We start from the raw sequence: 72089 nt of genomic DNA, 5'->3' as shown, positions 1-72089 counted from the left end.
CGACGATGAGGGGAGGAGCAGGGAGTGCGTCTGCCCCGACTACTTTGAGGATTACAGATGAACGAGAGGGTAGGGCCTTGCAGTGACAGACGAGGGAGATCCGGATTACAACATGGAATGTTTCAGGTATGTATCAATTCCTTCTTTTCGATTCTATCTATATTATGGTTGTTCTTGCCTCAGTCCGGGTAAGAGTATGTATGGGTTATCTCCCAGCTTGTATTCAGATTATATTATGGAAATGCCATATGCCAATTGCATACCGGGAATTGTTAGCAGCTAGCGTAGGGTCAAATTCCCTTTCTGGTTTGAAAGCAATCAGTGTTATTTCGGGTACGGTCGAGATCGGTTCAGGGGCATTACGTGGCGGTCCGAGGTCAGACTTCAGCAAGGTAGTTATCCGCCATTGTCAGTATTCGGTGGTTTCAGTCTTAGTGTTTGGGATTGCTTTTGGAAACATCAAGGGAAGTGGTCTATCACTGAAGAGGTTGCTCTGAGCATTGGTTATTTGGACCTAAAGGCCGTCAGATCGAGCACTAGGGATCATCAGTATTGGGAATTCATAAAAACATTCATCTAGTCTTCAGTAATCGTGCAGTATTCAGAGTAGGCTAGTAATGGATCACTAGCAAGGTTAGACGTTGGTAGTCTGGGTGCCTATCGTGTAAGGAAGAAAGGAATGACGATCTTGCAAGTCGCGCATATTTTAAGGATTTAGTCGAATCTAAGTGGGGGAGAATCGCCTAGGGATTCAGAAGCAGAAGCGGTTTTGAAACTGGGATAAGTTTCGCGTTCATGCTAGGAAGCAAGGCAGCCCCGAGCAGCTGTAGGAAGTGAGGGTAGTATGAGCTGGAAGTTCGGAAAACTTTCCAACATTGAGGTCTCGTTCTCGTGATGGTTGATAGCAGGTCTTAAGAAATCAGGACGGGGGTCTCAGTCAGGACATGAGTTCAGCTTGGGATATTAGATTGTACATGTATGCTCAACCTTGGAGTGAGTTCGGATTAGTAGGCAACGAAAGACCATGGTCAGCGGTTAAGTAGTAAGAAAGTGTTGTAAGACTGCGGGTTAGCTGTAGCATTCACTAGTAGCCAGTCAGTGTGGGAGTGTTGTAAGTGATGGGTTTTGAGCATTCTAACACTTCCTAAGTGTACATGCAACCCTAATAACCTTGGATCTATGTTTGTCTAATAATCATGCAAAGTTGAATTCCAAGGTTATATTCCTATCTAGCATACATGGGGAACATTTTTAACTTGAATGAAAGATAGAATAACTTACCTTGTTGTTGATTATGATCCTTGAAACCTTGTGAGCCTAGCACCCCAAGTGTGATGCCTCAAATGCTTCACACAACACCAAATGCAAAGGAGTAAACTTTGAGAGAATCTTACACTTGCAAAATCGGCTCTAGCCCTCTTGTTTCTTATGTGTAGCCTATTTTGGTGGAGAATGGGTTTCTTATAAAGTGTTGACACATCTAGGGTTACACCATGTAAACCCTAATGTGTCATGACTCTTCATTTCCATGACCCATGGGTTTGTAACTCCCATGGAGCATCCATGGAGCATCCTATGGGTGGAACCCAACTTGATAATCCATGGAGCCTCTTAGCCCACTATATAAGATATGGAAGATTTACATAATCTACCCATATATTTAATTAGTTATCTTTTGATCACTTAATTAATTCTAAATTAATTCTTGATCAAACTAATTAAATAATATTATTAATATATTAGAACTTGTAATATATTAATAAACCATAAGTGTTATTTCTCTCATTTTAGTTTATCCAATTGCATGGTGCCATGCAACCCAAATGGACAATGCCGGGTCGGGTCAAGTACATACCAGAAATAGTTATGGACTTAGACACCTTATCCAACAGTCTCCCACTTGGATAAGTCTAATAACTATAACTGCAATACTTCAGGAACCGATCGGCAATCGTAGCTCTTTCAAGGTCTCTCGGAACTGAGAAGATGATGATACGCCATTTAAGATAAGTGATCATATAATCCTCTGTTCTAGATATCAGCCGGACAAATACATGGAACAATGTCTTACTTATTGTCCAGCAGTTTGTTTCCCGATTTCCGATTTGTTTGACAAAGAACTTAATTGAACACATCAACTTAGTTCTGACCGGGCCCGGTACATAGGTCAAAACAAAATCATCGAGGGGCCCAGATATCAGTTTCTAATCCAAGAAGGAACAGATAAACTTCGACTCATATGTTTGTTCTACTACTCATTGAATTATACACAAGAGCACGTTTTATAACATCGAGTTACCAATGCGTTTTCGTACAATCAATGCATAACCAACTCATAAGTAACAAATCATATATCTAGGTTTGAAGACTTATATGATATTACCGTCTCACGATCACTCGAGATAAATTCCATGAATTGATTCCAGTGAGCATGGGTTGAGTCCAATGCTCAGAACTTATGAGCACTCATGAGTGTTGTAGCCATGTCCAACAACTTAGACCTCTGCAACCAATCATGACAGTCTTGATTCATACCTACTTCCGACATATGACCTACTGTGGAGGTTTGAATAATATGATATACCAAACATAATTATTCTGGAAGTCAAAACATGCAAAAGAAATATAGTAAACGATCGACAAAAGATAGCAACACTTTACTCATAAATAAAACACCTTTTATTCATCATCTAATGTCAATTACACTTTACAAATTTCAAGGTTATCTAACTACTAAATCTAATATCATCCTTCAGCCCTATGCTCCGAGCATTCTGGAGATGCTTAACCCGAGTCAGTCCCTTCGTGAGGGGATCTGCTGGATTCTCATCCGATGATACCCTCTTTGCCACGAGGAGTCCTTCTTCTATTCGATGTATGATGAAATGGTATTTTCTGTCGATGTGTCTGGATCTCCCGTGATCCCTTGGTTCCTTGGCTAAGGCAACTGCACTTTCACTAACACAGAAAATTTCCATTGGCTCTTTAATAGCTGGTACAACTCCAAGGTCTCCAATGAAGTTCTTCAGCCATATCGCCTCCTTTGCTGCCTCGCTAGCTGCTATATACTCTGATTCGCAAGTTGAATCAGCCACTGTCTCTTGCTTGGAACTCTTCCAAGAAATTGCTCCTCCGTTTAACGTAAAGACCCAGCCTGTCTGAGAGCGGAAATTATCCCTATCAGTCTGAAAGCTAGCATCACTATACCCTACAACTCTCAAGTCTTCACTCCCACCGAGGGTAAGGACCCAGTCCTTAGTCCTTCGTAGGTACTTGAGGATATTCTTTACCGCAGTCCAGTGTGCCTTGCCAGGGTTCCCCTTATACCTGCTAACCATGCTCAAAGCAAAGGCTACATCAGGTCGAGTACACGTCATAGCATACATGATCGATCCTACAGCCGAAGCATAAGGTATTCGACTCATTTCTGCTATCTCAGCCTCAGTACTAGGGCTTTGTGTCTTACTCAATCTGGCGTTACTCTGGATGGGTAACTCTCCTTTCTTGGAGTCCTGCATGCCGACTCTCTTCAGCACCTTATCCAAGTAGGTACTCTGACTAAGTCCAATTAGTCTTTTACTCCGGTCTCTCAAGATCCTTATCCCTAGAATATAGGCAGCTTCTCCTAGGTCCTTCATAGAGAAACACTTCCCAAGCCAGGACTTAACTTCCTGCAGAGTTGGGATGTCATTTCCTATGAGTAGTATGTCATCCACATACAATACCAAAAAGCTAACTATACTCCCACTAGCCTTGACATATACACAAGATTCATCTTCACTCCTAGAAAAGCCAAATTCTTTGACTTTCTCATCAAAGCAAAGATTCCATCTGCGAGGTGCTTGCTTTAACCCATAAATGGATTTCTCAAGCTTACACACTTTATTAGGGTACTCTGTATTGACAAAACCCTCTGGCTGACTCATGTAAACATCCTCAGCCAACTTTCCATTAAGGAAAGCGGTTTTGACATCCATTTGCCATATTTCATAGTCATGAAATGCAGCTATGGCTAACAGAACCCTAATAGACTTAATCTTGGCCACTGGAGAAAAGGTCTCATCATAATCAACTCCCGGAGTTTGTGAGAAACCCTTTGTGGAACACCTCAGAGGTACAGACTTGTCAATTGGCTCAACAGGAGTTTCCTCCTCAAGTTGAGTGCTAGGGTTTGAAGTTCCTTCACCACTTGACTCTTGAATTTCTTCAAGGTCAACTTGCCTCCCACTGTCTCCTTGGCTTATGAACTCTCTCTCTCGAAAGAAAGCCCTCCTAGCTACAAAGACCACATTCTCACTAGGTCTGTAGAAGAGGTAACCAAAGGATTTCTGTGGGTAGCCGATGAAAATACACCTCTCACTTCGAGGTTCGAGCTTATCATGAGTCTCGCGTCTCACGAAAGCCTCGCAACCCCAAATCTTAATGTGGTCTAGTTTGGGTACTTTACCAGTCCACATCTCATGAGGAGTTTTGGCAACTTTCTTTGTGGAACTAGATTAAGGATATGGGCGGCAGTCTCTAAGGCATACCCCCAAAATGAGATTGGTAGCGAAGCTCGACTCATCATGGAACGAACCATATCCAACAAGGCTCGATTACGCCTCTCAGCTACACCATTCAACTGCGGTGTCCTGGGAGGTGTCAATTGTGAGACAATCCCACATTCCCTAAGATAGTCGAGGAACTCTGAACTAGGATACTCACCACCTCGATCGGATCGAAGCATCTTAATGTTCCTGCCCAATTGATTCTCGACTTCCTGTTTAAACTCTTTAAACCTCTCAAAAGTCTCTGACTTATGCTTGATTAAGTAGACATATCCATATCTACTGTAATCTTCAGTAAAAGTCAAATAATAACGATTAGCATCCCTTGTGGCGTGTTTGAAGGGCCCACACACATCCGTGTGTATAAGATCCAACAAACCTTCACCCCTCTCACAAGAACCTGTGAAGGGTGACTTTGTTATTTTTCCAAGTAAGCATGATTCGCAACTATCATCTGACTTTAGGTCAAATGACTCCAATACTCCATCCTTTTGGAGTTGGCCTATGCGTTTTTTGCTTATATGTCCAAGACGACAATGCCATAATGATGCTTTATCCAAGTTATTATCATTAACAGAATCAATACAGAATACATTATTTCCTAAGTTATCAACCACATATACAGTTTCATACACACCATCACAAGGTAATGCTTTAAAATAAAGAACATTATTAAAGAAAGCATTAATCGAACCAACTTCATTATCAACTGAAAAGGTGAAACCTTGTTTATACAATGCATGAAAGGAAATAATATTTCTTGCCATTTCTGGTGAATAACAATATTTATTCAAATCTAAACTAAACCCACTACTTAGCGATAAAGTATAAACTCCAATCTTGGTGACAGGTAAAGCTTTCCTATTCCCCATGATTAAGTTTATTCTTCCATGCTCCACATTCTCACTTCTTCTTAGTCCCTGCAAATCAGAACAGATATGAATACCACAACCGGTATCAAGGACCCAAGAGTTAGAATGGGGTGAGTTATTAGATAAGATAGTGTAAATACCTGCATGGTTGGGTTTAACTTTCCCATCCTTCACATCTTGCTGGTACTTTGGGCAGTTCCGCTTCCAATGTGACTTTTCATGGAAATAGAAGCATTCAGCCTCTTTAGGGTCAGAAGAAGGAGTGACGAAACCTTTCTTGGTTCCACTTGAAGAAGAGCCATCAAGGGTCCTAGCCTTGGTACCCTTCGAAGAGCTATTCCTCTTCTTCCCTCTACCTTTCCCGATTGCCAAAACCGGGGCGGAGTTTGGAGTAGGAGTGTTAACAACCGACTTACCCTTAAGACCTGTTTCTGCGGTCTTGAGGAGTCCCTGAAGTTTGCTGAGTGTGACCTCTTCCTTATTCATGTGATATGTCATGCGGAATTGATCATAGCACGATGGTAAGGAGTGCAAAATGATATCTATTGCAAGCTCCTCAGGGAAGTTCACATTATGCTTCAGCAACCGATCCACATACCTTTGCATTTTCTGCATGTGGCTCGTGACGGATTCCCCGTCCTTCATCATGGTTGTTATGATAGAGCATATGATTTCATACCTCTCTTGTCGTGCACTTTGATTGTATCTTTCCATCAGATCTTGGTGCATTTCAAAAGGGTATAAGTCCTCATAGGAATTTTGGAGTTCCGCTGTCATGGTGGCCAACATGATGCATGCCACTTTTGTAGCATCCCTTTCATGTGCCCGAAAGTCAGCGATCTCCTGGGGAGTTGCAGTGGTCTCATCAATCTCCTTAAGCTCCTTGTCAAGGACATATTCTTTGTCCTCGTAGCGGGTAATCATCCTGATGTTTCTGATCCATTCATTGAAGTTGGATCCATCAAAAGTGACTTTCCCACACAAGTTCATAAGGGTAAAGGAGCCATTAGGATTAGAGCCAGAAGCAGCATTGTTTGAAGACATCTGAAAGAAGAGAACAAGATTAGTTTAGATATTAAGAGAGTCCTTAATAAAACACCCAAATATAATATTAAGGCTAGGATCCAATCACAATATATTATAACTTAGAAGAGGTATGCCGTAATCCAAGCTATAACATATTTGAAAGGTAGGTGAATGACGATTCACCAATTTCCACCATGAAAAACGAAATATAAATATTAGGTTTTTAATTGGTTCTTAGAAATTCCTAGATTCTTTTGAGATTCAATGAACTTTTCAAAGGCATGTTTCAATCTCGAGTGTGGCCTCCAAGTTTTGTGACTGGGATACCGAGGATCACAAAACGAGGTGTGAAGTAACCATGCAAATCACTTGGTACACTCAATGTTTATTACTCAATCGATGTGCCGGTTAACCACACGAGCTCCACCGACCTATAATAAACTTTAAGTCACCCTTTACCTACCTTGTTAAGTCCAAGTTAGTGTGCCGGTTAACCACACGAGCTCCACTAACGACTTAAACAAAGTGTAAAGTGTAATTTCATGGATTAGCACCTTATTCACATTTTCCTAAAGTAACTAAGATTGGGAATTTAATAAAAGCATTTAGTTACTTTATAATATTCATCATACTTTTAATGAGAATTTATAAGTCCTTGTCCTACCCGTTCGGCTAACGACCCTCCACCGATCAAGGAAGCGGTGGGTGAGAGTGGACACCCATTAAGTTGTCATTTTATAGGCAACAACCTTATACCCCCCTTATAGACCGGCTTCGTGAATGAGGCGTACTAGCGGTAAGACGACTTGACGTTATACATATATATATTAGTAACTTATAATATTATAAAGTATAAGGGTTGAATTTTAACTTTTAAAATTCTAAGGGTTGGAACTAAAGTTTTAATCAAGACTTTACATGTTCCAAAACTTGAGGGCAAGTTTTGTAAACTTCCAAAACTTTTCATTTCTTATAACTTATGAATTAATTGAGTAATAAAAATGAAGACTCTTCATTTTTATAACTCTTGTGTTCTTTTAATGGCTTTAATAAAAGTGAGACTTTTGGTTTTCCATAACTTGAGGACAAGTTATGGAATCCATTAAAACACATTATGATCATGAATTAAACTACCATGAAGGTTACAAACAATTCCTATGATCATCTAATCTTCATAAGTTCAAGAACATGAATATGAACACTTTCAAGAATCAAAAAATTACACTTAAAAAAACTTGTAATTTTAATAATTGCCATTGTAAATGGATTAGTATAAACATTACACCATCTAAAACAAGCTTTAAAACATCAAAACAGTTTAGGGTAATGTTTCTAGTCCATTTCCAGCAACAAATGTGCAAACTTTCATACGAGCAGAAAACAGAAAAACGATTTTTTTTCAAACTGTTTGCACACGAAAAAAAACAACAAACAAACCTAGGCTCTGACACCACTGATGGGTTTTGAGCATTCTAACACTTCCTAAGTGTACATGCAACCCTAATAACCTTGGATCTATGTTTGTCTAATAATCATGCAAAGTTGAATTCCAAGGTTATATTCCTATCTAGCATACATGGGGAACATTTTTAACTTGAATGAAAGATAGAATAACTTACATTGTTGTTGATTATGATCCTTGAAACCTTGTGAGCCTAGCACCCCAAGTGTGATGCCTCAAATGCTTCACACAACACCAAATGCAAAGGAGTAAACTTTGAGAGAATCTTACACTTGCAAAATCGGCTCTAGCCCTCTTGTTTCTTATGTGTAGCCTATTTTGGTGAAGAATGGGTTTCTTATATAGTGTTGACACATCTAGGGTTACACCATGTAAACCCTAATGTGTCATGACTCTTCATTTCCATGACCCATGGGTTTGTAACTCCCATGGAGCATCCTATGGGTGGAACCCAACTTCATAATCCATGGAGCCTCTTAGCCCACTATATAAGATATGAAAGATTTACATAATCTACCCATGTATTTAATTAGTTATCTTTTGATCACTTAATTAATTCTAAATTAATTATTGATCAAACTAATTAAATAATATTATTAATATATTAGAACTTGTAATATATTAATAAACCATAAGTGTTATTTCTCTCATTTTAGTTTATCCAATTGCATGGTGCCATGCAACCCAAATGGACCATGCCGGGTCGGGTCAAGTACATACCAGAAATAGTTATGGACTTAGACACCTTATCCAACAGTAAGACTGCGGGTTAGCCGTAGCATTCACTAGTAGCCAGTCAGTGTGGGAAAGTGTTGCAAGAATGCGGGTTAGCCATAGCATTCACTAGTAGTCAGTTAGTGTGGGAAGTGTTGTAAGACTGCGGGTTAGCCGTAGCATTCACCAGTGGCCAAATAACATGAGAAGTGTGACAAAGACTGCGGGGTGGCCCGTAGCATTAGTTAGCAGATAGTGTAGAGGTGTTGTAAGACTATGGGGTAGCCCGTAGCATTCACTAGTTGACAAGTAGAGTAGGAACGTTGTAAGACTGCAGGGTGGCCCGTAGCGTTCGTATATTGAAATAGTAAGACTACGGGGTGGCCCGTAGCGCTCGTGAGTTAGTCATTAGTATATTGGCATAGTAAGACTATGGGGTGGCCCGTAGCATGCAATAGTGGTAAGATGGTATGGGAACGTCAGACTGCGGGGTGGCCCGTAGCATTCGCCGGTTTCTAGTCAGCAGTGAGAAGGTATCAGCTGCGTGACTCGCTTGTGGGTTCTTCAGGTAGTATAGACCAGGACAGGACAGTTTGCACAGTATGATTGGATTCGGGAAGCGGCAAGTCGTTGGAGACCAAGGGTGATGTAAGGCTACAGCAGTTAGGGTAGCATTCACCCCTGTAGTAGATCATGTTGGCAAGGAATGGTCAGACGGTGCGATCGGGAGGATCGGCCGAAATAATGGAGCCATGAGTGGCTTGGTGGAAAGAGCAGATTTAGATAGTCGAAGTTTCCTTCGGGTGTCGCTGAGAGCGACTGAGCGATTGAGCTTGGGTTCAGTAACCGGTGGGAGTCCGGTAACCCAGTTATCGGCAGATTAGTTGGGACCAGGGTGGTCTCGGTTCATCCGGAAGGCGGATAAGGGACAACAGAATCTTAAGACAAGGACAATGGTGATAAGAGAAGTATGGTATGGGGCAGCTAGTTGACCGGGGAGTTCTATGCCTCTCACAGCAAGGTTAAATAATCTCAGAGGTAAGGGTTTGACCCTGTTGCGCAGCTCTCGTATGAGTCTAACCGTTGCAGGGATGAATCTTTTACTCGAAGGATTATCTGATCCATTCGCTAGGTTGGGTGCTCAACACTAAGTTATAGTAGTAAGAAGCATTCATTATGTATCGGCAGTAGTGACCAGCACTGGGAGTGGCTGGAGTAATGGATACCGTGAAGGGTATGTCCTTCACAGTGATAGAGGAGGTGGTTAGTTATGGAACGTTGCCTTGGGAAGGCCAGTAAACGTGCAAGGAAAATAGGTGAACCCCTAGGATGTCCAGCCTAAGTACTCGGGGAGTACCAGAAGGATTGTCGGCTGAGTAAGTTGTGTTCTCAGGATTGACGGGGATTAGAGTGCACTCGAGGTTATTATCTGCACGGACTAGTTTTAGTCGGGATGACCGGGCAGAACGCCATTGGAGGCGGTCCTCCGAGGATTGGACCAAGCAGGTGAAGTGTGCATCGAGCAAGAAGGTTGTGAGCAGATTGCATGATAGTTGGCCGTAGCGGACTTCGAGGACGAAGTCTAGTTTAAGTGGGGGAGAGTTGTAACGCCCTGTTCTAAAATATTCATTTATGGATTTCAGAAGCCAAGGCTAGGGGTGTTTTGGTCACTTATGGTCTTTGAGTTTTATTCGAGAAGGTTTCAGGCCGGGGTGTGTTGCTAAAAGCATAGGGCTTCTCGCCACCTTTCCGTGGAAATAAAGTTCATTGGAAACGGATCTAGAATGAAGGAGTTTTGACACTTTGAAGATATTGACAATAATGGTCCCTAAAGGAAATGTTTGGCAAGGAGGACCCATGCATGCAAAGAAGGCATGCACGTGTTTAGCTGGGTACGCCCAACGTAAGCTGGGTTACGCCCAGCGTATAAAGGGAAAGGATCGCGAGTGTGTTTAGCGTACGCCCAGAGTCCATAAAGCCCTAAATTTGGGGTGTGCCACTATATAAGGAACATTATACCCTCAAGGCCAGCCTCCTTATCACCCCTAGACAGTTTTCACGAAACCCTAAACCTCCCTTGTGAATTTTTGGAGCTTGGAGGCCTTGGAAGAAGGATTCTAGTGTTGTAAAGCCATTTTCTCAAACAAGTGAAGAGCAAGGAGAGTGGTGGACCAAAGGAGAAGATATAGATCTGGGATATTGGCTTCATTTAGGACATTTTCAAGGTAAAAATTTTTGAGCTTGATGATTAATCTCTTAGATCTCTCTTAGTACAAGTTTATGGACTCTTTTGGTTCCAAGCATGGATCTTTGAGACTCAAGCACGTTTCTAAGTCCAGGGTTGCCTCCCTTAGAGTCATATGAGTCCCTTAAGCAGTAAAGTTCCAACCTTTAGGACTTATTTGTGTTCATGCATGAGATCTAGCCCTTGGAATGAAAGTATGTTGTCCCCTTTTTAGTTTGGGCTTATTTGGTGGATTGCAAGTCACCAAGTTAGTGACTTTATGAATTAAGACATGGAAGAGGACTTGGATCTAAGTTTGTAGCCTTTGGATCGGAGTATTAAGCACTTAATGGAAAAGTGGCTTAACAGGGCTGTACGCTGGGCGTACAAGCCATCAGCCAGTACGCTTAGCGTACCTAGGAGTACGCCTCGCATACTCTGCCAGTTTGGGTTTTGAGTAATTGGGCCTTGGTGTGGGCTGTGCTTTGGACTTTGGGTCTTTGGGCCTTAGTGAGCCATCATGAGTCAGTTAATATGGGCCAAGTATATGTGTCTGGGCTTAGGGCAAGGCCTAATAAAGGGATTGGGCCCAGTATAGCAATTTGGGCCATTAGTGGGCCACTAGTGGGCTTGGAAAGCTTACATAGTTTTGGGCCTTAGATATGGACCAAGTTAGTCTAGGGGTAGAATGGTCATTTTACCCCCGGAAGGATTATTGTATTGGACAAAGTGATGTTTGGTATTGGTAGTCGGGAAGCCGAAGGGTCAGCAGTTCAGGAATTGCCAGTCAGCAGCCAGAGGAGTATCGGCAAGGTTCAGCAGTGCAAGGTGAGTCTCATCACTGTTTGTATGGGTCGACGACCACAATCCCGACCCATTTAGTTTATGTATGGTAGGAAGACCCAGGGGTTAGCCCTAGGCATTATGCATGAAAGACCAGGAGGAGGCTCCTGACACACAGTATGTTATTATGTATGGTAGGAAGACCCGGGGGTTAGCCCTAGGCAACATGTATGAAAGACCAGGAGGTGGCTCCTGGCACACTGTATGCTATGAAAGACCAGGAGGTGGCTCCTGGCACACTGTTGAGAATAAAGCGCTATAGATCGATAGATTCTAAACAGAAAAACAATATTAATCGAGTAAAGAACACAAGAATGGATCAAATGGTGTCAAATGATTAATATCTCACACCTCAGAAGAGCTCGATGAAGAATTTCAACTGTAGAGGTGTGGTAGGGTTACAATGCAAAAGCTATTAATGAGAACGATAACCTTAAAGCTATACAGGCATGCATAATATATAATCTAACCCTAATAAAAATACACGGTTGGACATGCCCAAACCAGGTAAACAAAATGGACTATTAAGCGAGCCCAAAGACGCAACACTTAAACCCAATAATCTCCCCCTTTGCGTCAATAGAGGCGAGAGGTCAAATGGGTTGGGCAACAACACCCTTCTTCACTGTCTTGAAGATCTTCGGTATGATGGCAAGAAGAGTATGACGGAAGTCTATATACCACCGAAGCATATCCGTGAAGTTCTTCTTTTCTGCTGCTCCGTTCTGTTTACACCTGTGGATGATATCCAAAATATGCTCCAAGGAAGCCGTGGAAAATAGGTGTTTATCATCAAGACAGAACACGAACTTCTGATTGTCTTGTCTCGTGAACATAACAGCACGATACACAGAATCAATCTTGCCCATCTTCATCTTGGTAGCATCGCATGAAGTTCCAATGGGTTTGACTGTAGGCTTTTTCCTCATGACAAGAGCAATCTCCTGATCCATCTTAGCAACCTCATGAATGTAGGAAGCTAGCATTCTATTGATATGATCAATAATAGGCTCGCACTGCTGTGGATTGGAAAGCAGAATGTTGTTTAGAAGAATCCAATCATGGGGATTCAGGTTCGGTAGATCAGCCAGTGTAAACATATGAACCGAATCATCTGACCCTCGGGTCACCCTGAAACCTACATTGACAAAAGGCCCAGCCGAAGTAGGCTTCAATACTTTGACGGATGTAATCTTCGGTGCACTCCACGTCAAGTATTGTGGTTGTGAATACTTAAGATAAACATCAATAAGATCCCGATCAACCTTCGGGTCTGGAGAAGGAATATTTACAGTTGCATCAAAACTGTGAAATACAAATGCCTTTCGGGTTATATGCATATCAAACTGGGATTCTTTGGTGTTTTCACAATCAAACGAAGTAACTGGTTCCAGCCAACGAGTGCTTGGAAACTCAATTGCTTCTTTTATCAACTTCTCCTTGGTCCATAAAGGAAATAGAGCTTTCTTGCATTCCAACGTATCATGTGCCTCTTTTTCCCTTTTCTCTCTCTCTCTTCTTCTTCGCTGGCCACGTTCAGAGTTTCATCTAGCTCTTTATCATGTTTCTTTCTTTTTAGAGCATCTTTCTCAGTTTCTTCTTCATCATCGCTATCACCTACAATGCCCTTCTTTTTGTCCAACAAACTAGAACCCGAAGCTTCATTACCCTTCGGTTTAGTGGTGACCTTCGGCTGTTTGGGAGGATTTTGAGAATCTTCTCCCCTTTGTTGCGGAGTAGCTATCGGCTCCGTAACACCCTCTATCTGACTTAACATTTCCAGGGCAGGAAGAAGTTTTTCCTTTAAGTGCTGCCGGACAGTGATTGTAAGAACCGAATCGTGAGCATCTAAAATGTTTGAAAGGAGATGTACATCACTCACACAACTTTTAATCACTGTGCGTTCGGTCTTGAGGGCGTCAATCCCCTTCTGTGCTTCAGTAAGTCCCAAAGTGAGATTGGCAATCTTAGATTGGGAGAGAGCAAGATCTTCCCTTACTTGGTTATCCAGGGCAAGGTCTGCTTGAAATTTGGGAAGACTTGTATCAACAGAAGAAAGAAGATTAGCACTATCAGCTTGAAGACCTTGACGAACAACTTCAAATTTTTCTCTCTCGGCCTTAAGAGATTTGGACAGAGAGGCAATGGCTTCATTTGATTTACCAGTATTGGCCTCTGCAGTGCTTTGATGAGATTCCATGAATGCCTTGGAATCAGAAATAAGGGTTTTAACCTCACCAATCGCGTTGTTGGAAGAGAGAGTAGCAACGTCAATAGCTTGAGTAGCTTTATCAATCGATTGATCATGTTGTTTGATCAAGGTCTCAACCAAGGCCTTTATAGCAAGATCAGAGTATGCTGACTTGGAGGAAGTAACAGAAGATCCTAGTAACTGATCAAGCTTGTCATTGAGATCCTTCAAGTGACGCTTGGTAAGAGGAATATCATCATCATCATCGCATTGAAGTCGATACAGACTATAATAAACTGAGTCAAAGTCCATTTCAGCTCCACCAATAGTATTGTCAGAGTCATTAGAGGGTGATGGAGATGGAGGTGGGTTTGTAATAATGGTTTCGGTTCCTGAGGTAAGTGCCCCCGTATCAGATACGTTGACCCGAACCTGAGTTTCGGTTGTGGTTGTAGTTGTTGAAGTTGCTTGAGTAATGATGGGTGGTGGTAGAGGTATAGTTGAAGAGGGTACATAAGAAACAGGTGGTGGAAGTGGTGCAATGGTAATAGGAACAGAAGTATGATTTGGAGAAGTAAGAGGGGTTGGAACTGATTCAGTTAGTGATACCTCTGGAGTTGGAGAACGTGGAGGTGTGTTTCCCCTTGGTGAGTCTTCATGGTGAACATGTTCACCTTCGGCTGTCTTTTCTTGATCTTCGTCAGAAGGAACATAATCTGAGTCATCAGGCGAGGAAGCCTTCGGTTTCTTTGCCATCTTCTTAACCTTTTTCGCCTTTGGAGCCGAAGCAGCTGCTCTGTCAGCTTTACACTTTTTGGGCGTTTCAGCTTGTGATGAAGGACCTTCGGTTTCTTTCTTCTTCGAATCTGGTTTCTTCCCCCCTCTTTGTTGGTTTTTCAACCGCATCTAGAGCGAGTTGCATCTCCGGAGTCAATTGTTTTGGTCCCGTAGAAGGAAGTTTTCTGTATTCAGCCAAGACATTGCTAATTGTAGCAAAATTTTGGTACATTGATTCAGGAATGGACCCAATGAAGAAGAACTTGGTTGAATCTGTGACTATAATCTTCTTTGTATGAAAGGTCGCAATTGAGGAGCGCAGTGCATCTGCCATAACCGGAACCTGAAAAGTCTCAATCGCCCTGTGAGTTATAAGGGTCCAGAACCGACCACAAGAAATCTTTGAGTCGCATGCCGATGAATTGAGGCTTTGAACCACTTGAGCCCAAATAAGTGTTCCATAATCGAGGTTTAGACCATGGTAGAGACCATAGAGAATGGTCATAAACCCTTTGTTTGACCCGTCTGAACCGGCAACCCTTTCCGATAAACCCTTAACTAGAAGGGTTAAAATTCCATTCCATTAAGGAGGTAGGCGGGATTTCTTGAACTTCGTAATCGTGGTGAGAACGTCAGTATACCCCATGTCGTAGAACATTGTGAACAACTGAGTTGTGGTGATCGAATCAGGGTTTACCAAAGAATCACCAGTAGGAAGCCCTATCAACGAACATAATCGAGCTTTGGAAACGGAGGTCTTGTGATTGAAAATGTCGAAAAAGATCCTGTCTTTGCATTTATCATAAACGGCAGAGGTATACACCTAGGAAAGTAGAGACATCGGCACAGATTCCACTTTGGTGAGAGCATTTACGAGTGGTGAATATTTTAAACATTCAACCACTTGTAGCATATAGGAATCATAGAGGAATGGATTTAATTCTATAATGAGATTCTGGTTAGGTTTGATGATTAGCAAAGTCGATGAGGCTGTTTGGTAGTGAACTGAAGAAGAGTCAGCCATTGTTGCAGGTTTGAGGAAGAAGATGAACAGTATAAACGCCGATGTGTTCTTGAGAGAGTTGTAGTAAACGGTAAAAAGGTGAGAGAGGAAATTTTGAACATTTTATACAATTACCATGAGAGAGAAGATCTTGTGTAATCATTCCCTGATCTTCGGAAACGTCGCCTGAAAAATTACCATGAGAGAGAAGATCTTGTGTAATCATTCCCTGATCTTCGGAAACGTCGCCTGAAAAAACGCGATTTGACAGTTGTGTTTCCCTATGAAGACGTCATCAGGCGTGATGATAAAAACCATTTCAAATTCACGCGCCCAAATCAGTGCTTATCCAGTTACCGCCTCTTCAACTTCAAAGACTCTTGAAATTCATTGACCAGTATTGACCCATCTTATTGATTCAAGTCTGAAAATAAAACCATTAGTAACCCGAACTAGACTTGTGAGAATCACATGGATTCTCGTGCAAGAGTGTGCCAATAAAAAGAAATAAAGCAAAATGATATGAGGGAAACTAAGTGATGTCAATATAGACACGAAACTGTTGATCCCGGGCACGAATCTCTTTCTTCAAAGTCAAGAGAGACTGAGAAGTGTCTGTGTAGTTTCCCGTGAAATACAATCAAATGTTTGTTAAGAAAAATTGAAAGGCATCTTTTCAAGTATATGCTTTAGTGGGTGGTTTAGCTTCAACCGAACTTCGATACTTAAAATAAGACCGAAAGAAGGATGAAGTACTTGTGAGACCGATGTGGTCTGTTGAACAAGTAGGTTGGAGAATTTATTTTGTGACTGGGTAATAATAAGAAATCTCAAAAACAAATCTGAAACAGGATCTTATGGGAAGAAACGTCTTGGTGATAGACAATATCATAAAGATCACGCAAAAAATTAAAAAGGAGATTTCTTGAGGTACAGGTTATAGCTTGAACATTTTAGCGTTCACCATCAATTCATTCAAGGTGGTGAATTTTGGGTCTCACTCAGCACGTGGTGAACGTGTCTAAGATCATCAACACAGATATTGTGTAACCATAAACCTCAGTGTTAATTGCTGAGAGTCTCAAGGGTTACGATTGTGGAGCGAAACGTGATGGAGAAAAATGAGGTGGTTAAAGAGCCGAAAGTACCTCTGCGAATTAAGAAGGACAAAGCAGAAAACTCTTAACTCACTGTGAGAAGAGTAAGGTCGCTCGTGACTGGAGTGAATTTAGCAGCCTAATTGGGAGGAAACAATAGGTGTCGATCGAATCATTAAGGCTTCACTCAGAGTCTAGGAGGCTTCGGTCTACATGCATCAGCATGCTTCTAGGGACACTTAACTAGTACATAGATAAGAATGTTATACCTGCCCCAACGTCATTGTGTTTCGCATCGGTGAACTTGAATCAATTTAGAGAATTGGGAGATAAAACTTAAAAACACATAGAAATATTTTTGTAGTTTTTGGATTTTTCTGAAAAATAATAAAAACAGAAAAGAAAATATTTTTGGATTTTTGGAATTTCTGAAAAATAATAAAAACAGAAAAGAAAATAAATACTAAATATAAACACGCGAAAGAATAAGAAAGCTTTACAAAAATATACAACCGAAACCATACCTTAGAAAAGATGAAGCGAAATGGGCCGAGCGATCGGTTCAATTTGGTTCCAAAAAAAATTCAGAGCCAAAATAGACCGAGCGTTCGGTTCATTTCGGTTCCCGAAAAATTATAGAGCCGAAATAGACCGAGCGTTCGGTTCATTTCGGTTCCCGAAAAATTCTAGAACCGAAATAGACCGAGTGTTCACTCTATTTCGCTTGTTCAATTTTAGTGAGAAGGAAGGGGTCTCGGTACTGACTCAGCTTCCATCATACCCAAGCCTTGGAGTATCTTGTTAAAGCTTGCTTCTGGTAAGGCCTTAGTGAAGATGTAAGCCAGTTGATCTGAGGACCGAACGAAGTGAACTTCAACATTACCATCTTCAACGTGGTCCTTGATGAAGTGGTATCTCAGTGCAATATGCTTAGTCTTGGAATGTTGCACTGGATTGTGACATATTCGAATCGCACTTTCAGAGTCACAGTAGAGAGGGATCTTCTTCATGCTTAAGCCATAATCTCTAAGTTGGCTTTGTATCCATATGACCTGTGATGTACAGGATGCTGCAACGATGTACTCAGCTTCAGCTGTGGAAAGAGACACGCAAGTTTGTTTCTTTGACTGCCAGCTGACAAGTTTGCCATCAAGGAACTGGCATCCGCCGGTTGTGCTCTTTCGGTCCAATCCACATCCACCAAGATCAGCGTTAGAGAAAGCTTGAACAAAGAAGCCGGATTTTGCAGGATACCAAAGACCGAGAGACGAGGTTCGCTTCAGATACCGGAAGATATTTTTCACTGCAACCATATGAGGTTCTCTAGGATTTGCTTGAAACCTGACATAATAGCAGACAGTAAACATTATGTCCGGTCTACTAGTTGTTAGATACATTAGAGATCCTATCATCTGACGATAGAGAGTCACATCAACAGCCTGTTTCTCAAGAGATGGAGTCAGCTTCGTGCCAAATGCCATTGGAACCTTTACTTTGGAATCTCCCGTGATGCCGAACTTTGCCAACAGAGTCTTCGTGTATGCTTCCGGGTTAATGAAGATGCCTTCGGGTCCCTGTCTTATATTCAGTCCAAGGAAAAAGTTAATCGGACCCATTGCGCTCATTTCAAACTTAGTCTCCATCAACTTCCTGAATTTAGCTGTTAAGCTAGGATTCGTGGAGCCGAAGATGATGTCATCGACGTAAATTTGAACTATCATTAAGTGTTCGCCTTCTTTCTTGCGAAAGAAGGTTGGGTCGACCGAACCTTGTTTGAATTTTGACATTTTGAGAAAGCGTGTTAGAGTTTCATACCAGGCTCTCGGGGCTTGCTTCAATCTATTGACTGCTTTATCCAGTATGTAGCAGTAATCAGGATACTTCTCGTTCTCAAATCCGGGTGGTTGCTCAACGTATACCGTTTCTTCTAGTTCTCCATTCAAGAAAGCACATTTTACGTCCATGTGGAAAACTTCGAAGTTTTTATGTGCAGCATATGCCAAAAAGATTCTCACTGAGTCCAACCTTGCTACTGGAGCGAAGGTCTCTTCATAGTCTATCCCTTCTTCCTGGCTATATCCTTTCACTACCAGCCTCGCTTTGTTGCAAATGACGTTACCCTCTTTATCTAACTTATTTCTAAAAACCCATTTTAAACCGACTATAGATGCATCCTTTGGTATGGGAATCAGCCTCCAAACACGATTTCGTTCAAACTCATAGAGTTCGTCTTGCATAGCTTGCACCCAATCAGAGTGATCAAGAGCAACATTTACCGTCTTCGATTCAACTTTAGAGACAAACGAATTAAACATGCAGAATTCTACTTGAGAGAATAAAGCAGTTTAATTCGCTTTTATTTGAGAGCGTGTGAGAACACCCTCAGATGATTCACCAATGATTTGAGTTTTAGGATGATCCTTTGTCCATTTTATTAGAGGAGGGTAATTTGGATCATAGGTAGGATCCAGCTCAACATTGACTTTTTCTTCTAGTTCTGACAGATCGCCTTCGTCATTTGCATTTTCATTCTCCCCCTCAAATGGCGAACCGAATCCCATGTCAGGTTCAGTACTCTCCCCCTCAAATGGATCTTCATGGGTTGGGGTTTTAGATGGATTCTCCCCCTGGAAAGGCATGTCGGTTGTTTTTGGTGTAGACGAACCCTCCCCCTGGAGTATAGTGCTTTTTGTTGGAGGTTCATTAGTAGTTGGATGATCACCAGATGCACTAGGTTCGCTTTGAGTCTGCTTCTCGGTTGGTTGTTGAGGTTCGCTTTCCATGTCTTTAGAAGCTTCATTGATGATTTTCTTCAAGGTATCGATTTTGTTATCTGCTGCTTTCGCTTCTGAGTGGATCGCCTTCTCTGGTTCATCAAAGAGCAGCATGTACTCTTCAAACAGATTGGAAATGGGAATTGAGACTTGACCTGATTCCGGAAAGATTTCTTCCGTTGAACGTTCGCTTACTTGAATCTTCTTCATGTAATTATCATCAAAAGTTACATAGTAGGTTTCTTCAATTTTCCTTGAGCGTTTATTCAAAACCCTATATGCTTTTGAAGTAAGCGAATAGCCAAGAAAGACCCCTTCATCTGCCTTTACATCAAACTTGTTTCGGTTTGCTTTGGAGTTGAAAATAAAGCATCTTGAACCGAACACATGGAAAAACTTTACATTGGGCTTGCGATTGTTCAAAATCTCGTATGGAGTGATGGAAATTTGCTTGTTGAGGAAGGACCGGTTCTGTGTGTAACAAGCAGCAGCTATAGCATCTTCCCAGAAGTATAATGGAAGGGAAGCGAAACTCAGCATGGTTCGGGCGGCTTCACACAATGAACGGTTTCTCCTTTCAATGATCCCATTCTGTTGTGGAGTATAGGGAGCAGAGAAATTGTGAGTTACTCCCTTTTCAGCCAGAAACTCTTCAAAGTCTTTATTTTTTAACTCTAGACCATTATCGCTTCTTATGTTTCTTACCACCTTTCGCAACTGCAATTCCACTTACTTGATAAAAACCTTCAGCTTGGGAGTCGCCTCTGATTTAGACCGGACCGGAGGGTCCAACGAGCTACGGGACTGGAGGGTCCCGCTGAGACACATTGACCAGAGGGTCTTATCGAGTTATAGCCTCGAGTGGCTTATGTGCTGTATGTGGTATTTTGGGGAACTCACTAAGCATTTATGCTTACCATGTTATGTGATATGTGTTTCAGGTACTAGCGAGGATCGCGGGAAGGCGCCGACATGATTTGTACACACTGGCAGAGGATTATGTTTTTGAGATTCTGGGATATGTTTTATTGTGATGACATTCGATACACATGAGATTTTGAGAATATTATATGAGTTTTATTGTGTTTGAAAAATGAAAAATTGTTTTAAAATTTATGTTGTTACACAAAATAAGATCCTAACTCCAAGCAAGGTGCACAAACGATCATGAAAGACCAAATCCATAGACCAAAATACTCTTGGGACAAGGCGGAATGATAAAGTTGCAAACTTTATCACATCCAACAACACGATCTTCATTCAGTGGACCAAAAACAGGCTTAGAATCTAGATCCTAGAAACTTATAAGCATAAAGATAGAAACTTGAATCATACCCAAGGTCCAGAAGGTGACTAGAAGAAGAGAAGCTAGACTGGTAGACTCATTTTGATGCTCCAAATGACACCATATTCTTCAAGAATGCACCAAAACACTAAAAGCGGATGAGAGGAGAGGGGAGAAGCTTAATCTATGAAGAAGGAGGCTAGGGTTGCTCCCAAGGAGCTCTAGATGTGATCGAGGCTGAGAAAATGCCCTAAAACACTGAACCATTCTCTTAAATACGTTGAAACCCATAAAATTCATGGGCGTGGGCTGCACAGCAACCACTCCGTGGTGACATAATCATCACTCTGTGGTGACGGGTTTTTTCCAATTCCATTTCAACTTCAAATAGTCATAACTTATTCGTTTCAACTCCGTTTTCAGCGATTTTTATATGCATGAAAATGTATTAACAAGCCCCATAGTTCTATTCAATTACATTTGACTTAATGAATACCATACTTAACTGAAGAGTCCAAATATCGTTTTCTCATCCTACCCTTTGGCTGTAAAACATAATTCAAGAGCTTAAATCACTTAACCAATAATATCAACGTCTAAGGTCTAAACTTTCTTCCCTTGAATCCAAGATTCTACTTCATCAAATTACAACCCACTATCCCGAAATTAGAAACATCCCGAAACTAGGTGTTATAGTTATGAGACGAAAAGAATAGAGAACAAAGGGTTTTATAGGAGGTAATTAGTGGTGATTTTGGTTGGGTTGGCTCGCGATCAGAGTATTGGAGTCGACCGGAGATGTCGCAGGAGTCGCCGATAGGGTGTGATGGTGGATAGGAAATGTACTGAAAAAGAAAGGGGGTGGGGAACGAGTTATAAAAGTGCTTAGGGTCCATTTCTTTTTTAAAAGGCAATAATAATTATTTTTATAATAAACAAATCAATAATTAATTAATAAATAACAAATAAATAGAAAATAAATCAAAAAAGAAATAAATAAGGGCAAAAGAGTCTTTTTATATTCCGAGGGATGAAATGTGTAAGTTTTAAAGTAAAGAGGGACGATCCGAGTTATTTTTGAAAATAAGGATTGAACGTGTATTTTAACACCTGCACGATGGACGATTACTGTAATTTACTCATTTTTTAAACTTCTTAAAAATACAAATATGTATATTTTATTATTAGGCAAAACCGCAAAATTTCATAATATCTACAATTGTTTGGTTTTCATTTTTTTTAACCAACCATATTTTGGTTTAGTCATTGAGAGTGATTTTTTTAAACAACTGTCTTTTTCCGGTAATGAATTATAAAAATAGAAACCATAGGAGAAGAAACTATGGTAAGATGTGTTTTCTTGAGGGGGAAATGGCCTAATAAGATAATATAATTTTTATTTTGTATATATTTAGTCATTAATATTTTTTTGTCCATATTTGACAATTTAATTTTTTTTATATACGTTCAGTTCTTATATTCGGTTATTCCAGATTAAATCGGCAAGAATAATTTAATAGGTTAATATAACTCTCAGTTTGTATATATTTAGTCATAAATGTTTTTTTGTTGTAAAATAAGTCTTTGTTGATTTTGTACACATTTAATCCTTATAACCGGTTTCTTCAGGTTTTATGCACGACATCGTACATGAGACAATCATTAATCATGTGTTCTCATACGTGGCTCAAACTATAGTGGTTAATTAATATATATTTTTTATAGTGAAATTTATATAGAATTCAAAGTTTATATAGTAATTTAAAACAATCAAAGTCTTAAGTATTGAGGGAATTCATACCTCCCACACAAAAACTTGATCCTTAGTATGGATCAGGTTAAAACCAATGTTTGATCAAACCAGATCAAATAAAACCAGGGTGAGCCTAAACCGGTAAAAATAGGATCAAACATGTCCAAGACTGCTAGGGAAACCATATAGGATTATTGTTGGACTGGATCGTGGATGGCATAATCTGAACCAAATCGGATTAAGATAGGATTGACAGCACCTCAACTGCCCACCCTCCCAACCTACATGTCATCTCATTGTCACATCAACTTTTTTCTATCCTTTCACTTTCATCCCTCCCATCCCAAAGGCCAAAACCCGTGGAAAATTCATCCCTCCCAACCCACACACACTATTTTGGTACAAGTTTCTATACATCTATTACAAATTGTGATAATAGGAAAGAGATAGGGACTACGACGGTCATCCCTTGATTTATGCGGTAACACAGGAGGTGAGATCGTGTGCTACTGGTATAGCCATAATCCGAGCTCCATCCAAAGCGATTCCATGCTCCCTAATAGCTAAATTAGAAAAATATTCTTTCGGTGGTTAAAAAAAAGTTCAAATTACATTAGCTTTTATAGAATTTTGCCTAATTATTATTACCAATAGTTTGAATTGTTACGCCATTGTATGACTATACAATCATTTGTAAGTTGTCGAACAAAAAAATGTACAAATAAGCAAATGATATAAATAATAGTTAAAATTAAAGTTTATGTCATATTTATCACTTAATTTTTTATTTTGTGCTCGAAACAAAAGTGTTTTTCATCGGTTAAAAGTAAAACATATCTTTGGCTTCACGCATATCAAAGTGCAATCAACTGTGGAATAAAATAATCCAACTCAATAACAAAAGAGATAAAATATCATTCCAACTTATATTATATATGTCACATGTGAATAATAATACCTGAAACAATGATAACTTGGAAAAAGAATGAGGAAAACGAATCAATTTATAACGAGCAATCGAGCATAGCTTTTGGTTGAGAAGAGCGATATGGCCTACACACAAATGGTGTATGGCCTGACCCGGAGGCAAAAGAGCCCGACCGAGGATTTGACCTGGTCAACGATGCCTACAGAAGACCCGGCCCAAACTATTTATCTAGATATCAGGTCCAGTGAGGCCTGCAGGCTTTTCCTGTGCAGCCCTTGGGCCAAAAAGCTCAGTTTTTCAAGCAAATTATCTTTTACGTTTTTTCGTTCATTTAAGTGTCAGTAAAGGCAGCACGAAGAAGAAGAATGCATTAAAATGATTCATATCAAATAATTTTAAGAAAAACTTACAAATATAGAAATAGAAATATGTATAAAATAAATTACAAATACTTGGGATTAAATCAAAAAAATATACAGTGCTACTTTTTTTTGGGAAATTCACCGAAAAAAGTTTGTAAATCATTATATATTATAGCAACTTTTGTAAGCGTAGCGTTTAGAGTAGTGACTTATTTGACAAAAACTAGGTTGTAATGCATTTTCAATAAAGTTAATCGTTTGGCCTGCTAAAGAAATCAAACAAGCACCACGTATTTGGGCGTGTCCTAGTAAATTACTGGTATTTTTATTTTACATGCACCATTATTACATGAAAAAAGTAATATTTAATGTATTTATATGCATTAAATTTTATCAAAACAAAATAAAATACTTGATCCTAACGTCATGAAATCGTCATATCATCATGTATTATTGTAAACAATACATTTTCGACATTGGGCATATTGTGTGCAATCTTATCTTTGATTTACATAAAAATTTCCCAAAAAATTGGATTTTCAATTTAGGCATTTTTTTGGTAAAAATAAGTTGGTTTATAAACTACTTTATAGCAATTTAACATTTGTAAGTAAAAACAGGAAAATCGTTTATCGTAGCTTCTAAATTAGCTTATAAGCTAGCTTGAGATAACTTATTGATAAACTAGTTTATAACAAATCTCATATCCGGTCTTATAACCATATATATAACCCAAAACTTGTACCAAAAGTTACGAATTCAGTTTTTCCCATCGGGTTCCGATATTTGTGCCATCTCTATTAAAAACTTCGAGGATATTTGGATATGAGTTTTTTGCAAAGTAAAATAACCAGAGTCAAATAATTTGATAATTTGAGACTTGCATTTATATATAGTTGGTTAATTTTATATTTATTTACATATAGTTGGATAATTTTATATTTATTTTCGAGACTGATTTTTTTCCAACAACTCCTTACATAGTTAATAAAATGTATTTTTTTTGGACCTACAAAAGATTTTCAAAACAAACATAGCAAGGTGCTTGACAAAAAAAAAAGAGAAATACATAATGTTGATGACACAAGTTATGTTTTGAAGCTAGCCTATCACAACTTCTTACTTCTGTTCGTAAACCAAAAAAAGATCAAGTGATAAAGAAGAAATAGTAGTCTTTTGTGGGTTGACCTTTCCGAAAGTAGTGTCATTGCGAAACTTTAACCAATACGCTATAAGGAACTAAGGATGACAGAATGCACACGCTTTCCTTCAACATACACTTTATACCAATTATTAAGGATTCAAATTATAATAACTCTTATTAGATACACATTCAAACACATCGATTTTTTGAATACGTAACTATAACAAAGAAAATTTAAGAAAATGGCACTTGTATGTCCAAAATTTTTTAAAAAATGTCTTACAACTTTATAAAATGAGAAAATGACTTATAAGCCCAACGAAGTTTCCAAACCGTTCAAAAAACCCTAATTATGTTTTGTCTATTCAAGAAAACCCAACGAACTTAACATTTTGTCTAGGAAAGCCCAATTAACTTACACTTTTGTTCACTTTTCATTAGGTTCAACCGGCTAATGAAAACCAACGAATGACATAGCTTATGATGTGAAATTAAATATCGGGAAAATGACTTGAAACTCCAAAACCTTGTAAAAAACCCCAATCATGTTTTGTCTGTTCAAAAAAACTCAACAAACTTAACATTTTGTTTAAAAAAACCCAACAAACTTACGCTTTTGTTCAATTCTCATTAGAGGAAAACAGATTCATTAGGTATACAATTAGCCGGCAAATGACATGACATTATATTTAATGACATGAAATAAACATATTAGAATTGCCCTTTATATATCGATTTAGGGCTTGGAGAAGAGAAAAACGAATGGCGTCTGTGTTCGATCTCTTGTAATGAGTACTTCTTCTTCCTCTCAATCGTTGATGTCCAACTCAAGTTCTACAAAACAGATATTTTTGATGATGCAAACCTTTGTGGATATGGATGCCCTTCTAAGATTTGGACATCTAGAACGGAGGATCATTCAGAGAAAAAGTTCAGGGCTTGTTCGAACAGATGGATAAGTGTAATTGAAATCTTTATCATGTCTATCTTCTATCTATTTGTTTGGTTCCTTCAAAAACAAAAACTTATTAAGATTTAAGATAATCAACCAAATAGATAGAAAATGGACATGATAAGGCTTTTAATTACACTTTCCCATCTGTTCGAACAATCCCTGAACCTTTTCTCTGGATGATCCTCCTTTCTAGATGTCCAAATCCGAGAGGGCCGTCCACACCCACAAGGGTTTGCATCATCAAATATCTTCTTTGTCGATCTTGAGTTGGACATCAACGATTGAGAGGAAGAAGAAATAGCCATTACAAGAGATCGAATACATACGTCGTTCGTTTTTCTCTTCTCCAAACCCTAAATCGATATATAAAGGACAATTCTAATTTGTTTATTCCATGTCATTAAATATAATGTCTTATCATTTGCCAACTAATTGTATACCTAATGAATCTGGTTGACTCTAATGAGAATGAACAAAAGCATAAGTTCGTTAGGTTTTTTTTAACAGACAAAACATGATTGAGGTTTTTTGAACGGTTTCGAAACTTCGTTGGTCTTACAAGTCATTTTCCCGATTTTTAATACACGTCATAAGATATATGTGATTCGTTGACTTTCATTACTCGGTTGACCATAATGAGAATTGAACAAAAGTGTAAGTTTGTTGAGCTTTTTTAGACAAAATGCTAAGTTCATTGGATTTTTCTGAATAGACAAAACATAATTGAGGTTTTTTGAACGGTTTGGAAACTTCGTTGGGTTTATAGGTCATTTTCTCTTATAAAATGACACATGTTTCTTGTTTTGTCTAACCATAATATATCTGGTGGTTGTCGAGGCCAACAAAAATAAATAACCCTAAATCTTTTACACTAAAATAGTGTATAGTGGTAAAGGGGTCGATCCACGGAGATTGGTTCAATTTATAACTCTATGGAAAATCTCTTTGCAAAAGTACTTGTAAAATGACAATAAAATAAAAATGGGGGCTTTGATCTTTTTGAAATACTTAAATTAAAACTAGAATTAAACTATAACTTAAATGAACAATTTGGCAAAAATAAGAATTTGATGTGAAATCAATAAGAGAAAGATGGTTGACTTAAGGTTTCCTCACTTTGACTTTTGATGAACATATCATTAGAATCCAATGGCGCAATACTTGTTTTAAACCCTTAATTTGGCTATAGTAATCCAAGGAGCTTGAGATTACCTAGACTTTTCTTAGTTGTTGAAATGGTTAGAGAAGCTCATAACAATTTCCTTAGTAAAAGTCACTAATTCCAATAAGCATGTAATTAGTGAAAGTCAACTAGCATTAAGAACCAAAAAGTCACCAAATCCAAGAGGAGTCAAAAGCTTACACTACCATGTTGGAGAAAATATTTTTATGATTGTGTGAAGTAAAACTAACACAAGAATCACTTGTTGCTTGCTAATTTGAAGATCCTTTACTTAATCAAGAAATTAGCCAACTAATCACCACAAACACATTTAACTCATGAATAAAAACATACAAACAATGATAAGATGTTAAAATACAAAACATTCTCATAAAGATTCAAACACAAGTTCATGGAATCTTCAACATTCAACAAAAGTTCAAAGGATTCAACAAAAGTCAAACAAGATTTGTTTAGCCAAGCATGGCTAAACTCAAGAAAACAAAGTTAGTTAAGATTCTACCAAACATTTGACAAGAATCAAGAGATGAAAAGATGAAGTTCTTCAAGGTTTTAGGTCTTCAAAGTGCTCCAAGACTCCAGAGAGAATGCCTCCAAATCGGATGTTAAAGATAAGGCTAAAGAGGCACACCAACCTTCCCAATATAGAGCTTCAAGCAAAATCCCGAATTTGCCCCTGCAGGAATCCACGCGGGCCGCTTGAAAATCTTACGCGGGCCGCGTGAGGTGTGACGGATTTTGGGCTTCTTCAAGTCTTGGGCCCCCACAGCTATTCCATTGGCCCAGTTCGAGTCTAATCAGCCTCTAGCCCATTTTTCTTCAAGATTTCTTCAATTTGAACCCAATTTGACTTTTCCAAATCCTCTAAAGCTCTCGTAATCGCCCGATCATCAATCTCCGCACACTTGAAAATTCTCCCGCGTCTTGCAAATTTAAAGTTTAATTCTTCCAAGCCTTCAAGTAATTGACAAGCCCACTCCATGAATCACCTCCATAGCCATCAAGCCCAAAATCCTCATTGCTCTTCAAGTCCAATCGCTTCCCAAGAATCCCGCTCCGCTAGTCTCCAAAAAATCTGCAATAATGCTCAAGAAACTAGAAAGTACCCGAAATGGTCATAAAATAACAAAAATGAAAATATGCATGGAAATTAACTAAAATGCGAATGAAATGTGCTAAAATAAACTATAAAAAGAAGTAAATAAAATGAAGCTATTAATATCCTCTGTTCTTGCGTTTTGTCTACATTAGTTTTTTTCTCTCTATTTTCTTCATCTTTCTCAACCCACAACACAAGAAATTCTATCTTTTTCAACCCACTCAATTAAAAAAAAATACAAAACAACTAAGGTACAAGTCTTAAAACAGATGATACAAGAGAAAATGATAGAGAAAAAATAGAGAGAGAGGATGAAGCGGATTAGTGAAACCAATTAAACAACCCACCACTCCCAACCCTCCCAACCCACTCAAGAGGGAGTGGTATCTTGAAGGTACCTTAGTTTTTTTTTTGTATTTTTTAATTGAGTGGGTTGAGTGAGTTGAAAAAGATAAGTTTTCCGTGTGTTGTGGGTTGGAAAAAATGAAGAAAAAAAAAGAGAAAAACAGATGTGGTAGTGGGTTGAGTGGTTTGGAAAGAATGACTCACTGATTATATATATATATATATATATATATATATATATATATATATATATATATATATATATATATATAAAAGCACATTGATAGTTTTAACAGTAACTTTTTTCTATTTATACTTTTGACACTTTACTTTTATTTGTTTACATGTTTGCCTTAACCTTTTCCAATTCATACTTTTGACACTTTTAACTTTTCCTAATTCATATTTTTGCCATTTTACTTTTATTTTCTTACACTTTTGCCTTAACCTTTTCCAATTCATACTTTTGCCACTTTTAACTTTTCCTAATTCATACTTTTGTCACTTTACTTTACACTTTTGCCTTAAACTTTTTTCAATTCATACTTTTGACACTTTACTTTTATTTGTTTACATTTTTGCCTTAACCTTTTCCAATTCATACTTTGACACTTTTAACTTTTCCAAATACTTTTGACACTTTACTTTTATTTGTTTACATTTTTGCCTGAACCTTTTCTAATTCATACTTTTGACATTTTTAACTTTTCCTAATTCATACTTTTGCCACTTTACTTTTATTTTCTTACACTTTTGCCTTAACCTTTTCCGATTCATACTTTTGTCACTTTTAACTTTTCCTAATTCATACTTTTGTCACTTTACTTTTATTTTCTTACACTTTTGCCTTAAAAATTTTCCAATTCATACTTTTGACACTTTACTTTTATTTGTTTACATTTTTGCCTTAACCTTTTCTAATTCATACTTTTGACACTTTTAACTTTTCCTAATTCATACTTTTGTCACTTTACTTTTATTTTCTTACACTTTTGCCTTGTCCAATTCATACTTTTGCCACTTTTAACTTTTCCTAATTCATACTTTTGTCACTTTACTTTTATTTCCTTACACTTTTGCCTTAAACTTTTTTCAATTCATACTTTTGACACTTTACTTTTATTTGTTTACATTTTTGCCTTAACCTTTTCCAATTCATACTTTTGACACTTTTACCTTTTCCTAATTCATATTTTTGCCACTTTACTTTTATTTTCTTACACTTTTGCCTTAACCTTTTCCAATTCATACTTTTGCCACTTTTAACTTTTCCTAATTCATACTTTTGTCACTTTACTTTTATTTCCTTACACTTTTGCCTTAAACTTTTTTCAATTCATACTTTTGACACTTTACTTTTATTTGTTTACATTTTTGCCTTAACCTTTTCCAATTCATACTTTTGACACTTTTAAGTTTTCCTCTTACTTTTGACACTTTACTTTTATTTGTTTACATTTTTGCTTTAACCTTTTCAAATTCATACTTTTGACACTTTTAACTTTTCCTAATTCATACTTGTGCCACTTTACTTTTATTTTCTTACACTTTTGCCTTAACCTTTTCCAATTCATATTTTTGTCACTTTAGTTTTATTTCTTTACAAACACGTCTGAAAACTTTCTGACCCATGCGAAGCATGGATCCTTTTCCTAGTTTATATAAAATCTTAACTAAAAATAGGATTGTTTGTGTACAATGTACCAAACGGCCAAACTAAGAAAATAGAAAGACAATTAATTGCTCATTGAGTTGATTAGTTTTTGGTGTTATTATATTGTATAAAAAACATGGGGCAATTACTAATCTAGCCAAATTAAGGAAGTGATTAACAATTTTTAGCCAAAAATTAGGATTTGTCCCAAACTAGCCCACAAAACCGTAGGTGGTTAAAATGACCTACTGTTTCGCCCATTTACCTACTGTTTTGATTTTAGTATATAAATATATATTTTTTCATTTTTCACTACGAAACCGTAGACGAAAAAATGGTCTACTGTTTCCTTTGAGAAGTCTACTGTTTCCCAAAGAGTAGATTAAAAATGATCTACTGTTTCGTCTAAAAACCTACGGTTTTGGGGTTTTTTTGGGTATTTGACTACTTACTAATTCATGTATTTTGACTACTATATCGTATCAACTATATATTAAAAGAAAAATCTCTTTTAGAGAAAAAGTTAGTGTTTTTTTGTCATCTTAAAAAAAAACAAAAAAAGGGAAAAAAAACCCAAAATTGTAGGTTTTGGACGAAACAGTAGATCATTTTTAATCTACTCTTTGGGAAACAGTAGACTTCTTAGAGGAAACAATAGACCATTTTTTCGTCTACGGTTTCGTAGTGAAAAATGAAAAAAAAAAATCTTTATATACTAAAATCAAAACAGTAGGTAAATTAGCGAAACAGTAGGTCATTTTAACCACCTACGGTTTCGTTGGCTAGTTTGGGACAAATCCTAATTTTTGGCTAAAAAGTGAGAAGTCATTAATGAATTTGGTTAGATTAGTAATTTCCCTTAAAAACATTTAGCAATTTTATAAAAACCAATACGATTCAAATAAACATTTCAAATGTTAAAAGAATAGTTTTAAGCCTATAAACATTTGAGTTTAGATTAGATTTTTAAGGGGTAAAAGTGAAAGGGATCCACCTTCTTCTCCTCAAAACTCTCTTTCAAAATAATTACCACCCTCTCTGTAACAACCAGTAAACGACCTCCTTCAACCACCATCCTCCGCCCAATGTCCACCGAACAAAAAGTATCATGGTCGGATTCTTTCTCCGAAGCCCAAACCGCCATCCAATCCCTCTCCACCATCCTCCCCTCCATTCCTCCCACCCTCTCCTCCTCCGATACCCCCTCCTTAGCCCTCCTCACCGACCAAGAACTCGCCACCCAAGTCTCTGACCACCTCCGGCAACCCGACTCCGGCGCCGGCGACAATCAACTCTGCCGCTGGCTATACGACACCTTCAACACCTCCAAAGTCGACCTCCAACTCGTCATCCTCCGCTTCCTTCCCATCATCGCCGGAATCTACCTCTCCAGGATCCCCCTCCGGAAACCACTCGCCGGATTCGAAGCGGTTTTGTTAGCCATTTACGCACACGAAACCACCGCCCGTAATGGCCAGGCAATCACCATAAACCTCCCGGATCTCTCCCACCCGAGCATTTACCATGAAAGCAAACCACAACCCCATAAGAGCGCATCAACCGATCTTAACCTAGTCGTGATCTCCCCTGGTTTGGATCCTCAGGGAACAATCCGGTCAACCAAACGAGCCCGGATCATCGGAGTTGGTCTCGAACTATATAACAGCAAAATCGTTGAGATGCCGGTCCAATCGAAACTCGATTTCTGTGAATTTTGTATCATTTGGGCAGGCCAAGATGGAGAATTCTATAAAAATTTCCCAAACGACTATCGAGAAGAAAAAGGGAAAGAAGACGAAACGAAGAACGAAAAGCAAGAAGGGAGGGTTTTGCTGCCATGGGAGATGCTTCAACCAATGTTGAGAATATTATCGCATTGTTTAATGGGTACTTACAAGAACAAGAACAACGAGTTGCATGAGGCTGCATGTCGTGCTTGCAGGAGTCTTTATGCTAGGGCATTACATGATATAAATCCGAAAGCGATTTTGGCTATTGGGAGTCTCCTTAAACTTGTCAATTTTCGGAAAACGGGTGTCGATCATACTGAGTTACCCGTTACTAATGTCATCAATCTTTAATTCCTACACTAATTAACTTGTTAATAATTCAAACATTTCTATAATCTCAAGTGGTTGAACAATAATATTATATGTACGAATGTCATTTTCTGTAACCTGTTCCCTTATCCTACATTAGACATATAGATTAATTATACTTCTTGTAAAGACCATATAATTCATTGACTGCATTCTTTATAATTATTAGGTTTATAGTCTTACACGATTGTTCTTAAACAATAAGAAGGTTGAGTTGATACTTACGGAAGGAAAAAGGATAGATGAAAGAAGGCAGTGGCGTTTCGGTAATTCCACGGCAACCAGCGGCGGCTATTTCTCCTGGTGCCGCCTACTTGTCTCCAGCGATGGGTGTTCCGACACCATCACCATTCTCGTTTTCTGTCGCTTCTTCTCGATGGAGTTCTTCTAGACCTTCGATTCATATTTCCATTCTCGTTCTCAGGGCAATGGTGCTGTTTTTTTCTTTTGCTTCTTCTCTGGCGCTCGCTGCCACCATGTCTGATAACAATCAGGATGGATTCCAAAAATACACAGAATTCATGTAAGTTTTAATTTATAATCTTCTTTGCAAATTGTAAATTAAAAGGGTAAGAAAAATGGACGTATAATCGATTGCAGATACAGCTTTGTGGTGACCACTGTGATTTTCTTCTATTCTGCATATCAACTGTTCAAAGGTATCAGTGACATTTCCTGTAGATGCGTTCTTATATCGGACAAGATCTCAGACTACTTAAGCTTCGTTCTGGATCAGGTAAATAAGTCTTAAAACACTTGAAAACTCTCTTCAATGGTGCCTGTTGCTTCTGCGCTATAAACTAAAGCATGTTACTATATGAAAACCAGTTAGCTGGGTACCTCCTTGTTTCATCTTCTTCAGTGACAGCAGTAGCTATCCAAAATACATCATCATCGCTCAAGAAAGCAGCAATAGTTTCTGTTTCCATGTCAGTTGCTGCACTTTTGACAACCGCAGTTTCTGCAATTCTCTCCGGATACAAGCTCAGCAAAAGAATTATGTGGTGATGCCAAAGTTTGAGCAACCATATAAGTACTCCTTTGATTCTAAATAATTGGAGATGGATTATATATGAATTCTTTTTCCTCTTAACTATTGATCCATTGTTTGTTTTCAATGGATTAATAATGTAAAACTGGATTCTGCATATCGAAGTGCATTAATCATAATATTTAATCCAACTACTAATCTTTTCAAAGTGCATTAATCAATATGGGATTTGTCTCTAATTTAATCCACCGCATCATTTCACCTGTCCTTTAAACAAAAGATTCTCAAAGTTCTAACAAAATAACACAATAATAAACAAACGAGGATGTTAAGGCTAGCTAGTAGCTACCAATATAAGTTTTTTTCCCCCTCTTTTTTGAGGTTTTTTCCCACTACTACAAAAAAGAGCATTACCGACGGCCAAAACCGTCGGTAATCCGTCGCTAATAGGCTTTACCGACGGAATTGCAACAGACCAAAAACCGTCGGTATATTCTTGTTGCTAATTTTTTGTAACAGATTTCCGACAGCTACCCCAAATTTTTAGCGACGGAATATCCTGTCAGTAATTAGTAACCGATCTCCAACGGAAATAGTTTTGCAACGGATTACCGACATAATGCATTCTAACAGACTACCGACGGAATAGCTAAGTAACAGATTACCGACGGATTATACAACATTTTTACTGACGGATTTCCGTCACTAAACCGTCGCTAATAGTGATTTTATTTTTAAAAAAAAAAAAAAAATTATATGAAAATTCTCACTTTTTACTATATTAAATAAACAAAAAAACATAATAAAACAAACAAATTTAGAAAAACCTAATCAAAAGTGCTAAACATATTTGGCGATTCATATACAATGATAACATGTTTGCAAACTTTTGCAAAATATGAAATCCTAATATACACACCACATTAATCATACACATATATGCATATTGCAAGTTATCCACAAACAAATTCACTGAATTAAATGACGGATAATCCACAACATACAAATGGCCATATGTTTAATTAACATGAAAATTTCCAAAAAAAAACACTAAATAAACCAAGAAACTAACTGTAGCTAACTTGTACCTGTATCCCAAATAAGTAGCCTATACAAAAAAGAATCGTCAATCATACCATGAATATAATGAAACAATTTTATGGATAATTACACAAAGAAAAAGAAGCAACAAAGTAAAATATTAGAAATAAGGATAATAAAGAATCAATCATATTGGAAAATAACATACCTGCAAGATAACATACCATTCTCCTCAACTAGATCCGCTTCTGGAAAAAGATCAAAGCCCTGTCCGGATACATTTGCAAATCAAAATAAACAAAACAAGAGTTATATGATTATTAAGGGTATAAACTTTGGGTCAAATTTGGTAGTATAAAAGTCAAACCTCACCTCCACTTATAAGCTTGTTCAACAGTACATTCAGATTGTGATGTTGGGTTGGAAAGAGCAAGAATAACAGGTTTCTACAAAACCACTAATTTAGAAGGCTTAATCGGAGGGTAGTTTGGGTATAAATAAAATGTTACCTTGTTAAAAGATGAAATAGCTTTAGTAACTTCTTTTAGTAAATGTATGTCCTGCCCCTGAAGATCCAATCAACACTGTTGGCCTGATTTCTTGACAACATCCAAAAGTTCATGTTTGAAACAAATTTTGTTAAAGTTAAAGAATAATAATACCAAGAAAATGGCCGAAATCAAGCTGCGGGCAAACCATCTTTTATGCACCTGTTGAGCTCGTGAGGCTGCATCCACACTCTCAAATCGTAGATACACATAGCCAGCACTTTCCCTATTAAGAGAATGACAATTTTGCCCCTGGTCATTTCTTCTTTACATGGCAAACTTGTTTAGATATCTTTAGATGGTTTGTTTTGTTCACATAATAAATTGATTTGTTATGAAATTATATACTTTTTTCATTAGGTAATAATATGAATATGAAATAATGAATAATGATGCATATTTTTGACAACTTATAGTTATATAAAATGAAAGAGATAGATAAATAAATAAATAAAAAGAATGTTATACTTGGCAACATAAATATGCTTCACCCTTCCATAGTTGGAGCACTCTTCTCCCACATCCTCTTTGATGTCCAAATCAAATTCTGGGTCACTCTGCAAAAAATAATTAAATAAATAAATTTCTTCCAAACCAAGAAATAATATAATAAACTTGTATATTTTGTGTGAATATTTATTTTTGAGAAAGAAAAGAAGATACCTCAGCAGCAGGGTCATACATATTTTTTAGCAGCAAACACTCGTTAGGGTTTCCAATTGGCTCTGAAACAAATTGTCGGGGCAAAATGGGAATTGTAGCTGCTGCCACATCCATGCCTTGAGTTGGACCAGATCCATTAACTATAGGTGCTCCAAGAGCCCCAGGAATACTGCAAAGAACCATCCAAAAATATCAAAAGACAAAAATACCCCTTCCCCACTTAGAAAACACAGATTGAAGACTCTAAACGTACCCTGTGGTAATACCACTGCGATCAAGTTTTGCCATTAGCATAGCTCTTGATTGAGCATTTAGTGCCTGTACAATAATAATAATAATAATAATAATAATAATAATAATAATAATGAATTAAAAGCATGATTGTTTTAAATAAATAAATTAAACAAAATTAGAATTATATGGACTCACCAAACCTCCACCATCATCATCATCAAAGTCTGCTGCTTTTGCTCCTGTGTCTTGTGCACTAACATGATCAGTAACTGAAGACACCTACAACCAATAAATTGTAAAAAAATAAATAAATAGTTGATAAAGAAAAGGATCGATGTAAGAAATAGTAACATACTTTAATTGATTTGTTCATTTAAAAACAAAGCTACAATTGAGTAAAATTTTCAAAGGACAATGCCTTTGAATTTGATAATATAAGAAAATTAATTGTAAGTAGAATATTGAAATAGAAAGAAATGAAAGTATAATGTTATAATAATAATAATAATAATAATAATAATAATAATAATATACTTACGTAGTCTCAGCAACAGTCCAAATCAATAATCATTTTCTCGAGATCTAGGACATTAACATCATTAACAAGTCATCTGTCTTTATCAATGACACAATTTCTTTTCTTTTATATCTATAGCTAACGAATTGATCCCTGTAAAAAGTTTTCAGAAAGTTTAGTCAATCTTGTTTAACTGAAATGAAAACAAAGCAAACAAAGTTTAGTCAATCTTGTTTAACTGAAATGATAATAAACGAGGTTAGACTGCATACAAAAACAGAGTATGATGATGATGAGTTTTGCGGTAAAACCAATGAAGAAATAGAAATAAGATTTTCCATATTTAAAGAAAACAGAGGAGATGAAAATGGGAACATGCAAGAAGAACCCATCAAGAAACAGAGTTGGAAACTTAATTCATGTCCAAAGTATGATCAATTGGGGTAGTTTTATTGAATATTTTGAGTATACTTTGGATGAAAAAAAAAACTTGTAGCTTCTATTTCCACAAGGATTGCATATAGCAATATTCATGAATCTAACAACAGGAAATATTCAAATTTCATAGAATTATGTGAAACAGAGGTGTTAAGCGTCCATATACAAATTTCGACATTGTTCAACAAGGTTTTTCATTATTACCCACTAGACATTCGGTATTGCCTAAAAATTCAAGTAGAGACCCTTAGTAACTAGCCTAAGAACAAAAAATAATAGCAAATGAAAAGACACGTACTTGTTGACAAAGGATTCCAGCAACGCCCTCCAATCTTCAATAGTTATCCTTTTTCTCTTAGAAGTAAAGGGAGCAGCAGAAGACCATCCATATTGTTGAACATTTGAGGCAGGCACCAAGTTGGATATCTCATTGACAACTGCCACGTGTCCACATTATTCAATGATCACAGTTTGTTTTAAGCAGAATGCAAAGAAAAACCAATGACTATTTAGCACCTCAGGTTAATGGCTCTTAAAGATGTAATATGAATATATCAAAATATGTCATCCTCCATGTGAATTAGAACAAATGCAGCTCTACAAGAAAAGGATGATATGGGAATTAAATCCCTAAAAAAGATATACAAGTTATTCAAAATACACATTGCAAAGGATAATTACAGAGTGCAATTTTAGTTCGGACTTTTAGAGCCTTATAGCAGAAAAAAATGCATTTTGTTTTCTGATACAGAGGAATAGAGTTTCTTTTAGCATCTCAAGATCTATCAATGGCTTTCGCTTTTGTCATAGTATTAAGATAAACAAGTGAATTCAGGAAAGGAAACAGGAAGCAAGAGACAGTAAACTGACCTTGATTGTCTTTTGAGCACCTAAACCTCTGCAAGATCAGAACCGATTAACAATTTGAATTCAAAGAGACAATGCTTGAAAGTATAATGGTTTACAGATAAAAAGAATACAAAGTAGTTCAATCAAGTTCAGCATGAATGGAATCTGTGGTATCAACAATGTGGTTTGAGAATTTAATTAACTTGGTGAAAGAGATCAAAGCATTAGACAATTATTTCTAAGAAGTAGAATTTTGGATGCAGAATATACAACTTTCAATGCAGGATGTACATTTGAAAAAAATGAACTACCTTATATTATGATACCACTGATTGGAATCTCCAAACGAATGAACAAAAAGTATAATACAATCAGTGCATGTTCATCCACAAGTAAAAACATAAAATTGTACATTAACAGATAAAATTTTCCCACATTGCCATTTACATTCTTAAACCAATTCGTATATTAACAAGAATTGTTATCATTTGATGTATTTACCCTACTATGAATTAAATGTACCATCAATCATGTCTGCTCTTCAAACCTAGAAAAAGAAAAAACATAGAAAAGAAGCTCTAGACCCAAATTTAAGGTAGTTAGTAGCAAGGACTTTGTCAACCTTAATGAACATCAAAGAGCCACTAGAAACACATTAGTTCAACAGGCAAAGAAACGCATTTGAATTTCCAAATTCATAGCATATACAGTACAAGTGATGGCTCAAGTAGCTTGAATAACAGTATCAAACTTTTATTTGACTATTTATCAACAAAATCTGATTGAATATATTCTAATGCTAATTGAGGATCTGATAATCCAATTAAGAAAAAAATATAAACCTAAAACTCAATCGATGTAATAGAAAAAATAAGTTAGGGTTTTTTTTACCACAGCTTAGAAAGAAAAAAAAAAGCTGAAATCGGATCCAATGGTAAGGTCCACCAGCTACAACAACAACTTCGACGATGGTGGTGGTGGCGGCAAGATAGTGAGGCGATGCTGGTCGTCGTTCACAGAGGTGGGTTGCAGGTCGGACCGGCAGTGGGAGGGAGAAGGTATGATGCGTCGATGACTTTGGAGTAGCTGGAGGGCTTTGCTGCCGGGGGTGACGGCGGAGGTGATGTCGGAGGTGACGTCGTTGGCGGAGGCAGTAGCCAGCTTGCAGATCGGAGATGCGGTGGGAGGAGCAAGAGTATCGTGTGAACTAGAAAGAGAAAGCGAAAGTGAGAGTAGGGCAAAATCTACGCGTTTTTTTCTCAGCAACATTCACGTATATTTACCAAATTGCCCCATCCATTTAAAAAAAAAGTAAAAAAGAAAATGGAATTTCACTAACGGATTTTGGACGGAATTTCAAATTTGTTGATTTCCGTCGGTAAACCGTCGGAATGTTATAACGGATTACTGACCAATTTTATTCTGTTGCGAAACCGTCGCAAAAACGTCGCTATATCATAGTAATTTGTCTGTCGTAAATCCGTCGGAAATCTGTTGCTTTTTTCCGACGGAATTTTCCGTCGCTAAAATTCTGTCGTTGTTGCTCTATTTTCTAGTAGTGTCCTATTTGTAAACCAAAAGATAGATTATAAGTTTAAAACTTATCAGACTTACTACTAAAGGTGGACGGTATCGGCTCGGGAATGGTTGAGGGATGAAAGGTACCTAAGGTAACAATAACCCTGTGGGCTGTGTCCCACTACCGAGACTTTTGAGCCCACTTCGGGTCATGCTTCCCATTTTTAATTTCTTCAACTTCTTGTAATATGTGTTGCTTTATTTGTACCTAAATGTAATCGTTTTCATGTGGATTAGGCCATCTGCAATGGTCACAACGAGAAGGATTGTGGTCTATGTGGTCATGATCATCGTTCGTGAACACCACCACGAACCTTCGTGGCCGGTCGTGATCATGGTGGTTCGTTGTGCATTCGGCAAATGACAACGGCCAATAAAGAGTCGTTTGAACCTTTTCCTCTTTGACTTGCTTTGACTAGCCTTTCAACGATATTTTTTTTTTGAAAAATTAGTTTATCTATTTATTTATTAAAAAACAACAATTTACCTATATAAATTGTAACACCCAAAAATTTCAAACAAATTTAAACTTTTAGAACATGTCAAGTTCATCAAAACATTACAACTTTGTTTTCAAAATATTATTTATCAGAGTATTCCCAGAAACATAAACATAATATGAGGAGCTGTACGATCGTGCCTTCGCCTTGCCGCGATCCCCTGATGTACCTGAAACAATAAACTGAAACTGTAAGCCCGAAAGCTTAGTGAGTTACCCCCAAAATACCGATACACATACATATCACATAACCATGTCAGCATCATTATATCATAACAACGAAACAGAACAGCACATGACGGGTCCACAGCCCTACAGACTGTAATACCCACGAGCCTACAGTACGAGTCTCCCTTAGCCCGTAACTGGAATGCTCTCGAGCCCACAGTACGAGTCTCCCTTAGCCCGTAACTGGAATGCTCCTAGGGTTTGTTGGCTACCGCACGAAGCAGTGCAACCTCAACCCATCCCATATAACAAACACATATCATAACCACTGAGCATGCAATAATCATATAACATCACAGGTAGTCCTACAGGTCTACCTAACTGGCATAACCACTATCATGCAACACTAACTCACACTCAACATCTAACACTGCTAGGATAACATATCCAATGGGTCGGCCTTGGTGCCTTAGACCCCTTAGTATAGCGAGGATAACTCACCTTGCAACTGTCGTCTGAAACTAGAAAGCTCAACTCCCGGATCACCAACACGAACTCCACCACTTATAGTTACCATAAAACCCTTTTTCATAAATCTCAAAATTACCAGAATACCCTCAGAAGTCAACTGGTCAACCCTTGGTCCAAGTCAAAGTCCACAGTCAAAGTCAACGGTCCATGTTGACTCGACTCGTCGAGTGCAGTTCATCGACTCGTCGAGTCCTTCCTGAACTCGAGAAGTCGTGAAATCCTTGATTGACTCGTCGAGTTCCCTTTTAACTCGCCGAGTTCATATGTGTCCAAGAATTGGGAGAAACCCTAGCCGACTCGTCGAGTCTTCGAACGACTCGCCGAGTTCAAGGCAATCTTCAACGGACTCGTCGAGTTGTTCATCCAACTCGTCGAGTTTATGGCCATCTTCAATGGGCTCGCCGAGTTGTTCATCCAACTCGCCAAGTCCTTGCAGACCTTTATCCATGCAGATGCTTTTTAAGCCATGGCAAGGTTCCAGATTACAGATCCAAGCTTCTAGGGCATGTTTATCACGTAAATGTTGGGTTTTGAGCATTCTAACACTCGTATGGTGTACATGCAACCCTATAAACCTTGGATCTATGTTTTCTCTGTTATACATGCAAATATTAATTATTCCAAGGTTTCATCCTAACTAGCATATTATGAAGCACCTATACTACAAAGTTCTAGTTAGATGGCATACCTTTTGATGTAGCTTGATGTCTTCAAGCTTTAAGAGCTTAGCCCCAATAGTGTGGAAGCCTCAAATGGAATCACAAATCACCAAAACACCTTGGAAGAACTTGAGAGAATATGTATGCACACTAAAATCGGTCCACTCTTATTTTCACACACTTGTGTCAATTTTGTGAGCCAAGGACCCCTTTATATATTATGGAGGATTAGGGTTACATCCATGTAAACCCTAATACCCATGACCTTTCATTTACATAGGATCCATGGGTTAAAAGCTCCATGGACCATCCATGAAAGCTTAGCCCAACCTAAATGAACTTGGCACATTCCATATATATAAGAGTCCATATTTAATTAGTTCTTTTTGATCCCTTAATTAATTCTAAATTAATTCTTGATCAATACTAATTAAATAATATGATTCCATATTAATATATTAGAACTTATAATATATTAATATAAATCATAAATATACTATTCTCAAAAGACTATCCATATAAATTGTGCCGGTGAAGTGCAACCCAAATGGACCATGCCGGGTCGGGTCAAGTACATACCAAATATAGTTATGGACTTAGACATTAATCCAACAGGCTCCCACTTGGATAAGTCTAAAACTATTATTGAGTATGACCTCAAAACCTAATTGGCAATCGTAGCTCTTAAAGTCGTTGTCGAACTCTGACCTTGTCAATGACTTGTCCATTAGATAAGGGATCATATATTCCTCCATTCTAGATATCATATGGACTGAGACATGGATTATAATCATTCTCTCTGTCCATTTGTTGTTTCCCGATTTTCGATTTATGATGACTGACTGATTGAACAAATCAAATCAGTCCTGGCTTGGCCAAGCACTCACATGTGTCATCGCTAAATCATCGAGGGGCCCACAGATATCGCTTTTATCCCGAAGGTAAAAGGAATGGATAAACTTCGACTCATATGGCTTGTTCTACTACTTGTTGAATCATACACAAAGGCACGTTTTATTGTTGGGAAACATATGCATCAAATACACTCTATAACTAGGCAGCGGAATAATCGAAACAACAAAACGATTTACCTAAGTGTACATGCACCCTATGGATCTATGGCTTCATACTATTACTTCTACCCTAGGAAAACCGAAAATACAAGAAGAATACTAACCTCTTTAGCAGCCAATGATCTTCGAGCTTGACTCCTTGTGCGTGCTACCTTGTTTGGATGATGAGGATCCAAACCAGAATCCCTCTCTTGGCTCACACCCAATGAACTCAAAGGAGTAGAAACAAATATAAACTAGGAGGGATGAACTCACGAAAAGTTCTTCCACAATGAGGGAGAAAAAAGGTGGCGAATACTCAAGCCAAAAATGAGCAAGGAGGAATGAATCCCTAAGGCCCTATTTATAGCCTTGGATACTTCCTAGGGTTTTATCCTTCCACCCATGTGGGATGGAATATGCTAGGAACGAAATTCCCTTTATCCAAAGGGAATTTTCGTCCAACCCCCTTCATTCTAGGGTTCTGGAATGTTCCCTGATCAATCAATTATTGGTTAATTCACATTCAACCCTTCTATTAATTAAACTGTTAATTAATTCCCAAATTGTTTTCCAATTAGTTTCTAATTAATTATTAAACCATAATAATTAATAAACTAATTACTCCTATTATATATTCTACTCAATCTTGAGTCTTGAGGGCAACCCAAGAGGACCCTGCTATTATTAGAAACATCACCAACTAGTTAATGATCTTGGACACACTCCCAACAGTCTCCCACTTGGACAAGTCATCAACTAGATATGCATGGTTCTATATTTCTCAAATAATCAACAGAGAGAATGCCATCCAATGCATCTGCCGAACTCTGATCTAATCAGTATCAGCCCTCAGATAAGTGATCAACTATTCCTTCATCCTAGTGATATATGTATGAATTCAAGACATGGATAATGGTCAACCCCATAATTCAAAATTATGTTTCCCGATATAGATTTGTGACGACTACATCTGACTACTAAATCGAACACATCAATTCTAGTCAGTACCCGGCCAGGTTTTAAGATGTCAGCACCAAATCATCGAGGGGCCCATAGATATCGCTTCTCCTATTAAAGCAGAAGGGACGAATAAACTTCGACTACATAGTCCTTGTCCATTTCATCATGTCACACATGAATGTACCCGTTATAGCCACCAGTTACGAATAGCGTTGAAGTACACCAATGCATAACAGAATCCTAGAGCAAAGCCCCACATGTATCTCGGTTTGAAGAACAGAAGATATTATCATCTTAGAATTACTTGTGACTAAATCCATGAAGTAATCTCTAAGTGCGGGTTGTTCCAATGCTTAAATCTCCATTAAGCACTCACGAGTGTTGACACAATCACTATGTTATGCCAATCAAAATGGTCAATCCACCAACACTCATGACAGTCTTGAATCACTACTTACTTCCAAGAGTATGACTGACTGTGGAGGTTTGAGTACTTAGTACTCGGGAAGTGGTTCTAAACATGCAAAAGTGAAACATAGTAATAAATAAACAGAAATGATAGCAATCCAGCATTTTATTAAGTCTCCACAAAACAAACATCACTTCTATTACAAATTCATACTGCTCAATGTTTCAAGGATTATCAAACTAAACAACTAAACAACTATTCCATATCTTCAGCAAATCTAATGCCTATAGATCTCGTATGACTATCATGCTTGATCCTTGATAGTGGTTTAGTGAACGGATCGGCTGGATTCTCCTCTGACGATACTCTGCTCACAAAAATATCTCCATCCTCGACTCGATGTCTTACATAGTGGAACTTTCTAAGTATATGTCTTGAGTTACCATGGTCTTTGGGTTCTTTAGTCAATGCGACTGCACCCTCATTGTCACAGAAGATCTCCAAGGGATCCTTGATGCTCGGAACGACACCAAGATCATCAATGAAATTCTTCAACCATGTAGCTTCTTTTGCAGCTTCACTAGCTGCTATATACTCTGACTCACACGTAGAGTCTGCCACTGTCGACTGCTTGGAACTCTTCCAAGTGACCGCTCCTCCATTAAGCAAGAATACCCATCCCGACTGCGAACATGAGTTGTCCCTATCAGTTTGGAAACTTGCATCTGTATAACCTGTAACTCTCAACTCATCCTTACCCCCATATACCAAGAACATATCCTTTGTTCTTCTTAGGTATTTCAGAATGTTCTTTACTGCCGTCCAATGACTTTCGCCTGGGTTGTCCTGAAAACGACTCACCATACTCAGAGCAAATGAGACGTCAGGACGAGTACACGTCATGGCATACATGATCGATCCTATAGCAGAAGCATACGGGACTCGACTCATTCTTTCCTGTTCATCACTAGACTCAGGACATTGAGTTTTACTCAATTTTGTGCCATGTTTCATAGGTAGATACCCTTTCTTGGAGTCCTGCATCTTGAATTTCTTCAAGATCTTATCCAAGTATGTACTTTGGCTTAGCCCTATTAGACGCTTTGATCTATCTCTATAGATCCTTATACCAAGTATGTATGCAGCCTCTCCTAGATCCTTCATAGCGAAACAACTCCCAAGCCACGTCTTAACACCTTGCAACGTCGGGATATCGTTTCCTATAAGGAGTATATCATCCACATACAACACTAGGAAGACTACATTACTCCCACTAGCTTTTATATATACGCAGGACTCCCCTTCACTTCTTGAAAATCCAAACTCCTTGATCTTCTCATGAAAGCAAAGGTTCCAGCTGCGAGATGCTTGTTTCAGTCCATATATTGACCTTTCAAGCTTACACACTCTATTTGGATATTTTGGATCTATGAAACCTTCAGGTTGTGCCATATACACTTCCTCTGTGAGTTTTCCATTAAGGAAAGCGGTCTTCACATCCATTTGCCATACTTCATAATCATGAAACGCTGCTATGGCAAGTAATATCCTAATAGACTTGATCTTGGCTACTGGTGAAAAGGTTTCCTCATAATCAATTCCTTGAGTCTGGGTGTAACCCTTTGCAACCAACCTAGCCTTGAACGTGTGCACATTCCCATCCATGCCTGTCTTCTTCTTGAAGATCCATTTGCACCCAACAATTTTAGTGCCAGGTGCAGGATCAACTAAATTCCAAACTTGGTTGTCATGCATAGACTGAATCTCGCTCTCCATGCTTTCCTTCCACTTAGCAGCTTCAGTGCCTGCCATCGCTTCCCTATAGTTGGATGGCTCATCCATATCAACCAGTGTACGATCACTGATCAATACGTCTCCTTCTGTACTTACATGGAAACCATAGAATTCAGGAGGAAGACGAATTCTATTGGATATGCGAAGGGGAGGTGGAGATATATCATTTTGCTCAACAGGTTGCTCAGCCCCGGTTCGAGTTTCCTCAACGGGTTGTTGCATCTCAAGTTGAGTGCTAGTGTCTACTAAAGGTTCTTCTTCATTCGATTATCGAAGCTCTTCAAGATCTATGCGGCTCCCACTGTCCTCTTTGGAAATGAGATTCCTCTCAAGGAAGAATCCCCTTCGAGCAACAAACACCTTGTTTTCCGAAGGCTTGTAGAACAAGTATCCAAACGATTTTTGCGGATAGCCAATGAAGTAACACTTCTCCGATCGGGGTTCAAGCTTGTCATTCGCCTCACGACGAACAAAAGCTTCGCATCCCCAAACCTTTACATGTGCTAGAGAAGGACGTGTCCCACTCCACATTTCAGAGGGTGTTTTAGCAACCTTCTTAGTAGGTACGAGGTTTAGGATATGGGCGGCTGTCTCCAAGGCATACCCCCAAAAAGATATCGGAAGTGTAGCTCGACTCATCATAGATCGAACCATGTCTAACAATGTTCGATTTCTCCTTTCAGCTACACCATTCAACTGTGGTGTTCTAGGAGGAGACAATTGTGAAACTATACCACAATTCTTAAGATGATCGTAGAATTCAAGACTTAGATATCTCCACCCCTATCGGATCGGAGCATCTTGATCTTTCTGCCCAATTGGTTTTCTACTTCGTTTTGAAACTCCTTGAACACCTCAAAGGTTTCCGACTTATGCTTGATTAGATAGATATATCCATATCTACTAAAATCATCGGTAAAAGTCACGAAGTATCTTTCTCCATGTCTTGTGGCGGATTTGAAGGGTCCACAAACATCTGTGTGGATGAGGTCTAACAAATCCTTGCCTCTTTCACAGTGGCCTGTGAATGGCGCCTTTGTAAAATTAAACAATTTTCTTTTATTTTAAAACTTTGCGGAAAAACGTATCCTTACAATCCACATGGAAAATTGTTGTTATCTATTCCTTAGCAATATATCATAACTTCTTAAGCAACTGCTCAAAATTCTGATGTGATCGAAATCCACCTTCGCGATCAGAATCAGCATATACTTCCTTTAAGATTTCTCTCTATTCTTTGATTCTTAAAACATCAACATGTGACCCAGTCACATCATGTAATGAGGATCTCAGAATAGAACTTAACAGAGTTAGATAATGGGCTCTACCTGATGTAGAGTCAAACTTATTGACTTTAACATCCTTAGGTAAATTTGGCAGCTTTGCAATCAACGCCCCTTCCTTTGGCAAAATAAACATATGGACCCTTTGGTAATGGGACTATCTCAGACTTAGTCTTTCTCTTTACCATTTGGTCAACCGGGTTGACTATGACCAATCCCTTTCCATTGGGAAGAGAATGCTTTTTCTGGATTTCCAGTGTCACCATTGTCACTGTCCATAAAGTTTTTGGGAAGTTGATCTTCTAATCAAATTTGCTTTACTATCGTTCCAAATCATTACTGATTCAGCAGCACCAAGCAAATAGATATGATCATTAAGGTTCATGTCATAGTCTGTTTCATAGTAGTCCCAAAGGAACTCACTATGTGACTTAGAAAGTGATTGAACATCCAACTTTCTCAAGACTTTGACACCCAACTCTCCCGGCTTGTCAATATGTGACTTCATCTCTAAGATGTGATCACACATAGACCTTGCTTGCCATTAGGGCTTGAGTGACCTTGAACTTGTAGGTTAGGGAGAATAATTGGAGGAGGTGGAGGAAGAGAAGTATGACTTCCATGAGCCAAACTCGGGAAGTCATATTCATTAGGAAAGCTTCGTTTGGGAAGATCATTGTTGTCTAAACCAGACATCAACAATGGGAGAAATTCACGTAAAGTTGATTTAAGTCCTTAATATAACACCCAATATGATATATTAAGGCTAGGACCCAACAAACTATTTTATAACTTGGAAGAGGGATGTCGTAATCCAAGCTGTAAAATATTTGAAGGTAGGTGAATGACGATTCACCAATTTCCACCAAGATAAACGAAATGTATTATTAGGTTTTAATTGGTTTTGAAACTCCTAGATTCTTTTGAGATTCATTGAACTTTTCAATGACATGTTTCAATCTCGAGTGTGCCCTTCAGGTTTTGTGACTGGGATGTCGAGGATCACAAAACAAGGTGTGAAGTAACCATGCAAATATACTTGGTACCCTTAATATTTACCCCTCAATCGATGTGCCGGTTAACCACACACGCTCCAACGATACTATGATAAACATTAAGTTACCCTTTGCCTACCTTGTTAAGTCCAGGTTAGTGTGCCGGTTAACCACACACGCTCCACTAACAGCTTAAACAAAGTGCAAAGTGTAATTTCATGGATTAACACCTTATTCACATTTTCCTAAGTAACTAAGATTGGGAATTTATAAGTGTTTAGTTACTTAGTATTTATCATTATACTTATAATGAAGGGAGAATTATAGTCCTTGTCCTACCTGTTCGGCTAACGACCCTCCACCGGTCAAGGAAGTGGTGAGTGAGAGTGGACACCCATTAAACTGCCATTTTATAGGCAGTAACCTTATACCCCCCTTATAGACCGGCTTCGTGAATGAGGCCTACTAATGGTAAGAAGACTTGCTCTTATACATATAATATATTAAACTTTTAATATTATAATAGTATAAGGGTGTATTTTAGACATTTAAAATATTTGGTGGTTTAATCTATTAATTAAACTATACTCTTAATTTAATTAAATTTAAACCATGTCATTATGGAATTATTAATTCTCTTTTAATTAAACACTTTAATTATCTATTAATAAAGTCCATAAGAGTTAATTGAATTATTCAATAAAACATCATAATTCCAATTATTAAATTCAAAATTAAAACCATTTAATTAATTGTTTAAGTTATGAACCCAAGAGTTTTAGAATTCAATTCTTTTTTCTTATCATAAAAAAACTTTTTCCAAATTCCAAAACTTGAGGGCAAGTTTTGTAACTCTTGAAAACTTTTGGATTCCATAACTTATGGAGTTAAATACGTGTTTTATGATGAAACTTTTCATGTTCCATAACTTAAGAACAAGTTATGGAATTTTTTAAAACATTAAGACCAAGTTTTGTAACTCCATTAAAAACTTTGAATCAATTTTTTTAAAAACCTTCTCATATCCATAATTTTTGGAGGTTTCAAAAAACTCTTTAGATCAAACTTTTAAAACTAATAAAATAATCATATCATTTTATCTTTTACTAAATTTGACCTAATTCAACTCATATAGCAAATGATTCAAATTTTACAAATAATTAGTTTTTCACAAAAACAAGTAATTGTCTTAAAATTTGACAAACGTCATATTTTTTTTTTCTTTTTTTTTTCCAACTTTGAAAATAAAACATTTGCATCAATATAACAGAAAACAACTCATGGCTCTGATACCACTGTTGGGTTTTGAGCATTCTAACACTCGTATGGTGTACATGCAACCCTATAAACCTTGGATCTATGTTTTCTCTGTTATACATGCAAATATTAATTATTCCAAGGTTTCATCCTAACTAGCATATTATGAAGCACCTATACTACAAAGTTCTAGTTAGATGGCATACCTTTTGATGTAGCTTGATGTCTTCAAGCTTTAAGAGCTTAGCCCCAATAGTGTGGAAGCCTCAAATGGAATCACAAATCACCAAAACACCTTGGAAGAACTTGAGAGAATATGTATGCACACTAAAATCGGTCCACTCTTATTTTCACACACTTGTGTCAATTTTGTGAGCCAAGGACCCCTTTATATATTATGGAGGATTAGGGTTACATCCATGTAAACCCTAATACCCATGACCTTTCATTTACATAGGATCCATGGGTTAAAAGCTCCATGGACCATCCATGAAAGCTTAGCCCAACCTAAATGAACTTGGCACATTCCATATATATAAGAGTCCATATTTAATTAGTTCTTTTTGATCCCTTAATTAATTCTAAATTAATTCTTGATCAATACTAATTAAATAATATGATTCCATATTAATATATTAGAACTTATAATATATTAATATAAATCATAAATATACTATTCTCAAAAGACTATCCATATAAATTGTGCCGGTGAAGTGCAACCCAAATGGACCATGCCGGGTCGGGTCAAGTACATACCAAATATAGTTATGGACTTAGACATTAATCCAACAGGCTCCCACTTGGATAAGTCTAAAACTATTATTGAGTATGACCTCAAAACCTAATTGGCAATCGTAGCTCTTAAAGTCGTTGTCGAACTCTGACCTTGTCAATGACTTGTCCATTAGATAAGGGATCATATATTCCTCCATTCTAGATATCATATGGACTGAGACATGGATTATAATCATTCTCTCTGTCCATTTGTTGTTTCCCGATTTTCGATTTATGATGACTGACTGATTGAACAAATCAAATCAGTCCTGGCTTGGCCAAGCACTCACATGTGTCATCGCTAAATCATCGAGGGGCCCACAGATATCGCTTTTATCCCGAAGGTAAAAGGAATGGATAAACTTCGACTCATATGGCTTGTTCTACTACTTGTTGAATCATACACAAAGGCACGTTTTATTGTTGGGAAACATATGCATCAAATACACTCTATAACTAGGCAGCGGAATAATCGAAACAACAAAACGATTTACCTAAGTGTACATGCACCCTATGGATCTATGGCTTCATACTATTACTTCTACCCTAGGAAAACCGAAAATACAAGAAGAATACTAACCTCTTTAGCAGCCAATGATCTTCGAGCTTGACTCCTTGTGCGTGCTACCTTGTTTGGATGATGAGGATCCAAACCAGAATCCCTCTCTTGGCTCACACCCAATGAACTCAAAGGAGTAGAAACAAATATAAACTAGGAGGGATGAACTCACGAAAAGTTCTTCCACAATGAGGGAGAAAAAAGGTGGCGAATACTCAAGCCAAAAATGAGCAAGGAGGAATGAATCCCTAAGGCCCTATTTATAGCCTTGGATACTTCCTAGGGTTTTATCCTTCCACCCATGTGGGATGGAATATGCTAGGAACGAAATTCCCTTTATCCAAAGGGAATTTTCGTCCAACCCCCTTCATTCTAGGGTTCTGGAATGTTCCCTGATCAATCAATTATTGGTTAATTCACATTCAACCCTTCTATTAATTAAACTGTTAATTAATTCCCAAATTGTTTTCCAATTAGTTTCTAATTAATTATTAAACCATAATAATTAATAAACTAATTACTCCTATTATATATTCTACTCAATCTTGAGTCTTGAGGGCAACCCAAGAGGACCCTGCTATTATTAGAAACATCACCAACTAGTTAATGATCTTGGACACACTCCCAACAGTCTCCCACTTGGACAAGTCATCAACTAGATATGCATGGTTCTATATTTCTCAAATAATCAACAGAGAGAATGCCATCCAATGCATCTGCCGAACTCTGATCTAATCAGTATCAGCCCTCAGATAAGTGATCAACTATTCCTTCATCCTAGTGATATATGTATGAATTCAAGACATGGATAATGGTCAACCCCATAATTCAAAATTATGTTTCCCGATATAGATTTGTGACGACTACATCTGACTACTAAATCGAACACATCAATTCTAGTCAGTACCCGGCCAGGTTTTAAGATGTCAGCACCAAATCATCGAGGGGCCCATAGATATCGCTTCTCCTATTAAAGCAGAAGGGACGAATAAACTTCGACTACATAGTCCTTGTCCATTTCATCATGTCACACATGAATGTACCCGTTATAGCCACCAGTTACGAATAGCGTTGAAGTACACCAATGCATAACAGAATCCTAGAGCAAAGCCCCACATGTATCTCGGTTTGAAGAACAGAAGATATTATCATCTTAGAATTACTTGTGACTAAATCCATGAAGTAATCTCTAAGTGCGGGTTGTTCCAATGCTTAAATCTCCATTAAGCACTCACGAGTGTTGACACAATCACTATGTTATGCCAATCAAAATGGTCAATCCACCAACACTCATGACAGTCTTGAATCACTACTTACTTCCAAGAGTATGACTGACTGTGGAGGTTTGAGTACTTAGTACTCGGGAAGTGGTTCTAAACATGCAAAAGTGAAACATAGTAATAAATAAACAGAAATGATAGCAATCCAGCATTTTATTAAGTCTCCACAAAACAAACATCACTTCTATTACAAATTCATACTGCTCAATGTTTCAAGGATTATCAAACTAAACAACTAAACAACTATTCCATATCTTCAGCAAATCTAATGCCTATAGATCTCGTATGACTATCATGCTTGATCCTTGATAGTGGTTTAGTGAACGGATCGGCTGGATTCTCCTCTGACGATACTCTGCTCACAAAAATATCTCCATCCTCGACTCGATGTCTTACATAGTGGAACTTTCTAAGTATATGTCTTGAGTTACCATGGTCTTTGGGTTCTTTAGTCAATGCGACTGCACCCTCATTGTCACAGAAGATCTCCAAGGGATCCTTGATGCTCGGAACGACACCAAGATCATCAATGAAATTCTTCAACCATGTAGCTTCTTTTGCAGCTTCACTAGCTGCTATATACTCTGACTCACACGTAGAGTCTGCCACTGTCGACTGCTTGGAACTCTTCCAAGTGACCGCTCCTCCATTAAGCAAGAATACCCATCCCGACTGCGAACATGAGTTGTCCCTATCAGTTTGGAAACTTGCATCTGTATAACCTGTAACTCTCAACTCATCCTTACCCCCATATACCAAGAACATATCCTTTGTTCTTCTTAGGTATTTCAGAATGTTCTTTACTGCCGTCCAATGACTTTCGCCTGGGTTGTCCTGAAAACGACTCACCATACTCAGAGCAAATGAGACGTCAGGACGAGTACACGTCATGGCATACATGATCGATCCTATAGCAGAAGCATACGGGACTCGACTCATTCTTTCCTGTTCATCACTAGACTCAGGACATTGAGTTTTACTCAATTTTGTGCCATGTTTCATAGGTAGATACCCTTTCTTGGAGTCCTGCATCTTGAATTTCTTCAAGATCTTATCCAAGTATGTACTTTGGCTTAGCCCTATTAGACGCTTTGATCTATCTCTATAGATCCTTATACCAAGTATGTATGCAGCCTCTCCTAGATCCTTCATAGCGAAACAACTCCCAAGCCACGTCTTAACACCTTGCAACGTCGGGATATCGTTTCCTATAAGGAGTATATCATCCACATACAACACTAGGAAGACTACATTACTCCCACTAGCTTTTATATATACGCAGGACTCCCCTTCACTTCTTGAAAATCCAAACTCCTTGATCTTCTCATGAAAGCAAAGGTTCCAGCTGCGAGATGCTTGTTTCAGTCCATATATTGACCTTTCAAGCTTACACACTCTATTTGGATATTTTGGATCTATGAAACCTTCAGGTTGTGCCATATACACTTCCTCTGTGAGTTTTCCATTAAGGAAAGCGGTCTTCACATCCATTTGCCATACTTCATAATCATGAAACGCTGCTATGGCAAGTAATATCCTAATAGACTTGATCTTGGCTACTGGTGAAAAGGTTTCCTCATAATCAATTCCTTGAGTCTGGGTGTAACCCTTTGCAACCAACCTAGCCTTGAACGTGTGCACATTCCCATCCATGCCTGTCTTCTTCTTGAAGATCCATTTGCACCCAACAATTTTAGTGCCAGGTGCAGGATCAACTAAATTCCAAACTTGGTTGTCATGCATAGACTGAATCTCGCTCTCCATGCTTTCCTTCCACTTAGCAGCTTCAGTGCCTGCCATCGCTTCCCTATAGTTGGATGGCTCATCCATATCAACCAGTGTACGATCACTGATCAATACGTCTCCTTCTGTACTTACATGGAAACCATAGAATTCAGGAGGAAGACGAATTCTATTGGATATGCGAAGGGGAGGTGGAGATATATCATTTTGCTCAACAGGTTGCTCAGCCCCGGTTCGAGTTTCCTCAACGGGTTGTTGCATCTCAAGTTGAGTGCTAGTGTCTACTAAAGGTTCTTCTTCATTCGATTATCGAAGCTCTTCAAGATCTATGCGGCTCCCACTGTCCTCTTTGGAAATGAGATTCCTCTCAAGGAAGAATCCCCTTCGAGCAACAAACACCTTGTTTTCCGAAGGCTTGTAGAACAAGTATCCAAACGATTTTTGCGGATAGCCAATGAAGTAACACTTCTCCGATCGGGGTTCAAGCTTGTCATTCGCCTCACGACGAACAAAAGCTTCGCATCCCCAAACCTTTACATGTGCTAGAGAAGGACGTGTCCCACTCCACATTTCAGAGGGTGTTTTAGCAACCTTCTTAGTAGGTACGAGGTTTAGGATATGGGCGGCTGTCTCCAAGGCATACCCCCAAAAAGATATCGGAAGTGTAGCTCGACTCATCATAGATCGAACCATGTCTAACAATGTTCGATTTCTCCTTTCAGCTACACCATTCAACTGTGGTGTTCTAGGAGGAGACAATTGTGAAACTATACCACAATTCTTAAGATGATCGTAGAATTCAAGACTTAGATATCTCCACCCCTATCGGATCGGAGCATCTTGATCTTTCTGCCCAATTGGTTTTCTACTTCGTTTTGAAACTCCTTGAACACCTCAAAGGTTTCCGACTTATGCTTGATTAGATAGATATATCCATATCTACTAAAATCATCGGTAAAAGTCACGAAGTATCTTTCTCCATGTCTTGTGGCGGATTTGAAGGGTCCACAAACATCTGTGTGGATGAGGTCTAACAAATCCTTGCCTCTTTCACAGTGGCCTGTGAATGGCGCCTTTGTAAAATTAAACAATTTTCTTTTATTTTAAAACTTTGCGGAAAAACGTATCCTTACAATCCACATGGAAAATTGTTGTTATCTATTCCTTAGCAATATATCATAACTTCTTAAGCAACTGCTCAAAATTCTGATGTGATCGAAATCCACCTTCGCGATCAGAATCAGCATATACTTCCTTTAAGATTTCTCTCTATTCTTTGATTCTTAAAACATCAACATGTGACCCAGTCACATCATGTAATGAGGATCTCAGAATAGAACTTAACAGAGTTAGATAATGGGCTCTACCTGATGTAGAGTCAAACTTATTGACTTTAACATCCTTAGGTAAATTTGGCAGCTTTGCAATCAACGCCCCTTCCTTTGGCAAAATAAACATATGGACCCTTTGGTAATGGGACTATCTCAGACTTAGTCTTTCTCTTTACCATTTGGTCAACCGGGTTGACTATGACCAATCCCTTTCCATTGGGAAGAGAATGCTTTTTCTGGATTTCCAGTGTCACCATTGTCACTGTCCATAAAGTTTTTGGGAAGTTGATCTTCTAATCAAATTTGCTTTACTATCGTTCCAAATCATTACTGATTCAGCAGCACCAAGCAAATAGATATGATCATTAAGGTTCATGTCATAGTCTGTTTCATAGTAGTCCCAAAGGAACTCACTATGTGACTTAGAAAGTGATTGAACATCCAACTTTCTCAAGACTTTGACACCCAACTCTCCCGGCTTGTCAATATGTGACTTCATCTCTAAGATGTGATCACACATAGACCTTGCTTGCCATTAGGGCTTGAGTGACCTTGAACTTGTAGGTTAGGGAGAATAATTGGAGGAGGTGGAGGAAGAGAAGTATGACTTCCATGAGCCAAACTCGGGAAGTCATATTCATTAGGAAAGCTTCGTTTGGGAAGATCATTGTTGTCTAAACCAGACATCAACAATGGGAGAAATTCACGTAAAGTTGATTTAAGTCCTTAATATAACACCCAATATGATATATTAAGGCTAGGACCCAACAAACTATTTTATAACTTGGAAGAGGGATGTCGTAATCCAAGCTGTAAAATATTTGAAGGTAGGTGAATGACGATTCACCAATTTCCACCAAGATAAACGAAATGTATTATTAGGTTTTAATTGGTTTTGAAACTCCTAGATTCTTTTGAGATTCATTGAACTTTTCAATGACATGTTTCAATCTCGAGTGTGCCCTTCAGGTTTTGTGACTGGGATGTCGAGGATCACAAAACAAGGTGTGAAGTAACCATGCAAATATACTTGGTACCCTTAATATTTACCCCTCAATCGATGTGCCGGTTAACCACACACGCTCCAACGATACTATGATAAACATTAAGTTACCCTTTGCCTACCTTGTTAAGTCCAGGTTAGTGTGCCGGTTAACCACACACGCTCCACTAACAGCTTAAACAAAGTGCAAAGTGTAATTTCATGGATTAACACCTTATTCACATTTTCCTAAGTAACTAAGATTGGGAATTTATAAGTGTTTAGTTACTTAGTATTTATCATTATACTTATAATGAAGGGAGAATTATAGTCCTTGTCCTACCTGTTCGGCTAACGACCCTCCACCGGTCAAGGAAGTGGTGAGTGAGAGTGGACACCCATTAAACTGCCATTTTATAGGCAGTAACCTTATACCCCCCTTATAGACCGGCTTCGTGAATGAGGCCTACTAATGGTAAGAAGACTTGCTCTTATACATATAATATATTAAACTTTTAATATTATAATAGTATAAGGGTGTATTTTAGACATTTAAAATATTTGGTGGTTTAATCTATTAATTAAACTATACTCTTAATTTAATTAAATTTAAACCATGTCATTATGGAATTATTAATTCTCTTTTAATTAAACACTTTAATTATCTATTAATAAAGTCCATAAGAGTTAATTGAATTATTCAATAAAACATCATAATTCCAATTATTAAATTCAAAATTAAAACCATTTAATTAATTGTTTAAGTTATGAACCCAAGAGTTTTAGAATTCAATTCTTTTTTCTTATCATAAAAAAACTTTTTCCAAATTCCAAAACTTGAGGGCAAGTTTTGTAACTCTTGAAAACTTTTGGATTCCATAACTTATGGAGTTAAATACGTGTTTTATGATGAAACTTTTCATGTTCCATAACTTAAGAACAAGTTATGGAATTTTTTAAAACATTAAGACCAAGTTTTGTAACTCCATTAAAAACTTTGAATCAATTTTTTTAAAAACCTTCTCATATCCATAATTTTTGGAGGTTTCAAAAAACTCTTTAGATCAAACTTTTAAAACTAATAAAATAATCATATCATTTTATCTTTTACTAAATTTGACCTAATTCAACTCATATAGCAAATGATTCAAATTTTACAAATAATTAGTTTTTCACAAAAACAAGTAATTGTCTTAAAATTTGACAAACGTCATATTTTTTTTTTCTTTTTTTTTTCCAACTTTGAAAATAAAACATTTGCATCAATATAACAGAAAACAACTCATGGCTCTGATACCACTGTTGGGTTTTGAGCATTCTAACACTCGTATGGTGTACATGCAACCCTATAAACCTTGGATCTATGTTTTCTCTGTTATACATGCAAATATTAATTATTCCAAGGTTTCATCCTAACTAGCATATTATGAAGCACCTATACTACAAAGTTCTAGTTAGATGGCATACCTTTTGATGTAGCTTGATGTCTTCAAGCTTTAAGAGCTTAGCCCCAATAGTGTGGAAGCCTCAAATGGAATCACAAATCACCAAAACACCTTGGAAGAACTTGAGAGAATATGTATGCACACTAAAATCGGTCCACTCTTATTTTCACACACTTGTGTCAATTTTGTGAGCCAAGGACCCCTTTATATATTATGGAGGATTAGGGTTACATCCATGTAAACCCTGATACCCATGACCTTTCATTTACATAGGATCCATGGGTTAAAAGCTCCATGGACCATCCATGAAAGCTTAGCCCAACCTAAATGAACTTGGCCCATTCCATATATATAAGAGTCCATATTTAATTAGTTCTTTTTGATCCCTTAATTAATTCTAAATTAATTCTTGATCAATACTAATTAAATAATATGATTCCATATTAATATATTAGAACTTATAATATATTAATATAAATCATAAATATACTATTCTCAAAAGACTATCCATATAAATTGTGTCGGTGAAGTGCAACCCAAATGGACCATGCCGGGTCGGGTCAAGTACATACCAAATATAGTTATGGACTTAGACATTAATCCAACAGTAAAGTCGCAAACTTTACGTGCATGCAAATCTTTAAGACCCTTAAATGGCAAAACTAAGCTTGCAATAAAGTCTCACACTTGAGGGAAGGCTCCTACTAGTCAAGGCTGATGACTTTATGGATCTAGAGGTCAAAGAGAGTCCAGATATGAAGTTACAACTTCAGATCTTAGCTTAAACATGGGGAGCCTTTCATAAAACCCAACCAAAAGAGGTTAAAAGAGAGATGAGCTGAAGGAACAGCTTAATACCTTCCAGAGAGTGACAACTGATGAATCTCTTAGCTCCCCACGAGTTCCTAGCCTTGATTTCCTTGCTTCCCCAAGTGTTTCCTTCTCCAAAGTTCCTCCTCCAAGCTTGAATACACCAAAAGAACACACACACACACACGATTTAGGGTTTGAGAGGGACAAGGGGTAGTAAAGGGGAGGCTGGGGGAGGCCAATGATCCTTTAAATAGGGTGCAAAACCCCGAGATTTAGGGTTTCATCTGCCAGCTCCTACTCGTCGAGTCCCTTTTTGGACTCGGCAAGTAGGTCATTAAAATACGTGGACCAACCCGTTGCTACTCGACGAGTACGACAATCAACTCGTCGAGTAGCCCTTGAAATCAAGAATTCACACATTAAATCAATACCTGAGAATTGGGGCGTTACATAAATACCACAATACTAAGGTTCTAAAAAGTTTGTCATGACGCGTCATGACTCCAAGGCTTGTACTTGCCGCCAAACTTTAATAAAATACCGCCTTAAGTGATATATGTATATAAAAATAAATAATAGTAGAATATATATATATATATATATATATATATATACACACACACACAAAAAAAAATTATCACCTTAAATCACGTTTTACAAACGACGTGACTCGTCGCGACTCGAAAATTTTGAGGTTTGACATTGCTGCCAAGTCACGTCTAACATTATTTTAGAACCTTGCATAATACATAACCTCGTTTTTTACACCATTCTTCTCTTTTTTTATTAACATTTACACACACAACTTTCTTTACAACAAAAAACCATGGATCCCAATCAAAATACCCCCCCCCCCCAAATTATTGACACTGCAAATCTGATAACGCTTTTGCGTTATATACAACTCCCTGTCATTACCCGAACATGGATCTCCTCAAGGTGGTTTTATGAATTTGCTCCAACCCGGTTCCCATATCCAACAAACATAACTTTTCCAACCACAATACCAAGCTTTCCCGCCCTATCAACTGTTGGATTAGGTGTCTAAGCCCATAACTATAATTGGTATGTACTTGAATTGATAGCAGCACATTCCTTTTGGGTTGCCCTCAACCTAGCAACTGGACAAGGAAATTATGAAAGGAGAGATATTAATTTATAAGATTAATAAATTAATATAAATGATTTATTAATATGTTAAAAGATTAATATATTAATTAGAAATCATTATGTTTAATTAATAGTTAGCCAGAAATTAATCATAATTAATTTTGGGGTTAAAAGTATTAATTATAAAGTGCAGGGACTAGTTTGAAATTATCTAATAGTTGAGTGGAAGGCTCCAGAACCTCCTTGGAAGGAGGTGGACGAAATCTATAGGGGAAACCCTAAGGATTTCGTCCAAGGGGTTTTGGATAAGGCCTTTGGGTTAGCTTAGGCCCTAAGCAAAGGAGTATTAGGGTTTTCCCTAAACCCTAGATCCCTCAGCTATATAAGGAGCCTCCCAGCTCCTAAAATCGGCCACTCCTACCTTGGAAGAAACCCTAGGCCGATTTTTACATACCCTACCCTCTCTCCTTCAAGTTTCCTTCTTGCTAGTTCTTGGGTGTGATTCCATTAGAGGCATTACATTTGTGGTGCTAGGCTTCCAAGAAGATCAAGTTCAAGAGGATTATCAATTGTTTGCTATAACAAGTGAAAGGTATGTAATACTAAAACCCTAGTTTGTTAATTTCGAAATTAGCCTCTCTCCTCTAGGGTTCTTGTTTGCAATTCAAAGTTATATGTTCAATAGTTAAAACATAGATCCAAAGTAGGTTGCATGTGAACTTAGGAATTGTTTTTCTAGTTTATTTGTTTTACCTAAAACCCATCAGTGGTATCAGAGCCATTGTTTGTTTTAAATTGAGTTGCTATAATAGTTGAATTGCAAATTAGGGTTTATAGCCATTAAACCCTAAAGGCCAAAATTTTCGTTTTTTAGGGTTTTTGGTTCAAAGGGTTTTTTGAAAAACCCTAGCCTCCATGAACCCTAATCGAAATTAGGGTTAGGGTTTTGGAAAACCCTAGCCTCCTCCCTTGAATTTTGAAATTTGCTTGTTATTTTAGGGTTTTATCTTATTTTGGATAATTATTACTTGATTGGATAATTATTGCCTAATTGGATAATTGAGAAAAATAAGGAAATTATCCTTTACCATAATTTTCGAAATCTAGAGGGATAAGGATTAGGATTAAATTAATTGTTTAATTTGATTAGATAATCCTTACTAGATTTAATAAATTAATTAATAGATAATTATTAAATCTAGTTATTTGGTTTATTTTAAATTTAAATTAATAGTTTAATTTTTCGAAATTTATATAAACCTTAAAGTTTTAAAAAGTTTAAAACACACCTTATATATGTATTATAATTAAAAGTTTAATATTATATATGTATAAGAATATGGTCAGTCAAATCGCTAGTATGCCTCATTCACGAAGCTAGTCTATAAGGGGGGTATAAGGAAACTGCCTATAAAATGGTAGTTGAATGGGTGTCCACTCTCACCCACCGCTTCCTTGATTAGTGGAGGGTCGTTAGCAGAACGGGTTTGATAGGACAACTACATCTCATTAAAAGTATAATGTTATTAAAGAAAGTACTAGAACATTATTTTACAAAATCCCAACTCTAGTTACTTTAGGAAAAATGTAAAAAGTATGCTAATCCATGAAATTGCACATTATGCTTTATTGGTCGTTAGTGGAGCGTGTGTGGTTAACCAGCACACTAAAAGGCACTAATAAAGAGTAGTAATGGGTATCTCATAATTGTCATTTTGATGGAGCGTGTGTGGTTTACCAGCACATCAATAGTTAATGATAAAGACAATGAGGTTACCAAGCACATTTGCATGGTTATTCACATCTTGTTTGTGATCCTCGGCATCCCAGTCACAAATAGAAGAGCATAATCTGAGATTAAAACATGCCATTGAATAGTTTCAATGTATCTCAAAAGAATTAGGAATTTCACTTCGTTTATTTCGTCTAATGGTGGAATTGGTGAATCGTCATTCACCTACCTTTATGAAATTTACACTTGGATCTCGGCATCCCATTTCTAAGTTGTGAATCTTCATAGTTGGATCCTAACCTTAATATTATATCTTTGGGTTATTATATTGAGGTATCTTGAGATCTAACTAAAACTTTCTTTCTTTTCAGATGTCTACTCCTGGAAACACTTCTGCTTCATCATCCTCCAACCACAACTTCTCTTTGCTCAACATTTGCTCCAAAGTCGTTATGGATGGCTCTAACTATAACGATTGGATGTGTAACATCAAGATGGCGCTTCGATTTGAGGAAAAAGAATATGTCCTTGAAAAGGAGCTTAAAGAGCTTGATGAGTCTAAAGCTACTCCTGGAGAATATGCTGCCTACAAGAAACATTATGATAATGCTACCAAAGTGGCATGCATCATGGTCGCAACCATGTCCCCAGAACTGCAGAGGTACTATGAGGACTACTGGCCCTTTGAGATGAACAAGGACCCTATGGAGAAGTACCATAAGCGAGCTCGTCAAGAAAAGTTTGAAGTAGTCAAGTCACTCATGGCTTGCAAGATGAAAGAAGGGGAGTCGGTAATGTCTCATGTGCAAAGAATGCAACGCTACATAGAGCGTTTGGTCAAGCTCAACATTCACTTTGATGAGGAATTGGCCATTGACATGGTCTTGAACTCATTACCTGATTGTTATGGTCAGTTTATTCTAACTTACCATTTGAACAACACTGAGCAGACACTGGCCCAATTGCACAACTTGTTGCAGACAACTGAAGCAGGGATGAAGGGTAAAAGTATAGCCTCCACTCCTGCAAGTGCCCCTGTCTTGGCTATTGGACAGGGAAATGGGAAAAAGAGGAAAGGTCCTCCTAAGCAAAACTGGAAGAACAAGGCTCAAGCTGGGTCATCTAGTAATGGCCCAAAGGCTAAGCCCAATGCTACCATTCCCCATGTTTCTGATCCAAAAGATGCAGATTGCTTTTATTGCAATGACAAAGGGCACTGGAAGAGAAGCTGCCCAAAATATCTGCAGGATATCAAAGATGGCAAAGTGAAGCCATCTTCAGCAGGTATTTACACTATTTCTTCTAATAACTCATTATCTTCTCGTTCATGGGTCCTTGATACAGGATGTGGTTTTCACATCTGTTCTGATTTACAGGGGCTAAAAGAAAGTGAGGAGATAGAGCGAGGAAGGATAAACTTGATCATGGGAAACAAGAAGTCTTCACCAGTGACCAAGATCGGAGTTTATCAACTTTTGCTTAGTAATGATGTTAGATTAGATTTATTAAATTGTTGCTATTCGTCTGAGATGACGAGAAACATTATTGCATTTCATGCATTGTTCAGACAAGGTTTTAAATATTCTTTTAATGATTTGAATGGTTCAATTTCTGTTTATAAGAATGGTGTTTTTGTATTTGAAGCTTTGCCTTGTGATGGTGTGTATGAAACAGTGACTTGTGTTGATAGCTTAGGAAATAGTGTATTTAATATTGACTTGTCTAATAGTGTAGACAAGGCATGCTTGTGGCATTGTCGTCTTGGACACATTAACAAGAAACGCATAGCCCAACTCCAAAAGGATGGAGTGTTGGAATCATTTGACCTAAAATCATATGATATGTGTGAATCTTGTCGTTTGGGAAAGATGACAAAATCACCATTCACAGGGTCTTGTGAAAGAGGTGAAGGTCTGTTGGATCTCATACACACAGATGTGTGTGGGCCCTTCAGATCAACTACAAGGGATGCTAATCGATTCTATGTGACTTTCACTGATGATTATAGCAGATATGGCTATATCTACTTAATCAAACATAAGTCAGAAACCTTTGAAAAGTTCAAAGAGTTTAAGCATGAGGTCGAAAATCAATTGGGCAGGAAGATAAAGGTACTTAGATCCGATAGAGGCGGGGAGTATCTTAGTATCGAGTTCAACGACTATCTGAAAGAATGTGGGATAGTCTCACAATTAACTCCTCCTAGGACACCACAGTTAAATGGTGTAGCTGAGAGGTGTAATCGAACCTTGTTAGACATGGTTCGTTCTATGATGAGTCGTGCTTCGCTTCATATTCACTTCTGGGGGTATGCCTTAGAGACAGCCGCCCACATCCTCAGTCTTGTCCCTACAAAGAAGGTTGCCAAAACACCTCACGAAATGTGGACGGGGAAAGTTCCCTCGTTAGCACATATTAAAGTCTGGGGTTGTGAAGCTTTCGTAAGATGGGAGACTCACGACAAGCTAGCAGCTAGAAGTGAGAAATGTGTTTTCATTGGTTACCCAAAATAGTCTTTTGGATATTTGTTCTACAGACCTAGTGAAAACGTGGTCTTTATAGCAAGAAGAGGAGTCTTTCTAGAAAGAGAGCTCATATTCAAAGAGGACAGTGGGAGCACCATTGACCTTGAAGAAATTCAAGAGTTAGCCAACGAAGGAACCTTAGATGACACTAGCACTCAACCAGAGGAAACAGTTCCTGTTGAACCAGTTGATAACTCATTACCTCTTCGAAGATCCACTAGGGTGAGTGTGCCATCTGAGTTGTATGGTTTTCATATTACTTCAGACGTTGATACATTCATCAGTGATAGGACACTGGTAAATTTAGATAAACCAGTCACTTATAAGGAAGCAATGGCAGGCCCAGAGGCTTCCAAGTGGAAAGAGGCAATGGACAGCGAGATTAAGTCCATGTATGACAACCAAGTTTGGAATTTGGTTGATAATGCACCAGGTCGTAAGACAGTTGGGTGCAAATGGATCTTCAAGAAGAAGACAGACATGGATGGAAATGTGCACACATTCAAGGCTCGACTGGTTACAAAAGGTTTCACTCAAACCCCAGGGGTTGACTATGATGAGACTTTTTCGCCAGTAGCTAAGATTAAATCTATTAGGATATTGCTCGCCATAGCTGCCTTTCATGACTATGAAATCTGGCAGATGGATGTCAAGTATGCTTTCCTTAACGGGAAGTTGGCTAAGGATGTTTACATGAATCAGCCAGAGGGTTTCGTTGATGCAAAGTTTCCCAATAGAGTGTGCAAGCTTGAGAAATCCATTTATGGATTGAAACAAGCATCTCGCAGCTGGAATCTTTGCTTCCATGAGAAAGTCAAAGAGTTTGGTTTCTCTAGAAGTGAAGATGAGTTTTGTGTGTATATCAAGGCTAGTGGGAGTATAGTAACTTTTCTGGTGTTATATCTCGATGACATATTACTCATTGGTAATGACGTTCCAACCTTGAAAGATGTTAAGTCTTGGCTTGGAAAGTGTTTTGCCATGAAAGACCTTGGAGAAGCTGCCTATATTCTTGGGATTAGAATATTGAGAGATAGAAAGAAGAGACTAATTGGACTTAGTCATAGCACATACTTGGATAAGGTACTAAAGAGGTTTAGTATGGAAAATTCCTAGAAGGGAGAGCTACCTATCCAAAGCAATACCAAATTGAGTAAGACTCAATGCCCGAGTACAGATGAGGAAATAGTAGACATGAGTCGTGTACCTTATGCTTCCGCTGTCGGATCGATCATGTACGCTATGACATGTACTCGCCCTGATGTGTATTTGCTTTGAGCATGGTCAGTCGCTATCAGGGAAACCCGGGTAGAGCTCATTGGATAGCGGTTAAGAATATACTCAAGTATTTGCGAAGGACAAAGGACTGGGTCCTTATGCTTGGTGGCAATGATACTTTGAGAGTAGATGGTTACAGTGATGCCAGTTTTCAAACGGATAGAGATAACTTCCATTCTCAATCTGGTTGGGTATTTTTACTAAATGGAGGAGCGGTTACTTGGAAAAGTTCCAAGCAAGATACGGTGGCTGATTCTACTTGTGAATCAGAGTACATAGCAGCGAGTGAAGCGTCGAAAGAAGCATCTTGGTTGAGGAACTTCATCGAAGATCTCGGAGTTGTTCCAACCATCCAGGAGCTTATGGAACTGTTCTGCGATAATGAAGGAGCGGTTGCCTTAACAAAGGAACCAAGAGATCATGGTAAAACCAGACATATCGACAGAAAGTACCATTTTATCAGACATAGAGTAGAAGAAGGCCATCTTGTAGTAAAGAGGGTGTCATCTGAAGATAACCCAGCAGACCCCCTCACAAAGGGTCTGAGTAGGGCTAAGCATATTCAGCATGCTCGGAGCATAGGACTGAAAGATGATATTAGTTTTAGTAGTTAGATTAGTTCTGAAACTTGTAACAAAGTAAATGTAATTGACTTTTGGTGATTAAATAATAAAGTATTATTTATGAGTTTGTTTGCTGCCTTTTGTCAATTGTTTATTGTGTTTCATTTTTGCATGTTTTACTTCCCGAATAATAAGATTATTCAAACTCCACAGTCGCTCGTACTTTTGGAAGTAAGTAGTGAATTAAGACTGTCGTGAACTAGATTGTAGATTGTCTAAGGATAGACATGGCAATAGAATTGCTGCAACGTTCATGAGTACTCAGAAATTGAGATTTGAGTATTGGATAAACCTTCGCTCAGAGTATCACTTCATGGAATTCATCACGAGTAATACTGAGACGATAATATCTTATAATCTTGAAACGAAGATATATGAGTTGTAATTTACAAAGTCGGTTATACATTGGTGATACGAAAACGCATCAGTAACTTGGTGTTATAAAACGTATTGTCATGTATAATTTGATGAGTAAAAGATACAAGCATATGAGTCAACATTTATTCGTTCCTTTTGCCCTAACCGGAAAAGCGATATCTATGGGCCCCTCGATGATTTGGTGTTGACTTATGTGATGGGCCCAGCCAGGACTAAATTGATGTGTTCAATTAGAAGTCCTACATCATCACAAATCAGAAATCAGGAAACATAGATTCTGGACAAAGAGATTGATTACATTCCATGTCTTATGTCTGGGGATATCTTGCAGAACGAAGGATTATATGATCACTTATCTAAGGACACGTAACTGACTGGGTCAGAGTTCAGCAACAGCTTTTGGAAGCTACAATTTGCTGGTCAAATTTAGAAGTCATACTAGCAATTATAGTTACAGACTTATCCAAGTGGGAGACTGTTGGATTAGGTGTCTAAGCCCATAACTATAATTGGTATGTACTTGAATTGATAGCAGCACAGTCCTTTTGGGTTGCCCTCAACCTAACAACTGGACAAGGAAATTATGAAAGGAGAGATATTAATTTATAAGATTAATAAATTAATATAAATGATTTATTAATATGTTAAAAGATTAATATATTAATTAGAAATCATTATGTTTAATTAATAGTTAGCCAGAAATTAATCATAATTAATTTTGGGGTTAAAAGTATTAATTATAAAGTGCAGGGACTAGTTTGCAATTATCTAATAGTTAAGTGGAAGGCTCCAGAACCTCCTTGGAAGGAGGTGGACGAAATCTATAGGGGAAACCCTAAGGATTTCGTCCAAGGGGTTTTGGATAAGGCCTTTGGGTTAGCTTAGGCCCTAAGCAAAGGAGTATTAGGGTTTTCCCTAAACCCTAGATCCCTCAGCTATATAAGGAGCCTCCTAGCTCCTAAAATCGGCCACTCCTACCTTGGAAGAAACCCTAGGCCGATTTTTGCATACCCTACCCTCTCTCCTTCAAATTTCCTTCTTGCTAGTTCTTGGGTGTGATTCCATTAGAGGCATTACATTTGTGGTGCTAGGCTTCCAAGAAGATCAAGTTCAAGAGGATTAACAATTGTTTGCTATAACAAGTGAAAGGTATGTAATACTAAAACCCTAGTTTGTTAATTTCGAAATTAGCCTCTCTCCTCTAGGGTTCTTGTTTGCAATTCAAAGTTATATGTTCAATAGTTAAAACATAGATCCAAAGTAGGTTGCATGTGAACTTAGGAATTGTTTTTCTAGTTTATTTGTTTTACCTAAAACCCATCATCAACAACAATTTCAACAACCTTTCCAACCAAAACCATCATAACCACAAAGATCTTTCTCGCCCTATCAACAACAATTTCACAACCTACACCACCACCCCAACCAAAAAAAAAGGAAAAAAACTCGTTCGAACCAATGCAACCGATAGGGTGCCATGGACAAAGGATGAAGAAGAAAAGTTAGCAGAAGTGTGGATATCGGCTTCCTAATATCCAATTGAAGGAGATAGTCAAACCTTTAAGTATTTTTGGGAGAAAGTGTGAAACGTGTTCTATGAGTTAATGGGAAGTGAAACTCGAAATCCCGACCAAATTAGTTCGAAGTGGCACGATTTGAGGCTAAAATGTACCAAATTTGGAGGAATTTACAACAACCTCAACAACCTACACAAAAGTGGGTCAATCGATTTTGATGTGTTTAAGACAACCTTGGATCAATATGAAAAATCAACGGCAACCCACAAAGCTTTTCCATATCTTAAACCATGGCGAAATGTGAAAGGTGTTCCAGAATAGAAAGAGCAAACCGAAGGAACTTCAAACGTCTTCCGCTTCATAGCATTGAAGAAACCCCAATGCAAAATACACACATCGACATCAACGATGATCCGATAGATCTTAAAGGAGAGCAACCTCTTCGTTGGCCCGTTGGAAGAAGTAAAGCAAAAAAGCAGGTTCGTCGGCTTTGAGATCTAGCGTTATCGAAAATTTTGGAGACAATTTTGATTGATATGTTTGTAACACCTATTTTCCAGAATGATCCAGTTTAGGGCGTTAAGGAGTCAAGAGCTTTGTTTTTTTAGGGAAAACTGAGTATCACGACGTGACCATAGGTTGGTCACGACGTGACAAGCCAAAGTAAGGAACGCGTAACACATATGTGGTCACGACGTGAAGAAGGCTACATCCCAAACCCATGATTTTTTAGGGTCCTTCATATTTAAACCCTATTAACTCGATTTTAGGGTTCATTATCAACCTCCATCACCCTCAAACCTTAGAAAACCCTAACCCTAATCCCTCTTGGTGGTTCTTGGCCCATTTTGGTGCTTTGTTAGCTTGAAGAATAAGAAGAAGAAGGTGTTCTAGAGTGTTGATCCAGTAGGGAAACCTCCTAATCATCCTCATGGACACATTCTGGACCTTTGTAAGTGTCCAAGATTCAAACTTTATGCTTCTAGGTTGCTAGATATAAGTCCTTGTCTCTTTATCTTCAAGTTGGAGCAAGTTGAAGTGATGCGATTCCATAAAGTTGGCAACTTTATGGATCCTTGAAAACTTTTGAGTGTTATTTGGTTCAGATCTGGGATTTGGTTGTGAACTGGGAACCTTGCATGAGTTTTGAGTCATTTTCTTAGCCTTTGACCTAGATTGGATAAAGGACATGCATGGAGCATGCATATCCATAAAGTTATCATTTTTATTAACCTTTGGAGTCCCTTAAGGCTTTCTGGAAAGTGGGAATGGAAGATTTAAAGGATTAAGGACTCAAACCATTAGGTTATTGCTTCAGACTGCGGTTAAGACGTGACATAGAGGATGTTACGACGTGATTAAGAAGGAATCCACGACTATATTTTCTTGTTATGCTCACAAAGTGACCAAGGAGGGTTCACATTGTAATGCTTGCTGAGTGGGTTGTCTGTGACCGAGTTGGAGCGAGACGAGTTGAAATCGGGTTGAATATGTTCTCACGACGTGACCAAGAGCTAGTCACGGCGTGAGACTCAATAGTTGATATTATTGGTTGTTGACATTGACTTGACCGTTGACTTTTTAGGTATGGTTGTGTCTCACCCCCGGCCGCTTGCGGAAAACCCGAGGTGCGCGACGTAAATCAGTGATCGCAGTTATTGAACATACATTAAACAGTACAATATAATCTTCTATTATTACCGAAATAGAAATTACATTGAAAATATCTATCGCTAAATCGTGACACACGCCTAACAACCGACGTTTACAAAGGTGTAATAAAAATAACGGAGAGTCTTCTGAGCGAACACTTCCGTCCTGCTAAATAACCTGAGAATACATGCATTAAGATACGTCAACAAAATTGTTGGTGAGTTCTACATGTTTTGACACAAAGTATTTTTATAATCAAAGACGTTTTATAAAATTTATCTGGTTGACCAACTTTTATAAATACGTATCTTTCTATCAAAAGTATAAGATAATTGAGTTAGAAAATTGTATTTGGTTTTATTTAGAAACACCATGCATTCAAATCCAAAAGTACAAAATTTGTTAAAATACATATAAGTAAGTCAAACTTATATAAAAAATTATACGGTTCTAATGACCAAAATGTTTTTTATATAAGGACTTTTGAATGCCAATTTATATAAAATAAAGTCATATCGCGTCTTGTGAAAACAAAAAATAGCCAAACATGAAGAAGGAAAGACGAGGAAGAGAGGGGTAGCTCCGACATCTCTTCATTGTTTCTTCTTTTCTGGTATGACCAAACACAAAGGAAAAGGGGGTTGTTCGACTGTTATTGTTTGCAAATTATGTTTGGCAGTTGAGATATATGAAGGAGAAGGTTGTTTGGGTATGGCTTCTCAGTGTGATACAGTCACAAAAAGAAGAAGGGCAAGAGGTGTTTATCGCCTCTTTGATCCTACTGGAGAAAACATAACAATCACCACTGTAACATCCCGAAATTTGGCAGGTATTACCGTACCCTCTTCTATCATTACCTTGTCAATTATAGTCCTTGGGGTTGGAAGCGAAGAGCCAAAATGAGTTTAACGGCCAAGTTTGTAAATTTGGGCCAAAAGGGAGTACGCTGCGTGTACATAAGAGTACGCTAAGCGTATTAAGGTCCGCCTTAGTACGCTGGGCGTACTAATGTCTGGGTGAAACCCTAATATTTAGGGTTTGGGGCCTATATAAACAACATTATGAGCACCGGAACCCCCCTTACCTCAACCTCCACAGCTTACATTCGTCCTCCCCAAACCCTAGCCTCTCCTTTGTGTGTTTAATCTTACTTGGTGTGTTCTTGAGTGCTTTAAGAGGAAGTTATTGCATCAATGAGTTGGAGGAGAAGATCTAGCTTGTGGATCTGAAGTTAGCTTGTGCTCAAGAAGCTCCAGAAGGTATAAAGTTCCAAACTTTATGCATATATGCATAGATCTCATCATTTTTCTTTATTAGAAGCATTTCTTGTCCCAAAAACCACAAGGTGGTGTATGTTGAGATTTGGACAAAAAGGATTGTCCTTCTAGACTCTTGAAGGGACCTTGAGTGATAAAAATGAGGTCCCATTAGCTGTATGTTTCCCATGCATGGAGAAATAAGGTCTTAATGGATTAAGACCAAGCATTAAGAACTTTATGGACGTCCAAAGCGATAAAGTTCATGACTTTATGGATCCTAGGCATGTTAGGTCTCTGGATCTGAAGTTTGGGCTTAAGTGCTTAAGCCATTAAGCACTTAATATGGTTTTGGCAAACTGTTGAGTACGTTATTAAGCACTTAATCCAGTACGCCCAGCGTACTGGGTCAACCACCCCGATGGTGGTCAACATCTGGACGAGTACGCCCCGCATACGTCCTCTGTTGGGCCTTTGTCAAATGGGCTTCGGGTTTTGGGCTGTTTATGGACTAAATGGATTTGGGCCTTTGCTGGACTTTGTAAAAAAGATGTTTTGGGCCAGTTAGTGGTAGTGGATCATGGGGTTAGGGCCAATTAGGAGGTTGGGCCCAATTTAGTAAATTAGGCCAATAATGGGCTTTATATGAACCTTCAAGTTAAGGACTTGGTAATTGGGCCTGGGCCTAACTAAGAGAATTGACTGAATGAGTGGTGTGGACACTTAGTCAAGGAGGTGATTTGGGGAACTAACTTAGTATTTATTATGTGATAGTTCGGGATTCCCAGTGAGTCAGCAGTCAGAGGTTTGCGGTACTTTGGCACTACTTGCGAAGTGAGTTATCCTCACTATACTCAAGGGTCTAAGGCACCAAGGTCGGCCCTTTGGATTGTTATCTGGTTATGTTATGCTAGTATGATCCGTTAGATCGATATCCTAGAGGGTAGGATAATATTATATGGTATGTGGTATGATCTGTTAGATCGGTACCCTGGTAGATAGGATGGTATTATGTGCTATGTGGTATGATCTGTTAGATCAGTTGCTGTCTATAGACTGTTATGTGATTATCTGTTATATGTGCACATGTTTGTTTGGCGGTTGAGGCTTATATGCTTTGTGCGGAGGCCAATAGACCTGGGCATTCCAACCTGTTGGTTGTGAGCCGTGAGTATTCCATCCCGAGGATGATTGGACCCATAGTATGCTGTTTATGATTATATGTGTATTGTTCTGGGTACGGGTATTTTGGGGGAACTCACTAAGCTTTCGGGCTTACATTTTTTGTTTATTGTTTCAGGTACATCAGGGGATCGTGACAAGGCAAAGGCGTGATCGTACAGCTCCTCATGTTTTGTTTATGTTTCTGGGAAAAACTCTGATATTAGAATATTTTGAAAACAAGGTTGTAATAACTGCTGGTTTTAAATGTTTTGAAAAGTTTTAAATTGGCTTAAATTTTATGGGTGTTACAACCACCACCGGTGGTGTGTTCTTGACAACAACTCAAAGAGAGGGAAGTGAGGTGAGGAAAGAATGAGTGATGTTTGTATAATCTAATGCAGATTTGCATATGAATTTTATGATGAATTTTTTGTACTAAATATCTTAGAATGATCCTAAGAGTACCACATATCTTCCCTAAATCTTGTGCATGTGAAATGGAAATGTGATTGTGTATGTTTGTGGAAAAATTGATAGTGTGGTAGAGAAGGGGAAGGAGAGATAGCTTTTTATCTAGTTTGCTGCATTATTGAAATTCAATTTGACTTTTTGGTAGTTATTTCTGGTCATAAAACAAATGCAATGTACTTTTGGTTATGTAATATGGTTTCTCAATTCTCGTGTCATCATATCGTCTTATAAAATTTTTATGAATGTGTCTGCTTATTGTTTCTATCATGATGATTCCAAAAATGCAGACGGATTTCAATTCCGGTATACCGAACTCCGTGAATTTACGTTTAAAGTTTCGCGATTAATGATCGGATCGACATATTTTACGAATCTGATTTTGGTCGAAGTTAAAAATATTATAAAAATATAATAATATAATAGACCGTAGTATGATTTCAAAAACATGCCCAAAAGTGATTTTCGAGGTCTGTAGCTATTCCAAACGAAGCAGTGCACGGTTCGTTTCAGGAAATTCAGATAAATACTGATTTTTATAAGTTTAAAGTGACGTAACTTTCTCATACGATCTCCGTTTTGGACGTTCTTTATATCCACAGAATCAAGAGAATGTAATCTATTCAAATTTCCTATCCACAACTTTCAATAT

General features: G+C 38.0%; 3 protein-coding genes across 7 annotated transcripts; 2 read left to right on the top strand and 1 right to left on the bottom strand.

The window, feature by feature from the left end:
• Window positions 1-31221: 31221 nt before the first annotated feature.
• Window positions 31222-32370, top strand: LOC145165225 (hyccin). The gene has a single exon (XM_079083924.1). It carries the CDS (start codon window positions 31324-31326, stop codon window positions 32317-32319), a length of 996 nt encoding a protein of 331 aa, XP_078940050.1. The 5' UTR covers window positions 31222-31323; the 3' UTR covers window positions 32320-32370.
• Window positions 32371-32506: 136 nt separating this feature from the next.
• On the top strand, window positions 32507-33536 carry LOC145165226 (CASP-like protein 4A4). The gene is made up of 3 exons (XM_079083925.1): window positions 32507-32860; window positions 32938-33073; window positions 33166-33536. Exons 1-3 carry the CDS (start codon window positions 32580-32582, stop codon window positions 33343-33345), a joined length of 597 nt encoding a protein of 198 aa, XP_078940051.1. The 5' UTR covers window positions 32507-32579; the 3' UTR covers window positions 33346-33536.
• Window positions 33537-34281: 745 nt separating this feature from the next.
• LOC145165224 (uncharacterized) lies at window positions 34282-38866 on the bottom strand. Of its 5 annotated transcripts, XM_079083920.1 has the most exons (14): window positions 38510-38865; window positions 37640-37667; window positions 37286-37366; window positions 37068-37206; window positions 36353-36484; window positions 36010-36093; window positions 35834-35898; window positions 35581-35749; window positions 35386-35474; window positions 35032-35143; window positions 34879-34935; window positions 34742-34815; window positions 34578-34636; window positions 34282-34436 (listed from the first exon to the last, which is right to left on the bottom strand). In XM_079083920.1, exons 7-13 carry the CDS (start codon window positions 35872-35874, stop codon window positions 34606-34608), a joined length of 573 nt encoding a protein of 190 aa, XP_078940046.1. In that variant the 5' UTR covers window positions 35875-35898; window positions 36010-36093; window positions 36353-36484; window positions 37068-37206; window positions 37286-37366; window positions 37640-37667; window positions 38510-38865; the 3' UTR covers window positions 34282-34436; window positions 34578-34605. The 5 variants fall into 5 exon arrangements, 4 of the variants coding, with proteins under 4 accessions (XP_078940046.1, XP_078940048.1, XP_078940047.1 ...); XM_079083922.1 differs by lacking the exon at window positions 37286-37366; XM_079083921.1 differs by lacking the exons at window positions 37286-37366; window positions 37640-37667; window positions 38510-38865 and having other exon boundaries at window positions 37068-37270.
• Window positions 38867-72089: the final 33223 nt, after the last annotated feature.

The sequence above is a fragment of the Lactuca virosa genome, chromosome 3, assembly GCF_052849685.1.
Source record: "Lactuca virosa cultivar CGN04683 chromosome 3, Lactuca_virosa_CGN04683_v6, whole genome shotgun sequence".
NCBI lineage: Eukaryota > Viridiplantae > Streptophyta > Magnoliopsida > Asterales > Asteraceae > Lactuca > Lactuca virosa.
Note: the sequence above shows the minus strand (reverse complement) of the source record. Positions and strands in the feature narration are given on the sequence as shown.

Coding starts and splice junctions, on each gene's coding strand:
- LOC145165224 (XM_079083920.1), bottom strand. CDS start 35,874: ATGCTAATGGCAAAACTTGATCGCAGTGGTATTACCACAGG. Junction 35,750..35,833: donor CGCAGTGGTATTACCACAGG/GTACGTTTAGAG, acceptor GGTTCTTTGCAG/TATTCCTGGGGCTCTTGGAG. Junction 34,816..34,878: donor CTATTTCATCTTTTAACAAG/GTAACATTTTAT, acceptor GTGGTTTTGTAG/AAACCTGTTATTCTTGCTCT.
- LOC145165225 (XM_079083924.1), top strand. CDS start 31,324: ATGTCCACCGAACAAAAAGTATCATGGTCGGATTCTTTCTCCGAAGCC.
- LOC145165226 (XM_079083925.1), top strand. CDS start 32,580: ATGAAAGAAGGCAGTGGCGTTTCGGTAATTCCACGGCAACCAGCGGCG. Junction 32,861..32,937: donor CAAAAATACACAGAATTCAT/GTAAGTTTTAAT, acceptor AATCGATTGCAG/ATACAGCTTTGTGGTGACCA. Junction 33,074..33,165: donor TAAGCTTCGTTCTGGATCAG/GTAAATAAGTCT, acceptor TATGAAAACCAG/TTAGCTGGGTACCTCCTTGT.